The following is a 72,089-nucleotide window of genomic DNA, read 5'->3' as shown; positions in this document are numbered from 1 at the left end:
CTTTCTTAGGTCTGAATTGAGTCTGAGACTTTCCTTTGTCCTCCTTCCTTTTCTCTCCTTCACCAAGGTCAGACCTGCATTGCAGTCTGAAAGATCTTCCCACCTTCTCTGGTTCACCCTGTATATTTCTTTCTTTCTTTTTTTAAAAAACAGAGTTTCATTCTTGTCACCCAGGCTGGAGTGCAGTGGCGCGATCTTGGCTCACTACAACCTCTGCCTCCCAGGTTCAAGGGATTCTCCTGCCTCAGCCTCCCAAGTAGCTGGGACTACAGGCACCCGCCACCATGCCTGGCTAATTTTTGTATTTTTAGGAATTTTTGTATTTTATAATTTTGTATATTTAGTAGTAAATTTTGTATTTTGTATTTTTAGCCACCATGCCTGGCTAAATTTTATATTTTTGTGTTTTTAGCCACCATGCCTGGCTAATTCTTGTATTTTTAGGGTTTCATCATGTTGGCTATGCTGGTCTTGAACTCCTGACCTCAGGTGATCTGCCTACCTCAGCCGCCCAAAGTGCTGGGATTATAGGCGTGAGCCACCATGCCCGGCCTCACCCTCTATATTTCATAGGTGTTTCCCTCAGTGAATCTCTTGCAAATAAACCTAACTCCTCATTGGTATCTGCTTCTCAGAGGATGTGAACTAAAGCAGTTTTCAAAGTTGTCCTCTTTTCTATTCCCACCGCCTTCTCCCTTGTGCGATTGCCATGGCTTCCTAATGATCCCCTGGCCTCCAATGTGGTTCTTCTCAAGCAGAGCATCTGTACTGCCACAGTGCTCCACTTCCAAAGTAGATATTAACACTCAGCTGATCAAAAGACTTCCATTGCTTCCACCTGCCATCTATGGACCACACCTGAGTTGCTTGGAACATCATTCAATTTAACCTTCACAATCTCTCCTTGGCCTTGACTCCACCCAGCGTCCTTCCCTCTCCCACACTTGGACAACTAGCTTTCCCTGAAGGTACTTTGTGCTACTCCCTCTACCTGAAATGCTCCCATTGATTTCTCATTCTATCAAAATCCTATTCATATTCATTCATTAGAGCTCAGCTTAAAACCTCCTTAATCCTCAAAGACCTTTTTCCTCCCTCTTGTGGGCTCTCACAGCACTTTGTACATACTCTGTACCTTGTATATCTCTATTTAAGAACATGTCTATCTCCTCCATTAGCTGGGGATATTTGAAGGCAAGGAAGGTGTTTCATTCATTCGTGCATTCACTTCAGCAATCCACTGTGGAGCACCTACTGTGCCCTGCTTCTTGTCCTGGGTACTGGAAGTAGATCAATAAAACAGATAAAAATTCCTACTCCTGTTGGCTTCTTTCTAGTGTATACCCAATGTTGAGTTGTGCTCTTGCATAGAGCAAGTGTCTCACAGTTTGCTAAATAACTGAAAAGGAGATCATCATTTTAAATTCTCTTACTGATCATATACAGAGCTCATGGCAATGCTGAAACTCACAACTATATTAGGAAGATAAAATGGAATTATAGCTGGAATGTCTGCAGAAATTGCAGAAGAACCATATAAACAGAAGTGAATTTAGTCTAAATTAAGGCCAGGAACACTTGAGGCAAAAGGTGGGAAGGTTGATAGAACACCTAAATTAAAGGGAACAGCCTCTGTATTTGAGGCTAACAAGAATCCACACGCCAGCAAAGAGAACAGACGTGTCTAGGAATCATTTCCCGAAATAACCCCTCCTCCAGTTGGCTTTGAGTGAAAAGCTCTAATGAGACCAGTGCCTCCCAAATGTCGCTGGACAGTAGCCAACTACAGCACAGTCATGGCTTCAGACACATGGACTCAGGGCTGGAGGCACAGGGTGAAATCTCTGCAGAGACAGCCCTTCATCCTCTTCTGGGATACTTCCAAAGCCAGTGGATCACTCCTTTGTAAAGCAGACTGCTCTATTCTGTTGCTCAGCAGCCCTAATTACATTTACTCCTCTTCTACTACCTCTTGGTTTTCACCCATCCTTCCCATTGAAAAAGGTCTTTTTACTTTGCAGCAAAATGCCATCACTCGATTTCCGTAAAGATGCATACGTTATAGAAATTCAAACAACAATATGAATTTAAACTCACCTTAAATGTTACCATCCAGAAATAACCTTTATGAATATTTAGCAAAGATTCTTATAAAAATCTCTTGGCCAGGCACAGTGACTCACACCTGTAATCCCAGCATTTTGTGAGGCCGAGGCGGGCGGATCATGAGGTCAGGAGTCCGAGACCAGCCTGGCCAACATAGTGAAACCCCATCTCTACTAAAAATAAAAAAATTAGTCTGGCATTGTGGCGGGCACCTGTAATCCCAGCTATTCAGGAGGCTGAGGTGGGAGAATCACTTGAATGTGGGAGGGGGAGGTTGCAGGGAACACAGACCACACCATTGCACTCCACCCTGGGTGAAAGAATTTTAATTATTATTAAAATAAGTAAATAAATAAATAAAAATAAAAATCTCTCAATGTGGGCCGGGCACAGTGGCTCACACCTGTAATCCCAGCACTTTGGAAGGCCAAGGCAGGTTGACCACCTTAGGTCAGGAGTTCAAGACCAGCCTGGCTAACATGGTGAAACCCTACCTCTACTAAAAACACAAAAATTAGCTGGGTGTGGTGGCAGACAACTGTAATCTCAGCTACTTGGGAGGCTGAGGCAGGAGAACTGCTTGAACCTGGGAGGTAGAGGTTTTAGTAAGCCAAGATCACGCTATTCCACTCCAGACTGGGCAACAAGAGCAAAATTCCGTCTAAAAAAAAAACCAAAACCAAAATCGAAAACAAAATGACAACAACAAAAAAACTCAATGCATACCTACACATAGAAAAAAATAATTATACCAAAATGAGATATCACAATTCTACTTTTAAATTTTAATTTTAACCTTATTATCAAAAAACCTTTATGGAAGTACAGCATACATACATACTACCAGCTTGGGAACAAATTGAAATTGCAAATGCAATAATTATCAGAAAATGTCTTTCTTTGCTCGTGCGTGATATGGTGGCAGCAGGTGCGGCTTTGAGATGCAGAATGATGCTGGTGAGTTCGTGGACCTGTACATGCCATGGAAATGGTCCGATCGCAACTGCATCATTGATGCCAAGGACCACGAATCCATCCAGAAGAATGGGACCAAGGTTGATAAGGTCGCAAGCAGGTTTTTTTTTTTTTTTTTTTTGAAACAGAGTTTCGCTCTCATTGCCCAGGCTGGAGGGGAATGGTGGGATCTTGGCTCACCGCAACCTCCGCCTCTGGGTTCAAGTGATTCTCCTGCCTCAACCTCCCAAGTAGCTGGGATTACAGGCACATGCCATGACGCCCAGCTAATTTTGTATTTTTAGTAGAGACAGGGTTTCTCCATGTTGGTCAGGCTTGTCTCGAACTCCTGACCTCAGGTGATCTGCCCACCTCAGCCTTCCAAAGTGCTGGGATAGCAGGCATGAGCCACCGCGACTGGCCTGATCGCAGGCAGGTTTAACAGCCAGTTTAAAATGTATGCTACCTGCGGGGCCATTCGCAGGATGGGTGAGTCACATGACTCCATTTTCCAATTGGCCAATGCCAACAGATTGTATTAAAGAACTTTTGACTGGAGAGAATCATGGATGTCAAATATTTGTCTTAAATAAATAGTAAGAACCTAAGAAAGGCCGGGTGCAGTGGCTTATGCCTGCTATCCCAGCACTTTGGAAGGCCGAGGAAGGCAGATCACCTGAAGTCAGGAGTTCGAGACCAGCCTGGCCAACATGGAGAAACCCTGCCTCTACTAAAAATACAAAATTAGCTGGGTGTGGTGGTGGGTGCCTGTAATCCCAGCTACTCAGGAGGCTGAGGCAGGAGAATCGCTTGAACCTGGGAAGCGGAGGTTGCAGTGAGCCAAGATCATGCCATTGCACTCCAGCCTGGCAAAAGAGACAGATTCTGTCACAAAACAAAACAAAACAAAAAGCTAAAAAAAAAAAAAATTACTGCAAAATAAATACATCTATTTCTGCTAGAAACAGAAGCCTCACAGGCATTGCTCTTTCTATAAAATAGTTAATGAAATTTTGGAGCACCTTACATGAATTTATATTAAAACATACTTAGGATGTGGTGCCCATTGTCCAGCTTGTGGTGCCACTTTTTTTGTGAGAAGGAGATTTCTCTGAATTAATTCTGAAGCAATATGTGTTCCTACACAGATAATATGGAATATTATTGTGAATTATGTCCTTAATGATAAATTTAAGGGCATAGGAGAAATATTATCTGTATAGTTGACGTTGGTAAAAAGACTAGAGCACAACTTTCAACTTACTAACAACGTTTCTGAGGCAAATCGCCAGTGTGGACCACCCTGCCCATCTTGTGAGCAGACGAAATCAGTCAAAAGTGTTGTATGCTTCGTGAAAGACGGTGGGCAGTTTCGTTTAAAGCTGGGTAACCTAGAGAGAAAAAATAAAAATAAAAATAAAAGAGGGCCCGGTGTGATGGCTCACACCTGTAATCCCAGCACTTTGGGAGGCTGAGGCAGGCAGATCACGAGGTCAGGAGATCGAGACCATCCTGGCTAACATGGTGAAACTGTCTCTACTAAAAATACAAAAAAAAAAAAATTAGCCGGGCATGGTGGCGGGCACCTGTAGTCCCAGCTACTTGGGAGGCTGAGGCAGGAGAATGGTGTGAACCCGGGAGGCGGAGCTTGCAGTGAGCCGAGATCATGCCACTGCAAGAGATCAGGCCACTGCACTCCAGCCTAGGCGACAGAGCGAGACTCTGTCTCAAAAAAAAATAAAAAAAATAAAAAATTTTTAAAAAAGATAAAAAAATAAAATAAAAGAATTGTGTGTGCTTAATGAGAGGGAAAAAATAATTAATCTGGAAACTCAGGAAAGGTTATGTAACATCCCTGTGTCTCATGTGTAAAGTGAAAGTAATAGTAGTTATCTCTTAAGGTTGTCAAAAATGTTAAAAATGTGTGTTGAGCAGCACTTCCCATGTGGGAATAGTTAAAAAACCACTTATTATTATCACCATCACCTGTTTTCCCCTGGAGCTGAGCTGACCCCCGGGGCAGGCTGTTTCCTCATGCTCACTTTCTCAGCCACCGGAATCTCACCTTTTTTCAGACCTTTCCTGTTTCAGTCTGGATGTTTCTTTTTCAAGTGATTACTTCGCAAAAAATTGTATTTAATAGAGAAGTAGGACTGTGCACCCACCTGGATGGCTGCTATAAAAATGACAGCACCCAGTGTTGGCAAGGACGCAGAGCAAGTGGGGGCTTTGCTGCTGGAAATATAAATTTCACTTAGTCAATCTTTTTGACATTATCTATGAAAGTTAAACATTCACCCACACTGTGACCCAGCAATTCTCCTAAATTCATAGATACAGTCCCTGAAAGACATGTACAAGAATACGATTTGTAAGAATAAAAAACTAGAAGCAAACCAAATGTCCATCAACAGCAGAACTTGTATCCCTGCAATGGGGGACAGTAAGCAGCTAGCGTGGACTAACTGCAGTCTTCTCGATGCGGAGGAATCCCATCAACACATGTTAGGTGGGAGGAGACAGACACTAAAGAATGCATACTGGGTAGTTCAATTTATGTGAAGTTCAAAAAGAAGTAAAACTACTAATGTATGAAGTTAGGACTCCAGAGGAGGGTTTCTCAGAAGGGGCGCTCGAGACTGGAAAGGGGCGTCTAAGGATTTCCAGGTTGTGCTCAGCAATGTGCTGCTTATACGCATGCCTGTACCTTGTGAAAATTCTTATTTGTACACGTATTCAAGCACTTTGCTAAATTTACATTATATTTCAGTAAAAGTTCACATTAAAAAAGAAAGGCAAGATTATGAAGATGTCTTTGGTTGGAGGTGGGGATAGATGTTTAAGATGGAGAGTAATGAAGTAGCATTGAAAAATAGAGGAGGAAACTTTTAGAGGAGTTTAAAAGAACATTTTACCTTTAATGATTTTTAAAAGGCTAAGCACAGAAACCCAAGAATTCAAAGAAAAGTGGCAATGAGTCCCACAGCACCGAGGCTGGAGAAGCGTAAGGGGGAGGCAAGGCCCTGGGTGGTCTCAGGAGACAGCAGTGAGGCCAATAGAGGTCATTTGTGGGGTCCTGGCATCCCCTGGGAGGGCAACTGGCCCCAACATGTCCCCACAGCCTGATCTGTGTGTGTGCTCTTGCCCGGCATTCAGCCCACAGAGCTTCATGGAGCACTTACCATGGGCCAAGAGGCTCTTCCCGCTCAGCGGAGACCAAACTCCCTGTGGGACTGATCTACTGTGTTCTCTGGAGCTGAGAGGTGGCCTCTCTTCCAGCATTTCCCAGACTTGCCTGTGTGATGGCATCACTGAGGCACTTGCTGTAAACAGGGGTTCCCAAGCCTGTTACCTGGAGGTTCTGATCTGGTTGGTCTGAGGTGGGGTCCAGGACCCCAGGCTCTTCTTTCAACCAGACTAGTTGAGGAAACAGTGCTCTCATGCAAGGGGATGTTCTTCTGAAAAGAATAAACACATTACTGTAAATGGTGAGATAATGTTTTGAAAATAATCCAAGATATTGTCAAAATATAATTTCCTGTTGGGAAAAAGGAAAAGGGGGAGGGACCCTGACAGTGAGCCTGACAGTAAAGTTGCTGGATAGAAACACAGGATGCCCAGTTAAATGTGAATCTCAGATACACAATGAATGTATTAGTATAAGTATCTCCTAAATATGGCACCAGATGTACTTATAATAAATTTCTTGTTTATTTGAAATTCAGACGTAGCTGCATACTCTGTATTTGTATTTGCTAGATGGGGCTGCCTCTCCAGAAAGGGCGGAAAAGGCTTTGGAAAGTTGCCCCAGCTGTCTGTGAGTGGTGAAGGGCCACAGGGAACTTCACCTGAAATATGGCTCCCTGGTATGGTATTTTGTATTAAAGGCCCTTAAGGATCAGCAGATGGAAGAAGACACTTTTCCCCTACCTGTATGAAGACCAGACAGACTTGCCAAGGAGAAAAATTGTTCCCCAAGTATCTCTGGCCCCGCCCCTTTGTTTTCATTAACTGAAGTCATAGTAAGGCATGATGACTTATATCAGTAATCTCAACTGTCTGGGAGGTCGAGACAGGAAGACTGCTTGAGGCCAGGATTTCCAGACCAACCCAGGCAACATGGCAGGTCCCATCTCTATTATTTACTTATATGTATCAAAAAACCCAACCCGTATCACAGGAAGGAAGACTGAAGACTGTCAACAAGCCTGGACATTTTGTTACAAACCACTGTCTGTTCCCCGGGCCCAACTTTGTTACAGATCGTTGTTTGTTCTTCAAGCCCCTGAATTCCCTTACAGATCATTTACCAACCCTGCAAATCATCCACACTTCCCCATCTCCCTTTTCCCTAAGAAGGAGGGTGTATACTTTTCCTTTTTTTGGAGACGGAGTCTTGCTCTGTCGCCCAGGCTGGAGTGCAGTGGCGTGATGTCGGCTCACTGCAACCTCTGCCTCCTGAGTTCAAGCAATTCTCCTGCCTCACCCTCCCAAGTAGCTAGGATTACAGGTGCCTGCCACCAGGCGCAGCTAATTTTTGTATTTTTAGTGGAGACAGGGTTTCACCATATTGGCCAGGCTGGTCTCGAACTCCTGACCTCAGGTGGTCCGCCTGCCTCGGCCTCCCAAAGTGCTCGGATTATAAGCATGAGCCACTGTGCCCAGCCTAGAAGTAGGGTATATAAGAATCTGTACCCACTAGGATGTCAGGCTGTCACTGTGATTCTGCGGTGTGCACGGTGGTGATACATTTGCATGCCTTTTCTCTTATTAATCTGCCTTTTTGTGAGTTGATTTTCCAGTGAACCTTCTGGGGGTGAAGAGGAAGTTTCCCAGCTGCAAAGGCCATGGGCAGGGGGTCTTAGGTAGACTCTCAGGAGGCCAGACACAGAGTAAATACGACTTCCAATACATGGGCCAGTCACTTCCCATGTTCATGTTGGCTGGGGGCCTGGGCTTCTCTGGTCAGTGACCATGCGCCTGGCCGGCCGTACTGCTCCACCGAGCGCTGGACTCATAGTCTCCACTAAGCACACTCTCTGTCTGGCTGACCTTGCAGGACCCTTTGCCCAAATCACTTCCAGGAACCTCCTGCCCAGGCCCGGCACTCTCCACCCGACCTTTTGTGACTCCTCAGGGCACTGTTGCTTGGGGGTCCCTTTTTGACAATTCACTGTGTCTTTACTGGTATTGTGTGCCAACAGTTATTCATCATTTTCACTCTGAGTGGAGACTATTTCATATTTTTCTTTCATCTGGTTTAAAGTTTAATAATGTTTTTAGTTTCCCCCAAATATTATTAGAAGCAAAACCCTATTTTTTTTTTGACAGAGTCTCGCTCTCTCGCCCAGGCTGGAGTGCACTGGCATGATCTCGGCTCACTGCAACCTCCACCTCCCAGGCTCAAGTGATTCTCCTGCCTCAGCCTCCACAGTAGCTGGGATTACAGCCATGCACCATCATGCCTGGCTAATTTTTGTATTTTTAGTAGAAATGGGGTTTTACCATGTTGGCCAGGCTGGTTGCCAACTCCTGACCACAAATGATCCACCCGCCTTAGCCTCCCAAAGTGCTGGGATTACAGGCGTAAGCCACCACACCCGGTCTTACTTTTTTTTTTTTTTTTGAGGCAGCGTCTCCCTCTGTTGCCCAGGCTGGAGTGCAGTGGCATGATCTCAGCTCACTGCAACCTCCGCCTCCCAGGTTTAAGCCATTTTCTGCCTCAGTCTCCTGAGTAGTTGGGATTACAGGCATGTGCCACCACGGCCGGCTAATTTTTGTATTTGTAGTAGACATGAGGTTTCACCATCTTGTCCAGGCTGGTCTTGAACTCCTGACCTTGTAATCCACCTGCCTCGGTCTCCCAAAGTGCTGGGATTACAGGTGTGAGCCACTGCACCGGGCTTTTTTTTTTTTTTTTGAGATGGAACCTTGCTCTGTCATCCAGGATGGAGTGCAGTGGCACGATCTTGGCTCACTGCAGCCTCTGTCTCCCGGGTTCCAGTGATTCTCCTGCCTCAGCCTCCTGAGTAGCTGGGATTACAGGTGCACACTACCACACCTGGCTACTTTTTGTATTTTTTAGTAGAGGCAGGGTTTCACCATGTTGGCCAGGCTGGACTTGAACTCCTGACCTCAGGTGATCCGCCCGCCTCGGCCTCCCTAAGTGCTGGGATTACAGGCAGAGCCACCGTGCCCAGCTGGCCTTACATATTTTTAATATTAAATTAAATTAATTAATTAATTAATTTTTTGAGATGGGAGTCTCGCTCTGTCACCCAGGCTGGAGTGCAGTGGCGCAATCTCAGCTCACTGCAGTCTGCGTCTCCCGAGTTCCAGCGATTCTCCAGCCTCAGCCTCCCGAGTAGCTAGGATTACAGGCACCCACCATCATGCCTGGATAATTTTTGTATTTTTGTAGAGACAGGGTTTTACCTTGTTGGCCAGGCTGGTCTTGAACTCCTGACCTCAGATGATCCTCCTGCCTCAGCCTCCCAAAGTGCTGGGATTATAGGCGTGAGCCACCACGCCCAGCCCTCCTTCTTTTTTAATAGCTGCATACTGTTCCATTGTGCAGATGTGCACATGATCATTTAGCCAGGCCACCATTGATGAACATGTGGAACAAACAATGTCACAATGAATACGCTCATGAGTACATAGGTTCGCGCTTACACCAGTATATCTAGGATCATTACTGAAGAATAGAATCCCTGAATCTAAGGGTACGTATGTATATTTCAAATTTTGGCCAATATTGTCAAATTGCCTTTGTAGAGGTTGTACCAGTTTACATACTCACAAGCAACATATGAAGTGTCATGCTTCTCACACCCTCAGAAACCTAGCGTGTGTTTTGATCTTGAGGCAAAAGCTGTTTTCTGAACACTCATCCTGTGCACAGCATTCTGCTGGGTGCTGCAAGCATGTGGAAGGCTGTGATAGGAGCAGCCCTTGCCCCCTGCACGGCCTGGTGGACCTCCCCTGCTGGGCAGAGCAGCCCCATGAGATCAACAGCAATGTTCAAGTCAGTGAGGTTCACAGAGGGCATGTGGATTGGGGATGTTGGTTTGCTGTGGTTCTGGTTTATTTTAAATGGCTGTCAGTTTGTGGGAAGGGTTATATGAAGGTCACAAAACAAAGGAGGAAATGGTTCAGATTCAGAGGGCAAGGGAGGGACAAGGACAGACTGAGGACGAATGGTTTCTGGAGTCATCAGCTGCTGGAGAGTTGGGAAGAGCATGGAACACAAGGAGGAGAGAGAGTTTTGGGTAAAAACCCCCCAAAAAACAAAATCTAAACCATGAGGGAAGATATATGGGTGTTTAAAAATGCCTGGAAAATTTCACAGAACGGTTATTTTTAGAGGGGCTTGTAGTTAATTTCATAAATTTTAGAATTTCCTTGTCTCCCAGACTCTGGTTTTCATATCTCAATACCTTTTTATTTTTAGTTTTTAGGTGGTTTCGCCATTTTGCTCAATCACATTGGCATCTTGGGGAGCACTGGCAGTGCTGTGGGGAGCTGGGAGAAGGGTGGGGAGGGCCCTGGGTTTGTGTTGAAGCAAGTTAAGTCCTGAGCCAGTGGCCACTGGAAGTTCTACAGGAGGCTGGACACTTCTTAGGTTAAACTGGAGCATCAAGCTCAAATCATGTTTAAGTCAATTGGTTTTAGTACTTTTTTTTTCTTTGAGATGGAGCCTTACTCTGCCGCCCAGGCTGGAGTGCAGTGGCACAATCTCGGCTCACTGCAACCTCTGCCTCCTGGGTTCACGCCATTCTCCTGCCTCAGCCTTTCGAGTAGCTGGGATTACAGGCGCCCGCCACCATGCCAGGCTAATTGTTGTATTTTTAGTATAGACGGGGTTTCACCATGTTAGTCAGTCTGGTCTTGAACTCCTGACCTCGTGATTTGCCCGCCTCGGCCTCCCAACGTGCTGGGATTACAGGCGTAAGCCACTGCATCTGGCTTCTTACTATTTTTTTTTAGGACAGAGTCTCATTCTATTATCCAGGTCGGACTGCAGTGACATGATCTCGGCTCACAGTAACCTCCACCTTCTGGGCTCAAGCAATCTTCCTGTCTCAGCCTCCTGAGTAGCTGGGACCAGATGTGTGTGCCACCATGCCCAGATAACTTACTGTATTTTTTGTAGAGATGAGGTTTCACCATGTTGCCCAGGCTGGTCTGGAAATCCTGAGCTCAAGCGATCTGCCTCCCAAAGTGCTGGAATTACAGGCATGAGCCACTGTGCCTGGTCAGTTTCAGTACTTTCATTTAAACCATTGTAGATGTGATAAATGTACATAAAGTTGTTTTCATTCCTAATCCTAAAGTTGCTGGTTTGAACAGGAAAGAGCTTACATCCTAAATATGCCTATGTAAATAAAATAATGCTCATAGTCCCATAAATGTTTTATAAAAGATATTTGTCCTTTAAATGCAGCCTCTTCCCCCGCATAGAGAACATCTGATTTTTTTTTCACTCACGAGGATTTTCTTTGTGTAGCTGCCATGAGCAGGGACATCTGGGTCTGTGTGCCTTGCCCGCCACTTGTAGGGCTCAATGCACTCAATTAAGTGGCTCATTCAGTTATTTATTTGTATCAACAAAGACTTTTATTTGGGGGTTATAATTAACAACGTCATGAGCTCCTGCATGCTGAGCCCTGTATCCTTTTGATAGTCCCCATTTGATTTTTGAGCACTTCTTATATTTTGGCTCCATAAGATGTTCAGGCCCATCTTGTATTTTCCCTGCCCCATCCCTAGAACCAGCTCCTCTCTGAGGAGCCCTGGTTTCTCTTCTTGGAGAATGGGCTCTAGAATGGGCTCTAGAATGAATTCATATCCACACCTGTGAGGCCAATCTCGCACCACAAGTTCAACCTAGCCTCATTTGTAACTTATTTCTCCAGCTGTGGGAAACCTTGCTCTCCTCGACCACAGTACATTTACTGTCTTCAACCTGAGTGTACACCTGCCCCTGTGAGGAGAAAATCCACACCTGCTCTGTAGCGACTGTGTGCCATTCTTATGGTCCTGGCCTGATGGGATCCAGCCACAGAACTGCTTTCCAAAGTTCCTTAGGTCAGGGGATTTTTTTTTTTTTTTGAAACAGGGTCTGACTCTGTTGCTCAGGATGGAGTGCAGTGGTGCGATCATGGCTCACTGCAGCCTCAGACCTCCCGGGCTCAGGTGATCCTTCCACCTCAGCCTCCTGAGTAGCTGGGACTACACACGTGCACCACCATGTCCAGTTAATTTTTCTGTATTTTTAACAGAGATGGGCTTTTCACCATGTTGCCCAGGCTGGGTCAGGAGATTTTAATGATGACATGAACAAACCAGAAAACAGAAAAATAGTGATAGGAAAGGAGAGCCTGGGTGGGAGAGGGTGGTAAGACAGAAGGAAAGTGACACCACAGGGTCTTGGGACCAGCAATGCTTGGCTGGGAAACTGCTCCGCATGTGTGGCTGTGACCTGTCTTGTTGGACTGGACGTTCTGTTTGGTTTTCAGTCCCGAGGAGTCACAGAGTTGCCTATTTCTCGGGGCAACAGCAGGAAAGTCCCTCCTGAGGCCCATGGTGCCCTGTGGATGAGATCTTGGGGTCCAGGCCTTGGCAACCCCTCCCTGGGACAAGCTGCTGTACAGACTGGGCGTCGTTCCTCAGAGGACACCCTCTGATGGCTTTGGCTCTGTGAAGGCTCTCCAGTGAACACGTGTCCTTCCGGGGCACACTCTCAGGAGCGCGACCCCTGCAGTCCCCTGACATGGCAGCCTCCTGTGAGCTGAAAAGAGACTCTGTTGGAGCCCCTACTTTTCCTTTAGAATCAATGTAAAATTGCAGGGCATGGCAGCTCACGCCTGTAATCCCAGCACTTTGGGAGGCCGAGGTGGGTGGATCACGAGGTCAAGAGATCAAGACCATCCTGGCCAACCAACGTGGTGAAACCTCGTCTCTACTAAAAATACAAAAATTAGCTGGGCGTAGTGGCGCACGCCTGTAGTCCCAGCTACTCAGGAGGCTGAGGCAGGAGAGTCTCTTGAACCCGGCAGGCGGAGGTTGCAGTGAGCCGAGATTGTGCCACTGCACTCCAGCCTGGGTGACGGAGCGAGACTCTGTCTCAAAAAAAAAAAAAAAAAGAATCAATGTAAAATTGTTTCCTCTTCCTCAATGCTGTCTATAGCTTCCTTTCCTGGCCTACATTTATTTTCCTTCCTTCCTTCCTTCCTTCCTTCCTTTCTTCCTTTTTTGAGACGGAGTTTCACTCTTGTCACCCAGGCGGAGTGCAATGGCATGATCTCGGCTCACTGCAACCTCTGCCTTCTGGGTTTAAGCGACTCTCCTGCCTCAGCCTCCCAAGTAGGTGGGATTACAGGCACCCAAGACTACGCCCAGCTAATTGTTGTATTTTTAGTAGAGGCGGGATTTCACCATATTGGCCAGGCTGATCTTGAACTCCTGACCTCAGGTGATCCACCCGCCTGGGCCTCCCAAAGTGCTGAGATTACAGGCGTGAGCCACCGTGCCCGGCCTGGATGACATTTTCTAGGAACCTGTTCCCTCTGCCTGAAAATCTGGCAGGCAGTTAGGAACAGCCCTGGGAGCTGCAGACAGGCTTTTGGAAAGACTCACAACGGCATGCCTGGGCAGCAGAGAGAGCTTGCCAAATAGGTGCACATAGGTTGGGGGACATGTGACATTCCATAGGCCTCCTAGATGGACCTTTGCAGCCTGAATTCTAACACCTTTTTTCAAATCCATTGAGGACAAATAACAGGGTTGAATGTACATTTAAACTGGGCAGCTTTATCTTGTGCTAGCATCTGGGGTCAGCAGGCATAGAAGAACAGAGAGGTCAGCAGGCAACAATTCCTGGTGAGATTTGCAAGGAGCTGTAGCATATTTTCAATACCTGCTTCTCATTAGCAGTGACAAAATCCAGCCAGGCCTTCAACTGAGATTTTTTTCCTGCTACATTCTGGTTCAGCAAACTCTAAAATTCCTTCTGCCAAACGCTCTCTTCCTTCCTTTCCCCCTCATCTCTGCTCAATTTCTAAAAGCATAGTCAAGCACTTAAAGGGAAATTTCATCCATATGGGTTGGATTATCTACACTTAACTCATAAATACTGCTCTTTTGTTAAGAGTTATTCCATTGCCAAGTGTCTCTGAACAACAAAATGTTTTTCCAAAAAAAAGTGATAACTGAACTCCAAAAATTAGTATCTGTGTTCACTCTCCTTACCTAAATTGTATTCGATTTAACCAGCATTTATGAAATTTCCTGAGCTGGATTATGTACCTATTGGGGGTATGCACGTAGGGCACAAAGATCAAAGCTCTTTGGTGCCTGTTCTCTAGGAGTTATTGGTCCAGTGAGGGAAATAGCTACCCACCATGGTACTGTGAACCCTGAATGTATCTTGAGACAGGTCTCAGCCAATTTAGGAAGTTTATTTTGCCAAAGTTAAGGATGCATGCCAGTGACACAGCCTCACGAGGTCCTGCTATGTGCCCAAGGTGGTCAGAGCACAGCTTGGTTTTATACATTTTAGGGAGACAGGAGACATCAATTAACATATGTAAGATGAACGTTGGTTCGGTCTGGAAAAGCAGGACACCTCAAAGCAAAGGCGGGACAACTCAAAGTTGTGGGAGCACTTCCAGGTCATAGGTAGATGAAAGACGAATGGTTGCATTCTTTTGAGTTTCTGATTAGCCTTTCCAAAGGAGGCAATCAGATATGCCTTTATCTCAGTGAGCAGAGGGATGACTTTGAATAGAATGGAAGGCAGGTTTGCCCTAAGCAGTTCCTAGCTTGACTTTCCCATTTAGCTTAGTGATTTAGGGGCCTCAAGATTTATTTTCCTTTCACAGTAGCATTATTAATTAAGTTCTTAGCATGCTCCTGGCACGTGTGACAAAGGAGGCCACCCAGGGGCAGAGGAATCCCAGAGTCCCTTGAGAATGAGCAAGTTGTTTAAGGCAGCACAGCCAGTGAGGGACGAGCCAGGCCTGCCTTCCAGACGTTCACCATCAGTAAGCTCCTGAGAAACACCTTGGGTATGGAAGGGGAATGCAGGGCAGGGCTGGGGGTGGGGTGTGTTGGGGGGTAGAATTCTGCTAAGCCTAGGCCTACCCCTTCCTGACTTTGTTTTTTCCCTTTGCCCCACCTTCTTCCTTCATGTACACTCAGTAACTAGGGAGTTCTGGACATTGACCTTGTGATTATCTCTTCTCAGCCTAGTCCTGGCTTTGTTTTGTGTTTCTCATGTCATTGATGGGGCACCTCCTAGGTCAGGGACAGCCAGTTCTGCAGGTTTGACAATGTTCAACCATAAACACCAGAGCAATCAGCTCTGTCCTGCTGCAAGGCAGGTTCTTTACAAATGACAGAGCAAAGACCTCGGATCTCTCCTGGCACTGCAGAACTTGAGGCTAAAAATACGTAGGAATGATGGGAAGTGTTTACAATAGCCCTTGCCAGAAGCCTAGCAAGTGTGTTTAAAGAAAAATGGAAAAGTGCACTGATGTTCAAGTAACGCAACCAGGCCCCATCAGCTGTGGATTATTGGGAGAGAAATTTCTCTTAGATGACAGGTTTTTAGTGGATACCACATTAGCAATAGTGTTCGGTCTAAACGTGGGGACATGCGGACAGAGCCACCCAGAGCCACAGGTCGGTGATCAATCAGTGCTGCCAGGCATAAGGCTGGGTTGGACCGGGGCCTGGTGGGGCTGGTCTCTGAGCTCACTCAGGCCTGTTTCTAGGGCTCTGCTCTGAGCTGGATCCAAGCAGGAACTCCCAGGACTACCCTGCACTTGGCTAGGGCAGCTTAGCTTCAGGGGCCAGGCTAGGTCTAGAATGAATTTCCGAGAGTTCTGCCAGCCTCCAAAAACGGGACTTGGCGGTACCTCAGGTGATCTCCTGGGTTGCCAGCTCTGGTTCCTTCTGCCCCCAGAAGGGGTAAGGAGGGGATAGGGAGGGACAAGCAACCAGAACACAAATCTATAGAGTAAAACAGAGCCTCTGTGGGGGCCCTGGATACATGCAGCCCTGTTTCCACCTCCAACTTTAGGCCCCCTGGAAAGTTCATGATCAGTTTTTTTGGTTTTTTTTTTGAGGCAGAGTCTTGCTCTGTCACCCAGGCTAGAGTGAAGTGGCACGATCTCGGCTCATTGCAAACTCCACCTCCCAGGTTCAAGCAATTCTCCTGCCTCAGCCTCCTGAGTAGCTGGGATTACAGGCGCCCGCCACCGTGCCCAGCTAATTTTTGTATTTTTTAGTAGAGACGAGGTTTCACCATCTTGGCCAGGCTGGTCTTGAACTTCTGACCTCATGATCCACCCGCCTCGGCCTCCTAAAGTGCTGGGATTACAGGTGTGAGCCACCATGCCTGGCCCATGATCAGTTTTCAATTTCTGCCTATCAAACCCAAATCCATCCCTTGCACATTTTAGGTTTTTGTGTTCTGAATCAGGATTGGATAAAATGTGGCAGCAGAAAAAAGCCAGACACGAAAGGCCACATGGTACGTGATTCTATTTAGGAGAACTGTCCCTGATAGGCAAACACATAAAACAGAAGGCAGAGAGGGGCCTGCCTCAGGCTGGGGGTGGTGGGGAGGGCGCTGGGGTTACAGCAGAGGGGTGGCAGATCTCCTTGGGGGTAATAAAGTGTTCTAAAGTGGTTATGGTGGTGGCAGATGCACAACTCTGAGAACAGACTCTAAACCACTGAGTTGTTTACCTTAGGGGGTGGTTTTTATAGTATGCAAATTATATCTCAATAAAAATCAAATGTGAGAGCAGAACTGAGAGAAACAAAATCCAAGCTGAGAGGCCGTCTGCTTCTCTCCTTGTTAAGAAGGTCCTTGGGTTTTTGTTTGGTTTTGGCTCAGCTGGAGGCCGAGGCCGTGTGGGAGAAAGCGAGGAAGCCTGTGGGAGGGAGGCCCACTTCCCCACTGCGGCCCGGTGCCATTTCTCCTTTCCCTAAGTCAATCATTTGGTTTCCCAAGAAGCAGCTAAGTGGCTGCCTGCATAAATTCACCTCTGAAATTGCAGAGTGAAGGGCCCACATGCGCCTCGTTCCTCATCTTTTAACCGTCACTCATTCAACTTGTATTTCTTTTTTCTTTCTTTCTTTCTTTTTTTTTTGAGATGAAGTCTTGCTCTTGTCCCCCAGGCTGGAGTACAATGGTGCGATCTCGGCTCTCTGCAACCTCCACCTCCCGGGTTCAAGCGATTCTCGTGCCTCAGCCTCCTGAGTAGCTGGGATTACAGGCACCTGCCACGGTGTCAGACATATCTCATTATACTGTCTGCCCTTTTGGAATTCAGGCACAGCTTACCAGCATTAACATCAACACAGAGACCTTAAGACTGATAGAGCAGACTCTTTAAGTCTGATAAGAAACATTTGCAGTCTATTCTCTCTGAAGCCTGCTACCCGAAGGCTTTATCTGCTTGATAAAATCTTGGTCTCCACAACCCCTTATTTTTATTTTTTATTTTTTGAGAGGGAATCTCACTCTATCGCCCAGGCTGGAGTGCAGTGGCACGATCTCAGTTCACTGCAACCTCCACCTCCTGGGTTCAAGTGATTCTTATGCCTCACCCTCCCGAGTAAGCTGGGATTGCAAGTGTGTGCCACCATGCCCAGCTGTTTCTTTCTATTTTTAGTAGAGATGGGGTTTCACTGTGTGGCCAGGCTGGCCTCAAGTGATCCACCCGCTTCGGCCTCCCAAAGTGCTGGTATTACAGGTTTGAGCCACCACACCTGGCCGACAACTCCTGGTGGGAGATAATTGAATCATGGGGTGGTTTCCCCCATACTGTTCTCGTGGTAGTGAGTAAGTCTCACAACATCTGATGATTTTATAAGGGGTTTCCCCTTTCACTTGACTCTTATTTCTCTCTCTTGCCTGCCACCACCTAAGACGGACTTTCACCTTCTGCCATGATTGTGAGGCCTCTTCAGCCATGTGGAAATGTGAGTTCATTAAACCTCTTTTCGTTTATAAATTACCCATGTCAGGTATGTCTTTATCAGCAGCACGAAAGCAGAGTAGTGTACCAATGTTCATATTAAATATGTTGATTGATGTCTCATGTCTCCCTAAAATTTATAAAACCAAACTGTGTTCTGACCACCTTGGGCACATGTCTTTAAGACCTCCTGAGGCTGTGTCATGGGTGCCCATCTTCAACCTTGGCAAAATAACTGAGACCTGTCTCAGATATTCAGGGTCCACAGCAGGGTTGCTACAAACCTTTAATTTGTAAAAAATGTAATAGCTGCAAAGTACAGTAAAGCAAAGCAAAACGAAATGAGGTATGCCTGTGTGTGTGCATGTGTGTGTCTACAAACACTGAGTATCTCTTATAATGTGGTTTGGGTCTGTGTCCCCACCAAATCTCATGTTGAATTGTAATCCCCAATGTTGGAGGTGGGGCCTGGTGGGAGGAGATTGGATCATGGGGGTGGATTTCTCATGAATGGCTTGGTACTATCCCCTTGGTAATTTCCTCAGGATAGTGAGTTCTCACTATGCTTGTTTAAAAGTGTGTGGCACCTCCCCCTTCACTCTCTTTGCTCCTGCTCTGGCAATGTGACAGGTAAGCTGCTTCTTTGCCTTCTGCCATGACTGGAAGCTTCCTGAGGCCTCCCCAAAATCAGAAGGCTGCTATGGTTCCTCTACAGCCTGCAGAGCTATGAGCCAACTAAATCTCTTTTTTTTTTTTTTTTTGAGATGGAGTCTCACTCTGTCATCAGGCTGGAATGCAGTGGCACAATCTCGGCTCACTGCAACCTCTGCCTCCCAGGTTCAAGCGATTCTCCTGCCTGAACTGGTAAGCATAATGCAAATATTCCAAAATCCCAAAACAACACTTGTGGTCCCAGGCTTTTCAAATAAGGTATAATAGGCTGTTCTCACATTGCTATAAAGAAGTACTTGAGGAAATTTTCAGATTTTCCTAATTTGAAAATCCGAAATGTGAAGAGCTCCAATGAGCATTTCCTTTCAGCATCATGTTGGCATTCAAAAAGTTTTGGATTTTGGAGCATTTTGGATTTGGGATTTTCTAATTAGGGATACTCAATCTGTATGTATATATCCATAGGGATGTGTGTGTGTGTGTGTGTGTGTGTGTGTGTATATCTCCAGATTTGGGAAGTTTTTGGCCATTATTTCTTCAAAGACTTTTCAGTCCCACTCTCTGTTTCCTTCTATGACTCCACCAGTAGAAATATTAGCTCTTTTGTTATTGTCATATGGGTTGCTGTTCCACCTCTTTTCCAGTCTGTTTTCTCCATTGCTCAGATGAGGTAAATTCTACTGATTTGTTCTCAGGATCTCTGATTCTATCTCCTCTCATTTCCATTATATTATTGAGCCCACTCAGCGAGTTTTAAAATTTCATTTCTTCTATTTTCTTGTTCCATCATTTCCATTTGAATCCTTTTTATAACTTCTCTTTCTTTGCAAAGAATTTTTTTTTTTTTTTTTTTTTTTTTTTTTTTTTTTTTTTTTTTTTTTTGCTTAAGGGAATTCTTAATTGCTTGTTGAAACATTTCTATATTGGCTGCTTTAAAACCCTTCCAGATAATTCCAACATGAGATTCATCTTGGTGTTAATGTCTATGGACTTTTCTCATTCAGGTTGTGATTTTCCTGCTTCTTGGTTTGATGAATAATTTTCAACTCTACCCTGGATATTTTGGATACTAATTTTGAGACTCTGGATCCTCTGCAATCTCCTAGTGTTTACCCAGTAGTCCCTGCTGAGATGCAGCATGAAAGCTTATGATTGTGAATTCTGCTTCCCATGGGTCCTGTCAACACCATCTCAGCAAACATGGAACCAGCAGGTGCTACCGGTGGGGCTGGTGGTTCAGCTTGATTGATGCTGGACCCCACTGATACTACCTTGGTGGGAAAATTGGGGTATCACCTGCTTCTATCAGATAGGAGATAGATAGAAATTAATGATTTTTGCTTCAGCTATCAAATCTTTGCTCAGCTCTGCTGACAACACTAGACGGAGAAATTGGAGCACTGGCACCTGCTTCCATGGGACAGAGGTATAGGGGGAAAGACCAGCTTCTTACTCAGTTTTGCTAAAACTGCTGGGGGCAGTTTTTCCATTAACTTTTAGCTGGAGTGTGGTAGAATTTGCCAAAAAGGTTTTTTTTGTTGTTAGGCCACAGTTTTCTCAGCACTTTAGTTAGGGAGGACAGGATTTGGGGGGAACTTCTCTTCCTTCTCCTTCAGCTCCTTTTCTTTTCTCTTCCCTCTCTTCCCCTCCTCCTCTCTCACTTATTCTTTTTTTTTGAGATAGAGTCTCACTCTGTTGCCCAGGCCGCAGTGCAGTGGCCTGGTCTCGGCTCACTGCAACCTCCACCTCCCGGGTTCAAGTGATTCTCCTGCCTCAGCCTCCCAAGTAGCTGCGATTACAGGCGCCTGCCACCATGCCTGGCTAATTTTTTGTATTGTTAGTAGAGACGGGGTTTCACCATGTTGGCCTGGCTGGTCTCAAACTCCTGACCTCGTGATCTGCCTGCCTCAGCCTCCCACTGTCCTGGGATTATAGGCATGAGCCACCATGCCCAACCAAGATAATAAAGACTTTCTCCCAGAGTTTCTTCAGAAGTTATATAGTTTTATATCTTATATTTAGATCTATGATCTATTTCAAATTACTTTTTGTATATATGTGAAATAAGGGTTGAGTTTCATTTTGCTTCCTTATGGATATCTGATTATTTCATCACCATTTGTTGAAAAGACTATCTTTTGCCTATTGTGTCACCTTGGCATAATTGTCAGAGATGAAATATGTGGGTTCATTTCTGGAATCTGTTCTGTTCCGTTGATTTACATGCCTACTCTAATGCCATTCCTAAAGTCTTGACAACCTTAGCTTCTTGGTCTTAAAATTGGTTAGTATAATTCCTCCAACCATTGTTCTTTTTCAAACTTGGTTTGGCTATTTTAGGTATTTTACATTTTCATGCAAGCTTAAGTTTAAAAAAACCTGCTGAGATTTTATCGAAATTGTATTAAATCTATATACCAACTGGGGAGAATTGACATATTAACAGTAGCGAGTATTGTAATTCATGAACATGGTACACCTCTCCATTTATATAAATCTTTTTTTTTTGAGACAGGGTCTCACTCTGTCACTCAGGCTGGAGTACAGTGGCATGATCACAGCTCACTGCAGCCTCAAACTCCTGGGCTCAAGTGATCCTCCTACCTCAGTCTCCTGAGTAGCTGACACCACAGGTGTGCACCACCATGCCCAGCTAATTTTTAAATTTTTTGTAGAGACAGGATCTTATTATGTTGTCCAGGCTGGTCCGGAAGTCCTGGACTCAAGCAATCCTCCTGCCTTGGCCTTCCAAAGTACTGGGGTTATAGGTGTGAGCCACCACACTTGCCCCATTTATGTAAATTAAAAAAAAGTTTCTCTCAGTGTCTTGAAGTTTTCAATGTACAGGTTTGCACTTCTTTTGTTTGATTTATCCCTAGGCATTTCATATTTGTGTATGCTAATATAAAAGGCATTTTTTTGGCTGGGCGCAGTAGCTCATGCCTGTAATCCCAGCACTGTGGGAGGCCGAGGTGGGCAGATCACCTGAGGTTGGGAGTTCGAGACCAGCCTGACCAACATGGAGAAACCCTGTCTCTACTAAAAATACAAAAATTAGCCTGGTGGCACATGCCTGTAATCCCAGCTACTTGTCAGGCTGAGGCAGGAGAATTGCTTGAACCTGGGAGGCGGAGGTTGCAGTGAGCCAAGATTGTGCCATTGCACTCCAGCCTGGGCAATAAGAGCAAAACTCTGTCTTAAAAAAAAAAAAAAAAAAAAAAAAAAGGCTTTTTTCCCCTGAATTTAAAATTCCAAAAGTTAGTTGCTAGTATATAGAACTACAATAGATTTTTGTATAAATATTTTGTATCCTGTCATTTTGCAAAATTCAAAAGTTTAAGTATCTTTTTTGTAACTTCTTTGGAATGGTTTATATAGACAATCATGCCATCTGCAAATTAGGGTATTTATTTCTTCTTTCTGATCTGTTTACTTTTGTTTCTTTGCTTTGCTTTATTGTACTAGGTAGGACCTCCAGTAAAATGTTAATTAGAAGTGGTGAGAGAAAACATCCTTCCCTTATTCATTATCTTAGGAGGAAAGCATTTATTCTTTCATTATTATTATGTTAGTCTAAAGTTTTTTTTTGGTTTTTTTTTTTTTTTTTTGAGATGGACTCTCACTCTGTCATCCGGGCTGGAGTGCAGTGGCGCAATCTCAGCTCACTGCAACCTCCGCCTCCCAGGTTCAAGTGATTCTCCTGCCTCAGCCTCCCAAGTAGCTGGGATTACAGGCATGTGCCACCATGCCCAGCTAATTTTTGTATTTTTAGTAGAGACAGGGTTTTGCTATGTTGGCCAGGCTGGTCTCAAACTCCTGACCTCAGGTGATCCGCCTGCCTCAGCCTCCTTGTGCTGGGATTACAGTCGTGAGCCACTGCACCCAGCCTGTGCTTCACTTTGGATCTATTGCTGTGTCTATAAATTAACCCAGTTTTTTTTTTTGCAGTGTTTAATCTGCTGTTAATCTCATCTAGTGTATTTGTTCATTTTAGACACTGTATCAAATGGTCCACTTACGTCTTTTAAATTTAAACATTTAATTTCTCTTAGCCAGGTGTGGTGGCATGAGCCTGTAGTCCCAGCTACTCAGGAGGCTGAGGCAGGAGAATCACTTGAAACTGGGAAGTGGAGGTTGCAGTGAGCTGAGATCGCGCCACTGCACTCCAGCCTGGATGACAGAGTGAGACCCCATTTCAGAAAAAAAAAATACATAAATAAATAAATAAAAATAAAAATTGTATTTTTCTACTTATAATGTTTTTCTATAGCTCCTGAATATATTTATAATATTTAGAGTTACCCATTTTAAGGTTCTTATATGCTCATTCCATCATCTCTGTCAATTCTTGATGTGTTTGTATTAATTGAGATTTTCCTCCTAGTTGTGGGTCACAATTTTTACCTTCTTTGCCTGACAGCTTTTTTTTTTTTTTAATTTAGTTGCTGTATTTGTGAATTTTGCATTGTTACATGCTGGAGTTTTTTTTGCATTCTTTTAAAGAGCATTAATTAGCTGGGCGTGGTGGCACGCACTTGTAGTCCCAGCTACTTGGGAGGCTGAGGCTGGAGAATCTCTTGAACCCGGGAGGCAGAGGTTGCAGTGAGCCAAGATTGTGCCAGCCTGGGCAACACAGTGAGACTCCGTCTCAAAAAAAAAGAAAGAGCATTGTACTTTGTTTGGCAAGCAGTTAAATTCCCTGCAGATATTTTTGTGGGTTGGTTGGAAAGGTTTGTTTGAGTGGGTGTAAGGCGGCCTTTGTTCTAGAGCCACTTTAACCCCAGTTGTAAGGTGTGCCTCTTCTGAGGACTCTGTGTCCCAGGTTGTGAAGCCTGCTTACCTGCCTATGTGGGTTCTGGCAGTCTTGTCACCTACTGCTCTCTGGCGATTCTTTCTCATGCCTGTGGAATGTCATTCCATGCGTGCACTAGGCAGTTCTCAAAGGATCAAGGGCACGCCTCTGCAGAGCTCCGAACGCCCTTTCTTTGCGCATTTTCTTTAGTACTCTGCTCTGTGTATTCTAGTTGTCTTGGCCTCTTCATTCTACAGTTGACTCGTGAACAATGCGGGGGCTAGGGGGACTGACCCCCACCCGCCTCCCTGTGCAGTCAAAAATCCACATATAACTTTTGATTTCCTCCAAACTTAACTAATGTAGCCTGTTGTTGACCAAAAGCCTTACTAATGACCAGAACAGTCAGTTAATGCATATTTGGTGTGTCATATGTGTTTTATACTGTAGTCTCACAATAGAGTAAGCTAGAGAAAAGAATGTTCTAAGAAAATCATAAGGAAGAGAAAATATATTTATTATTTATTAAGCAGAAGCAGATCATCATAAAGGTCTTCATCCTCATTATCTTCACGTTACATAGGCTGAGGAGGAGGAGGAGGAGGGGTTGGTTGCGTTGTCTCAAGGGTGGCAGAGGCCGAAGAAAATCCTTGTATATGTGGCACTCACAGCTCAAACCCATACTGTTCAGGGGTCAGCTGTTAGCTGTGCAGTGATTTTCTCTCAGCTTCTCGGCTCAGTGAGACCTCGGTTGGGGACCGGCGGAGGGGAGGGCTCTTCGGCTTCTCGCCCTGTGCTGCAGCCCAGACTTCGCCTCCAGGAAGTAAGCCAAGGCAATCATGGGGCTTATCTGGTTTGTTTCTCTTCTCTCAGGAATTGCTTCCTTTGCTTCCTTGCACTGCCTGTTGCTCAGTCTCTGAAAATAGCACTCATTTATTTTGTTTAAGTTTTTATGGCCGGAAGATAATTCCTGTAGCAGATTATCTTCCATGGGTGGAGGCTGACATTCTGGATAATTTTTAAATTGTTACTTTGATATTGTTCTCCCCATTTAAAAAGTTCTTGCCAAAAAGAAATCTTAAGTCCATTTATAGTTAAGTAGTGTGTAGTGTCCGGAATGTTTTCAAATACATTCAAGGTCAGAGTAAAAACATTAATGATCGTACTTGTGTGGACCCAGAAAATCTGAGACAGGTCTCAGTTAACTTAGAAAGTTTTATTTTGCCAAGGTCGAGAATGTGCGCCTGTGATACAGCCTCAGGAAGTCCTGATGACGTACCTAAGGTGGTTGGGGCACAGCTTGATTTTACACATTTTAGGGAGATGTGAGACATCGATATATATAAGAAGTAGATTGGTTCGGTCTGGAAATGTGGACAACTGCAAGCGAAGGCAGGAGGACTGGAAGGAAGCGGGGAGGGGGCTTCCAGGTCACAGATAGACAAAACAGTTGCATTCTTTTGAGTGTCTGATTAGCCTTTCCAAAGGAGGCAATCAGATATGCATTTATATCAGTGAGCAGAGGGATAACTTTGAATAGAACGGGAGGCAGGTTTTCCCTAAGCAGTCCTCAGCTTGAATTTTCCTTTTAGCTTAGTGATTTTGGGGGTCCAAGATATTTTCCTTTCACATTTGCAAACAAATGTGAATACTTGGCAGTCTTATGGGAGATGCTGGTAAACCTTGTGGAGCCCGTGCAAACACAAAACTTCTAATGAAGACATGGCAAGCAGAGAAGATAAGGAAAGACTCAACAGATCCGAGGAGTCAATGTCATTAGAGGGCTGATGTGGTGACTTCTCCCCCGAAGGACATGGCCTAGCAACAGGTGGGAAGGTGATGTGGGAGGAAAGCGGGGAGTTTAGGGAAAGGCAAGGGCAAAAGAGCGTTTGTGAATGACACAAACTTTAGAAACTGCAAAGGAGGGAGGTTCAGCCTCACAGCCTCTTGTGGCTGAGGGAACGCAGTGGAGCTGAAGGTGCAGGAGACGCGTTCACAGGAGATGGGCTCCAGGCTCAGCCTTGCCGCTTGCTTTACAGAAGGAGAGACTGGGAAGATCGGTCCCCTTGTGCAGAGGCAGCATGCAAGCACACGAGCCCAAACCCCATGAGGAGCTCCTGCTGCAACTGGGGGCAGTTTCTTCATAAAAGGCAAGTCGGAAAAAAACACATTATTTTCTCTCATAGGGATTTTCCCTTCGAACCTTGTTAACCCAGAATATCTGAGACAGGTCTCGGTCAATTTAGAAAGTTTATTTTGGCAGGGTTGGGGACGTGCCTGTGATATGGCCTCAGGATGTCCTGACAACATGTGCCCAAGGTGGTCGGGGGTACAGTTTGCTTTTATACGTTTTAGAGAGACATAAGACATCGATCAGTATGTGTAAGCTGTACAGTGGTTTGGCCTGGTAAGGCAGGAAGTGGGGGGCCTCCAGGTCAGAAGTAGATAAGAGACAAAAGGTTGCATTCCTTTGAGTCCTTGATCAGCCTTCCACTGAATACGCAATTTAGTCTGGCTCAGTGAATCTGCATTTTTACATAAACAATGGGGCAGAAGAAGCAATCAGATACGCATGTGTCTCGGGTGAGCCTTAAAGGGATGACTTCTAGAGTTCTGTCTGCTCTTTGTCCACAAGGAATTTCCTGTGGGCAAATTGTGAGGGAGGTATCTTTGTGGCTATCTTACTCAGGAATAAAACGGAGGCAGGTTTGCCTGACATAGTTCCCAGCTTGACTTTTCTCTTGGTTTAGTGACTTTGGGGTCCTGAGATTTATTTTCCTTTCACAACCTTTACTTGAGTAAAAGTTTCTCCTTTAGGAACCACAAAGGCCAGTCAGTCCCTGAGCTTCTGATTCTTTTGTCTCCTTAGTGACTATACCTGTGTGCTGTTTCACCACACACCTTTGAATCCCTTTAAATTCTGCTGAGGTACAGTAAACAATCACCTACCTACATGGTTTGACCTGAGGGATCCCCAGAAGAGTGGTCTTCTGAAATACTGCTGCCATGTGTTTGCCTCAATGCCAGGAGTCCCTCTGCGTGGTGCCTCCAGGCAGTGGCATGGGATGTGGCAAGCTGGCCACCCAGCAGCCCCACGTGAGTGTGACTTGGTGTGTTAGCTTCCAGTCCTCATGACAGTGACAGAGACCAGGCCATGGAGGAATGGGAAAAGAGTGGAACTTGGGATGTGGAAAGCCCTCTGGAGAGAACAAACTTGGAGGGTTAGAAAACCCCAGTGGTAGAGGGCATTCAAGCAGGAGATCAGAAAGAGATGAAGAGACTACAAAACCAAACTCTGCCCATACCATTGCTTGTGTCAGGTTGGGATCAGTGGCTCATGCTTAGTCACTGCTTTGCATTCGTACATCTTCTGTCCAACCTATGTTCCATGGCTGACCTGCCACCCGCCACCTGAACTCTGGTCTGAAGGCGTCCTGCAGCAAGCCAGAGCGTGTTCCATGTCACCTGATTGTGCAGACATGGTCTGGGCACCACCCTGTCTACCTTCTGTACTCCACAAAGGGATAACAAACCACCAACCACACAGTAAGACATACCCTTGTACTCAGAGAGAATTTATTTTGGAGTGTTCCTTCTATTCTGACCTTAGCTTTCTGTACTTCCTGTCCTCTGCAACATCGGAGGGTTTGTATTGATGGGAGTTTTGAAAGTGCTAGGCTGAGGGTCACAGCCAGTTTATTTCCCCGCATCTTTCCTTCTCACAGCCGCATTCTTTGGGTTCTGAATCAGTCTTTTTTTTTTTTTTTTTAATTGCAACTACGTCATAGGTATATTGGTTTTTCCTGGAAACAGAGGTGGGGCTGCTTAGGTGATGATGACCTGTTCATTCCCAGACCTCAGCTCCGGTATGAGTATGTCTCACTGAATCCCAACCCACACCCTACATCCTAACCTCATAATAGCATGATAATTATATTACAAAAATAGCAAACAAGGACCATCAAATTTGGGGGTGGGGGCTAGGAGAGGAATGTTCAAAAAGATTTGTCATTCTGAGTTACAGGGTTTCCGAATTAACAAAAAATAACCACTTCAGAGCTAAAGTAATAGGAAAAATAAATACATATTAACCAAACAACATTAGCACTAATTAAGGTCCAAATGTTTAAAATAATTGGCTGGACAGGAAACTGCTGAGCTCCCAGGCATTTACCAAGCACTGAGATTCGCCCGCTGTTGTTATTAATCACCGAGCTTTGAATTGCAAGCATTTTATATTGCATTCTGCCACTGAGCTGTGTTGTGCAACTCTAATCGAATAGCACTGTGTCTTTGGAGCCACGTCTGTTGCCTAACATGGTATGTTCACATTCACTCAGACACTGCATAAATTAAAAAACCACGTTTTTATTTTCTGTATTTTATTGATTTATTCTTGAGATGGAGTCTCGCTCTGTCGCCCAGGCTGGAGTGCAATGGCACGATCTCGGCTCACTGCAGCCTCTGCCTCCTGGGTTCGAGCAGTTCTCCTGCCTCATCCTTCTGAGTAGCTGTGATTACAGGCACGTGCCACCACACCCAACTAATTTTTGTATTTTTAGTAGAGATGAGGTTTCACCATGTTGGCCAGGCTGGTCTCAAACTCCTGACCTCAGGTGATCCGCCCGCCTCGGCCTCCAAAAGTACTGGGATTACAGGCGTGAGCCACCGCGCCCTGCCTATTTTCTGTATTTTAATTGTACTTCACCTTGTAGTTTGTTTTTCCAGCTGAGCCTTCCTCCTTTTATCTAACACACACTGTCAGAATTATATTCCTAAAACACCGCTTTGCAAACGTCCTCCCTCTGCCCAAAAGTGGAGGTTGTCAATTACCTGTTGATGAGGTCCACGCCGCGTAAATCGGCTCTCGTCATGGAGAACTGGTGGACACCATGAGTAGCAGTGCTGTGAAATGGCCTGGAGCTGCCAATCACTTCTTCTCACACTGAGGGAGACTACCTACACTGAGGGCGGTGGGTCAAATTAAATGACCCCTCTGCCCAGAGTTTTATTGGCCCTGGGGTTGAAACTTGAAACTCTCAGGTCAGTCAGATGATCCCTCCCCCACATCTGGAAGTGGGCTGAGAAACCCCTTTTTAGTGAGCCTTGAACAGAGCTGCTCAGCAGCTTTACCTGCTCCCCGTTTCCCGCTGAGCTTTGCACAGCACAGAGAACTGCTCTAGAAAGGAAAAAATAAAGCATGGGCCAGGCATGGTGGCTCATGCCTGTAATCCTAACACTGGGAGGCCGAGGTGGAAGGATCACTTGAGCCAAGGAGTTTGAGACCAGCCAGGGCAACACGGCAAAACCTCATCTCTACAAAACATTTAAAAACCTTAGCTGGGTATGGTGGCACGCGCCTATGGTCCCAGCTTCTTGGGAAGGCTGAGGTGGGAGGTTGAGGCTGCAGTGAGCTATGATCACACCACTGCACTCCAGCCTGGGCAACAGAGAGAGACCCTGTCTCAAAAAAACAACAAATAAAAATAAAAAAATTAAAGCCAGGCGTGGTGGCTCAGGCCTGTAATCCCAGCACTTTAGGAGGCCGAGGCAGGTGGATCACCTGAGGTCAGGAGTTCGAGAACAGCCTGACTAACATGGCGAAACCTCGTCTCTACTAAAATATACAAAAATTAGCTGGGCATGGTGGCAGGCACCTATAATCCCAGCTACTCGGGAGGCTGAGGCAGAAGAATCACTTGAACCTGGGAGGTGGAGGTTGCAGTGGGCGGAGATTGTGCCATTGCACTCCAGCCTGGGTGACAGGAACGAAACTTCGTCTCAAAAAGAAATTAAAGCAGACATGTATAAAGAGCATCAAAGACTCAATAAGAGAAACAGCAGCAATTCAGTGGAAGTCAGAATCGTACAGGATGCTCAAACCCCTTTAGGAATTACAAAATGAAGCAATGAGAAATCACTTTTTGGCCAATGATATTGGCAAATTAAAAACAAAATGGAGGCCATTGCACTCCAGCCTGGCCAACAGGGCAAGACTCCCTCTCAAAATAAATAAATAAATAAATAAATAAATAAATAAATAAATAAAAATGGGGCCAGGTGCAGTGGCTCATGCCTGTAATCCCACCACTTTGGGAGGCTGAGGCGGGCAGATCCCCTGAGTTTGGGAGTTCTAGACCAGCCTGACCAATATGGAGAAACCCCATCTCTACTAAAAATATAAAAATTAGCTTGATGTGGTGGTGCATGTCTGTAATCCCAGCTACCCGGGAAGGCTGAGACAGTAGAATTGCTTGAACCCGGGAGGTGGAGATTTCAGTGAGCCGAGATCACACCATTGCACTCCAGCCTGGGCAACAAGAGCGAAACTCTGTCACATACACACAAAAAAACAGAAAAAAACCAAAAAAACCAAAGTGGAATATATGCAGCGAGGGTGGGTGGATAGGCAGGAAGATGCTTAGTTAGACGCAAATAGCATGGGGCTTCCTAGTGGCTTTCTTGCCATCTTCTGGAGTGGCGTTAAAGCTTGCTCTGGCTCAGTCCCTGTGTGCATCCATGAGGTCATAGTTCCATGAGGTTCCATCCAGCTCAAGCTCTGTGGCCGGGCCTGAGCCCCAGGGCGTTGTGTGGAGCCACTCCAGAGCCAGGACTCAGGCAGAGCCATCCCTGGGCCTCAGGCAGAGCCATTCTGGTTCAGTGCAGTGAACTCCAAAATACGAACTTGGGGGTGGGAGTTCAGGTCTCAGTCCCCAAGGAGCTCTTGGACTCTTACAAGAATGGAGCCACCGCCTCCACAGCTCTGCCAACCCAGGTTTTAGGAAATGGTTATCTAATGGACATCTCAAATCCAAACTTCTAAGGTGGAAATCTTGATCTCAGCCCCCCACAAAAAATAAGTTTCCACCTGCACCTTTACCAGAGATGGGGCAGGTAAAGGTATCCCTAGTTGCTCCAGAGACAAACCAGTGACCAGAAGCTTGGTGTCATCTGGGTTCCTCTTTCTTAGATTCATTCCCCACCTATTAGAATATTCTTCCAAATGCATTCAAAATCCAGCCTCTTCTCATGACCGACACCTGGTGGGAGCTGCTACCACCTCTCACCTGGGCTGGGCCGGGGCTTCCTGTCTGTTCTTCTGCCCCTGTCCCCGGTCTATTCTCAGAGCAGCAGACCAGGAACTCCTTGTGTGACGTAAATTAGGCTGTGCCACCCCCTGCTCACACCGGCATTGCTGCCCATTTCACGCAGATGCGGAGCCAAAGTCTTATCGGGAAAGAAGTGAAGAAAGGCCACGTGACTTCTCCAGTGTCACTTCCACTTCAGCCCACTGGCCCTGCCAGTCCTTGGAGAGGCCAGGCTCAGCCCTGCCCTAGGGCCTCTGCACTGGTCTTTCCCTCTGCCCAAGATGCCCTTTGCTCAGAAGTCTGTGTGGCTACGTCCTTACCTCCTTTAAGGCTTTGTTCAAGTCTTCTTACTGATGCCTGCCCTGACCACTGCCCTCCCCAAGGCCTCCAGTCCCCTGAAACCTGCTCTGCCCTCTCCCATGGCACCAATTCCCTCTGAGAGCCCATATAATTCTGTTATTTATTATGGGCATTGTCTGTCCCCCACTTCTTTGACTTATGAAGACAAAGGTCATTCTTTTGTCCACTGAGGGGTTCTGAGCACTAGAAATGATGCTTGGTGCACAGTAGGCACTCAACAAGTATTTGTCTGATAAGCGAATGAATGAATGAATGAGCAGTGGCTACCAGGTTACTTCAGATACAAGGATGGAGCACCCAGGGGTTCTTCACAAAGATGGGGTGCCCAGCGGGTTGCCCCTCACTTTCCACAGCAGGAAGCCTGGCCCTGCATTGATGCGAGTCCCCTAGAGGTGCCCAGTTTCAGTTCCACCGAGGGAGGTGTGCCACCAGGGCCATGTAATGCCGTCACAGACATTGAGTTGGAGAGGGAAGACCCACCAGCTGCTCACAGTACAACTGCCAGGAGAGAGAGGGCTGGAGGGACGAAAGGAGATATTACATCTTACTCTATTTTATTTTGAATTGCTGGGATTTTAGTATTTAACAAATATTACTTTTTTGATAAAATAATTCACAATTTATTTATATAAACAATTTTAACTTCAGATCTACTGCCTAGTAACCCCCTTGCAGGAAATTGATGTTTACTCTAACCAGTGACATGTTTTGCAGTGCTTTCTTAAGGTGAAATTCACATTTCAAACCCTTTAGAGCCTGTAGCACAACTGCTGACAAAAAGAACCCAACTGGCTCTTTTCTTGCCTTCTATCCTCTGTGACTGGCATCTGCTTCCACTTAGATGTGACACAGCACCATTCCTTCCCCAACTCATCCTCAAGAAACCCAGGGGAAGCAGTGCTAAGATTATGGGCTTATTGGAAAGCAATCTACCCTGATTATACCCTTAGCCAGGCTGACATTCAGCTATAAATACCCACGTTGCCAAATGGATTATAAAACACCGCTACAATTCTGTATTCATAGGTACCTTGCTGCAGCTTCTAAGCCCTCCAGATTCCTCCACCACCTGCCCTGCCCTCCCTATCCTCCCATGACCCAGCCACTGAAGGGAGAACAGGGCCCAGCAGGGATGGCTTTTAGGACAGCATCCACCTGTTCTGACTGGTTAGCGCCCATGCCGGGCTGGTTGTTCAGTAGTTTGAATAGCCCTCTGCCCATTTAACCCCCCTTTTCTTCTAATGTTCAGAGCTCTTTAGTCTCATACCTTTTTTCTCTTTCAACCACACCACTTTAAAGTGTTGAATAAATACCTAAATGTTTAGATGTAAATAAAAAAATGCAGAACTTCTTGTTTGAACCTCTCAGATAAGCTCTCCTTGGCTGTATTGCAAGGCCCAAAGCCTGCCCTGTGGAAAGTGGCATAGAGGGTGTGGCCTGGACCACAGGTGCCAGCACCTCAGCAGTGCAAGTGCCATCCTGTACTGAGGGAACATTGGTCTGGGCTTAGAGAAACCTACTTGGCATCAGTTTTCCTTTGTACCTCTAAAGCAAGACCCCAGGTCAGGCACAGTAGCTCACACCTGTAATCCAAAAACAGTCGGAGGCTGAGACGGGAGCATCACTTGAGCCTAGGAGTTCGAGACCAACCTGGGCAACATGGCAAAACCCCATCTCTACAAAAAATTAAAAATTTTTTTAGATGAAGAAAATTAGAAAATTTTAGCTGGGCATGGTGGCACACGCCTGTAGTCCCAGCTACTTGAGCCTGGGAGGTTGAGGTTGCAGTGAGCTATGATCACACCACTGCACTCCAACCTGGGCAACAGAGCAAGATCCTGTCTCTAAAAAAACAAAATAAGGCCGAGTGTGGTGGCTCACACATGTAATCCCAGCACTTTAGAAGGCAGAGGTGGGCGAATCTCTTCAGTCCAGGAGTTCAAGAGCAGCCCGGGCAACATGGCGAAACCCCATCTCTACAAAAAGTAAAAAAATTAGCTGGCGTGGTGGTGCGTGCCTGTAGTTCCAGCTACTTGGGAGGCTGAAGGTTGCAGTGAGCCTGGGAGGCAAACGTTGTAGTGAGCCAAGATTGTGCCACTGTACTCCATCCTGAGCAACAGAGTGAGACCCTGTCTCAAAATAAATAAATAAATAAATAAAATTTAAAAATAACAAAACAAGACTGGGCATGGTGGTTCACTCCTGTGATCCCAGCACCTTGAGTGGCTGAGGCAGGTGATCACCTGAGGTCAGGGGTTCGAGACCAGCCTGGCCAACATGATGAAACCCTGTCTCTACTAAAAATACAAAAATAAGCTGGATATGGTGGTGGGCACCTGTAATCCCAGCTACTTGGGAGGCTGAGGCAGGGAGAATCGCTTGAACCCGGGAGGCAGGGGTTGCAGTGAGCTGAGATTGTGCAGTTGCACTCCAGCCTGGGCAACAGAGCAAGGCTCCCTCTCAAAAATAAATAAGTAAATAAATAATAAAAAATAAAAATGGGGCCAGGTGCAGTGGGTCACGCCTATAATCCCAACATTTTGGGAGGCCAAGGTGGGTGGATCACCTGAGGTCAGGAGTTCAAGACCAGCCTGACCAACATGGAGAAACCCTGTCTCTACTAAAAATATAAAAAAAAATTAGCCAGGCATGGGGGTGCATGCCTGTAATTCCAGCTACTCAGGAGGCTGAGGCAGGAGAATTGCTTGAACCCAGAAGGCAGAGGTTGCAGTGGGCCGAGATCGCGCCATTGCACTCCAGCCTGGGCAATAAGAGCGAAACTGTGTCTCAAAAATAAAATAAAATAAAATAATAAAAATAACAGAACAAAACAAAACTTTAGCTTTGCTGCCTGCTCCTGGGAAGCAAGCAGCTGCTGCCACCATGCAGTGTGGGGTTTGGAGTCTGATGCCCCACTCTGAGAGCCAGTGCCGGGGCTTTGCAATCCTGCTGCCCCTCACTCTGTCACCCTAGACAGACCACTGAGCCTGGCTGCACTGCAATTCCTTACCTAGAGGTGGAAATCATCACAGCACCTACCTTGTAGGGTTGTAAAGATGAAACAAGATAATGCATGCGATGCCCTTGGCACTGTGCCTGGCACAAGGGAAGGGCTCATAAAAGCCCTCAGCTCTAGCACATTATCATTTACATATGGAGGGAAGGTCTTTGATCATATTTAAAACAAGTACTTGTATAATAAGAGTGGGCAAATTAGAGAAACAAAATGATTTTAAAAGTGATTTACTCGCTGGGCACGGTGGCTCACGCTTGTAATCCCAGCACTTTGGGAGGCTGAGGAGGGCAGATCACCTGAGGTCCAGAGTTTGAGTCCAGCCTGACCTACATGGTAAAACCCCATCTCTATTAAAAATACAAAATTAGCCAGGGGTGGTGGTGCATGCCTGTAATCCCAACTACTTAGGAGGCTGAGACAGGAGAATTGCTTGAACCTGGGAGATGGAGGTTGCAGTAAGCTGAGATCATGCCACTGCACTCCTGCCTGGGTGACAGAGCAAGACTCCGTCTCAAAAAAAAAAAAAAGCCAGGTGTGGTCGCTCATGCATGTAATCCCAGCACTTTGGGAGGCCGAGACGGGCAGATCACTTGAGGTCAGGAGTTCGAGAGCAGTCTGGCCAACGCGGTGAAACCCCATCTCTACTAAAAATACAAAAATTAGCCAGGGGTGGTGGCACACACCTGTAGTCCCAGCTACTCGGGAGGCTGAGGTGGGAGAATTGCTTCAACCCGGGAGGCGGAGGTTGCAGTGAGCCAAAATAACGGCATTGCACTCCAGCCTGGGCAACAGAGCGAGATTCTATCTCAAAAAAAAAAAAAAAAAAAGTGATTTACTCTATCAGTTTTATGTGGATTCCAGCCCCCATTGCCTATTTCTAACATGAATTCGTGTGAAATTGTGGCTTTAAAATGAAATTTGGAGACACTCAAAAGTATGCCTGGGCCAAGCCTGGTGTTGGCACAAGGTGGGGCTGAAGGCGCTCACCTCTGCGAGGTGCCAAAGCCTCAAGGACACCAGAAGCAGTGGCCATGTGTCCAGACCCCACCACCAAGGCCCTGGCCCGCGAGGTCCTAGGGGGCAGCCATGGCTTTGGAGAGCCTTCCAGGTGCATCTGGTGAGTTCTACCTTCAACTACCATCAGCAGAAAGCACAGAGTCAGGGAGAAGTGAACAGAGCATGGGAAGCAGGGAGTGAGGGAGGGGTGAGAGGAGACCTGGGGAAGGATGGGCTGAACCCCCCGGGCACTTTAGCTGTGTCAAGACAGCAGCCTTGGCATAGAAAATGGGATGGTTGATGATTCCTGAGACAGCAAGATGTGTTCATAATAGGAAGGGGATTCAGCTCTGCTAAGGTGGCAAGGTAGACAGTTTATGGGACATTCTCTCAGGTGGAGATGCCTGTACCCTGCGCTGAGGCCTCCTCCCTATGCCCTCTCTCTGCTTGCCCACATCCAGTCCCAGGGCTTCAAATGCTGTCTGTAAGCTGGTGACACATTTGCATAGGTCTGCTGAGTTCCAGCTTCCTATCTGCCCCTGGGGACCTGATATCTCCTCAGGGACATCTGAAAGGCAGCGCAACCTTGACACGGCCAAGTGAGAACTTCAGCTGCCCCGGCAAGTGCCCTGCAACTGTCTTCAGCAGCTCCGTCCCTACGCCCAGTAACTTAGGCCAGCATTCTCTGCCCTTCTTGAGCCCACTTCTCCTCACACCCTGTAAACGTCACCATTTCCAAACCCCTCACGCCCAGCCATTCCTACCATTGCCAGGGGTGGGATGCAGCAGACCACCCTGCCCCTCCCCTGGGACCCTGCAGTGGCTCCTCACTAGCCTCCCACACCTGCCCTTGCTCCCACAGCTTCTCTGCACAGCAGCCAGAAGAGTCTTACAAAGTCAAATAAGCCACTCTCTTGTTTCACAAGCCTCCAGTGGCTTTCACTCTTGATAAACCCCCAAATCCTTGCCTACACGGTTCTGAGGCTTGCAGGACCAGCTTACCATCATCTCTGTGCCCCCTCCTACGCTCTGATGCCCACTGGCTATGCAGAAGCCTGAGGAAGCCTCGCTGGCCTGGCCTGCCCTCCAACAAGCTGTGCACCAGCCTGTCCTGGCCTCTGCCTGAAATGCTGTCCTGGAGACCCCTCAGCCTGCCTCCTCCTTGCTCAAATCACACAATTATGAGGGGCCTTTCCACACTCAGAGTGAAGCAGCCCCCTTTGTCTCGGTCTATTTTCTCTTCTGCATGGCACTTAGCACCTGAAAGTGTCCGTTGTGTGTTTATCATCTGTTGAGCCCACTTCAGTGCAAGCCCTTAATGGCTGCCTGCAGTCTTGGCTGCTGCTCGCTTCTCCCTGCTCTCCCACTCACCACTAGGCCATGTTCCTCAGGGCAAGAGTTTACAATGCAGTGCATCCTGCCTGGCTCCTTCCCTGTCATCGGGGCTGATGCAGCCAGCTGGTCCAGAGCTCGGGAAGAGGATGTTTCGCAACACCACGCTCCATTTTGGTTTTGAACAAATTGCTATTGACTGCTGGATTTTTCTTTCCTCCTCACATGAAAGATTCCATGTCCAGGTAGGCTGTTAAAACAGGCCTCCTAGAAATCCCTTCCCCAGTGGGCTCGGGGCTGCCCTGGCCGGCTGTGTCAAGTGACAGGCCTGGAATGGAGAAAACCAGGGTCAGTGGTCAGATGGGTCCTGCCGGCCCTGCCTGACTCTGGTCACTCATTCTCAGGCTGACACCAGAGCCTTGCCCTCTCCAGGCCCTGTGTGTCCTGCACCCTCACTCTCAGGGCTATGTAGAACTTTCATGGGTCCTGGGCATTTTTGCCTTCCTGGGCCTTTTCCACTATAAAAAATTATTTATTTTATTTTATTTTTTTTGAGACTGAGTCTTGCTCTGTCACCCAGGCTGGAGTACAATGGCACGATCTCTGCTCACAGCAACCTCTGCCTCCTGGGTTCAAGCGATTCTCCTGCCTCCGCCTCCCAAGTAGCTGGGATTACAGGCGTGTGCCACAAGGCCCTGCTAATTTTTTGTATTTTTAGTAGAGACAGGGGTTTCACCATGTTGGCCAGGATGGTCTTGAACTCCTGGCCTCGTGATCTGCCCACCTCGGCCTCTCAAAGTGCTGGGATTACAGGTGTGAGCCACCAAGCCTGGCTTAAAAATTTTACAATGATATTGGCATAAAGGCAAATATAATCTAGGCCGATTCATGATTATATACTCATTATTATTATATCTACTCATTTTTCTTCTGATTTTAAAAGAAATGAAAATGAAAGTCATATTCACAGGCCCCTAAAGCAAGTCTCATGGGTCCTGTGCTGTGCGCCAGAGCGAGAGTGGGTGAGAGTGGGCTCTGCTTCGCTCCCCTGCATGGCCCTGTACTGGGGAGATGGTACCTGAGACAAGGAGAAAACTTCTGTTTGACTGAATATGAAAAAAATCCAACTTGAGGGTACACTGAGGGGAGGGCCAGCCCAGCCCTGCTTTAAACTTCAGCAGCCTTCCTCCACCTGGGTCTCTTGAAACCCTCCCTCCCCTTGCACTGGCCACCTGACATTTCACATTCAGACCGCTTTTCCTCCAGAGCAGGGTTCCTGGAAGCATGGTGCAGACCCACTTCGGGGAGGAGAGATGGTGAACTGCAAATTCTGAGTCCTACCCAGTTACGAATCTCCAGGACAGGTTCAGGGTTCTTCATCATTAATAAGCCCTCCTGGTAAGGCTTAGGGCCACTGAAGTTTGAGAAAAGCTCCCTGAAGTCTAAATACAAACATCACTTCATCCCCCACAAAGGACAGCCTTGATTAGGAGGTAGAAGCCAAGCAGGAGCAGATGGACTAGAGGGGCCAGCAAGGGCTGAGTGTCAGCTCCAGAACGTGCCTCTGAGCTGAGTGACAAGGAAACCCATGCAGCCTCTCAGCGCTCCAGCTTCTTCAGCTGGAAATTGGGAATAACAGCACCTACTTCACTAGGTTGGAAATCAATTGGGACCATGAATTTGTGTTTGGTAAGCTGTGAGAATGTTAGGGACTAGCTCTGCAGAAGTGGTCGTGGTCTTGGGGTTCTTGGCCTGCTGGGGTCCCTGATCCTTGTGCCCAGAGAGTCCATGAGATCAGGATAAAAGCACTCAACAGCTAGGAATGAAAGAAAACTTCCTCAGGCCATTAAAGGGCATCTGCAAAGAGCCCACAGCTAACATCATGATTGAAAGCTCTCAATGAATGATTGATCGAATGATCGAAAGCTTTCCTCCTAAGATCACTCTGTTTTTGCTACTCTTACACTCAACACAATACTTCCAACACCACATGTGTGGGTTTTCCCCATACAGCAATTCTCCAGGGGACACCAGCTGGATATCCTACAATTTAACTCAGTTCTGACACTATCTACCTGGAGTTGGAGTCAGATCCCACAGGTTAAGGGCTCAGGCCCATAGGACTGCCCCCACTTCAGACGCCAATCATAAGTAGTAGATTACCCACAACTACATGGAGGTTCTTTTTTATTTTTTCTTTTTGAGATAGGGTCTTGCTCTGTCACCCAGGTTAGAGTACAGTGGCATGATCTCAGCTAACTGCAACCTCTACCTCTGGGGCTCAAGTGATCCTCCTACCTCAGCCTCTTGAACAGCTGGACCAATAGGCGCGTTGCATTACACCTGGCTAATTTTTGTGTGTGTGTGTGTGTGTTTCTCTTTTTTAAAAGTTTTTATTTTATTTTATTTTTTTGAGACGGAGTCTCGCTCTGTCGCCAGGCTGGAGTGCAGTGGTGTGATATTGGCTCACTGCAACCTCTTCCTCCCAGGTTCTAGTGATTCTCCTGCCTTAGCCTCCTGAGTAGCTGGGACTACAGGCATGCACCACCACGCCTGGCTAATTTTTGTATTTTTAGTAGAGATGGGGTTTCACCAGGTTGGCCAGGATGGTCTTGATCTCTTGACCTCGTAATCTGCCTACCTTGGCCGCCTAAAGTGCTGGAATTACAGACGTGAGCCACTGTGCCTGACCTTTATTTTATTTTTATTTTTTATTTTTTTTGAGACAAGGTCTCTCTGCATTGCCGAGGCTGGAGTGCAGTGGTGCCATTGGCTCACTGCAACCTCTACCTCCCAGGTTCAAGTGAGTCTCCTGCCTCATCCTTTGAGTAGTTGGAGTTACAGGTGTGTGCCACCACCACCAGGCTAATTATCGTAGTTTTAGCAGAGACAGGTTTTCACCGTGTTGACCAGACTGGTCTCGAACTCCTGACCTCAGGTGATCCACCTGCCTTGGCCTCCCAAAGTGCTGGGATTACAGGTGTGAGCCACCGCGCCCGGGCTTGTGCTACTTTTAAACATTTAATTTTATTATAAATCCCATAGTAGGTTTTTTTGGGGGGTGGGGGCGGGGCATGGAGTTTCGCTCTTGTTGCCCAGGCTGGAGTGCAATAGTGCGATCGGCTCATTGCAATCTCTGCCTTCTGGGTTCAAGCGATTCTCCTGCTTCAGCCTCCCAGGTAGCTGGGATTATAGGCGTATGCTACCACACCCAGCTAATTTTGTATTTTTAGTAGAGACGGGGTTTCACCATGTTTGTCAAGCTGGTCTCGAACTCCTGACCTGAGGTGATCCACCCACCTCGGCCTCCCAAAGTGCTGGGATGACAAGCATGAGCCACCATGCCCAGCCTATAGTACTTTTTGTATTTTTTGTAGAGACTGGATTTCATCATGTTGCCCAGGCTGGTCTCAAACTCCTGGCCTCAAGCAATCTGCCTGCCTCAAGCTCCCAAAGTGCTCTCACCATGCCTGGCCTCCTTTTCAGGTTTGATTAATTTGCTAGAGTGGCTCACAGAACTCAGGGAGACACTTAGGCTCACTTAGGCTATTGTAAAGGACATTACAAAGGATACAAGAACAGCCAGATGAAGAGGTGCACCAGGCAAGCTGTGAGGAAAGGGCACGGAGCTTCCCTGCCCTCTCCTGGGAGCCACTCTCCCAGCACCTCCACATGTTCAGCAACTCAGAAGCTCTCTGAATTCTGTTCTTTTGGGTTTTTATGTAGGCTTCATTACCCAGGCATGATTGATTAGATCACTGGCCATTGGGGGTCAGCTCAACCTTCAGCTCTTCCTCCTTCCCTGGAGGATCAGTTTCAGAAATGAAAGTTCCAACCCTCTAATCATCTGGTTCACCTGGCAGCCAGCCCCCATCCTGAGGCTACCCAGGGGCCCCAGCCATTTGAGCTATGTGCCAGGAAACAGGGAGGAAGATGAAATATATATATTTATTATGAATCACAATATCATAATCACAAGATAAATATGTCCGTTCTTGCCACTTCTATTCAACATTGTCCTGGAGTTTCTAACTAGGGCAAGTAGTGTAAACCAAAATGTGTCTGAGACAGGTCTCAATTTAGAAGTTCATTTTGCCAAAGTTAAGGACGCGCCCAGGAGAAAGGTACACCTTTCCCCAAAGATGATTTTGAGGTCTTCAATATTTAAAGGGGAAAAGTGGGCTGGAGAAAGGAGAGGGTCGCATGACTGAATCCACATGTTACAAGAGAAAGGGAGTAGGTAGGGGAATAGTCAATTATGTATTTGTCTGGCACTCAGTAAATTAGCACTTTATTTTTTTAAATTTTATTTACTTATTATTTTATTTTTTTTTAAAAAAATTTATCTATTTTTTGAGATGGATCTTGCTCTGTTGCCCAGGCTAGAGTGCAGTGGTGCAATCTGAGCTCACTGCAACCTCTGCCTCCCGGGTTCAAGCAATTCTCCTGCCTTAGCCTCCTGAGTAGCTGGGATTATAGGTGCCTGCCATCGCACCTGGCTAATTTTTGTATATTTAGTAGAGACAGGGTTTCACCATCTTGGCCAGGCTGGTCTCAAACTCCTGACCTCGTGATCCACCCGCCTCGGCCTCCCAAAGTGCTGGGATTACAGGCGTGAGCCACCGCACCCAGCCTTATTTTATTTTTTGAGACAGGGTCTCACTCTAGTTGCCCAGGCTGAAGTGCAGTGGTGCAATTTCTGCTTACTGCAGCGTCCACCTCCCAGGCTCAGGTGATTCTCCTACCTCAGCTTCCTGAGTAGCTGGGACTACAGGCACGCACCACCATGCCTGGCTAATGTTTTGCACTTTTAGTAGAGACAAGAGTTTTGCTATGTTGCCTAGGCTGATGTCAAACTCCTGGACTCAAGCAATCTGCCCACCTCTGCCTTCCAAAGTGTTGGAATTACAGGCATGAGCCACCGCGCCCAGCCTAATCAGCACTTTACATAAGATAAGGTGAACATAGAGTAGCTACTTGTAGAGATATTTAACCTTTTATCTGCAGCTATCTGCTTAGGAGCAAAAGGAAAGGCAACTTCTCGCAGGACTCAGCTTTCAGCTTAATTTTTTTCTTTTGGCAGAGTGACTTGAGGTCCCAAATTTTATTTTCCTTTCACACTAGACAAGAAAAAGAAGTAAAAGGCATCCCAGTGAAAAAGTAAGAGATAAAATTTGTCTGTATTCACAGATGACATGATCTTATATACAGAAAATCCTAAGAAATTCACTAAAAAATTATTTGGACCAATAAATGAGTTCAGCAAGGCTGCAGGATAGAAGATCAATATATAAAAATCAAATGTATTTCAATATGCTTGCAAACAACAATCCAAAAATGAAAATTAAAAACAAACCAAAAAAAAAAAAAAAAACCCAGTTCCACGGGGTACGGTGGCTCACGCCTATAATCCCAGCACTTTGGGAGGCCGAGGTGGGTGGATCACTTGAGGTCAGGAGTTTGAGACCAGCCTGGCCAACATTGTGAAACCCCGTCTCAACTAAAAATACAAAAATTTGCTGGGCATGGCGGTGGACGCCTGTAATCCCAGCTACTCAGGAGGCTGAGGCAGGAGAATCGCTTGAACCCGGGAGGCAGAGGTGGCAGTGAGCTGAGATCTTACCATTGCATTCCAGCCTGGGCAACAAGAGCAAAACTCCATCTCAAAAAACAAAAACAACAAAACAACAACAACAACAACAACAAAACAGTTCCTAGGCCAGGCACAGTGGCTCACACCTGTAATCTCAGCATTTTGGGAGTCCAAGGCGGATAGATCAATTGAGGCCAGGAGTTCAAGACCAGCTTGGCCAACATGGTGAAACCCCATCTCTACTTAAAATACAAAAATTAGCTGGGTGTGGTAGCAGGTGCCTGTAGTCCCAGCTTCTCAGGAGGCTGAGGCAGGAGAATCACTTGAACCCGGGAGGCAGAGGTTGCAGTGAGCCGAGATCACACCATTGCACTCCAGCCTGGGCGACAGAGTAAAAGTCTGTCTCAAGAAAACAAAAACAAAAACACAAAACCATTTCCATTTATGATAACATTAAAAGGAATAGATTACCTAAACATAAATTTAACAAAATGAGCAAAACTTATACTTTGAGAACTGCAAAACTGACAGAAATTTAAAAAGATCAAAAGAAATGGAAAAACATCTCATGTTCATAGATCAGAAGACTTAACATTGTTAAGATAGCCATAGTTCCCACATTTCTCTACAGATTTAGTGCAATCTTTGTCAGAATCTCAGCTAGCTTCGTTGTAGAAACTGACATGCTGATCCTAAATTTCACATGGAATTTAAAGGGTCCCAGAAAACCCAATCTTAAAAGTGAAGACTCATGTTGGAGGACTCATAATTCTTGATTTCAAAATTCACCACAAAACAATAATCAAGACAGTGTGGCACTTGCACAAAAATAGACCTATAAACCCATGAAATAGAATCAAGAGTCTAGAAATAAACCCATGCATCTGTGATCAATTGATTTTCAAGAAGGGTGCCGAGACCATTCAGTAAGACAAGAATAGTCTTTTCAGCAATGAAGTTGGACACTTAGCTCACACCAGAAACAAAATCCATTCAAAAGTCATCAAAGACCTAAATGTTAGAAGTGAAACAAGAAAACCCTTAAAAGAAATTACCTTGGATCTGGGCACGGTGGCTCACGACTGAAATCTCAGCACTTTGGGAGGCTGAGGCAGGCAGATGGTTTTGAGCTGAGAAGTTTGAGACCAGCCTGGACAACATGGCGAAACCTTGTTTCTATGTAAAATCCAAAAACTAGCTGGGCATTTTTGGTGGCTTGTGCCTGCAGTCCCAGCTGCTCAGGAGGCTAAGGCTGGAAAATCTCTTGAGCCCCGGAAGCAGAGGTGGCAGTGAGCCGGGATCACGCCACTGCTCTCCAGCCTGGACGACAGTAAGATCCTGTTCGGAAAAAAAAAAAAAAATTACCCTGGATTTGGCAAAGAACTCTTAGATGTGACCTATCCTTAGGGATGACTTTACAACCTTGGATTTGGCAAAAGATTCTCAGATATGATGCCAAAAGCACTATCCTTCCTCCCTCCAAATAGACAAATTGAATTTCTTAAAAATTAAAAAAAAAATTGTACTTCTAAGGATACCGTCACAAAGTGAAAAGACAACCCACAAAATGGGAGAAAATATGTCAAATAATATATCTGATAAAAGACTTTCAGGCCGGGTGCAGTGGCTTATGCCTGTAATCCCAGCACTTTGGGAAGCTGAGGGGGGCAGATCATGAGGTCAGGAGATGGAGAGCATCCTGGCCAACATGATGAAACCCCATCTCCACTAAAATATAAAAAATTAGCCGGGCTTGGTGGTGCACACCTGTAGTCCCAGCTACTCAGGAGGCTGAGGCGGAAGAATCATTTGAACGTGGGAGGCAGAGATTGCAGTGAGCCAAGATCGCACTGCTGCACTCCAGCCTGGTGACAGAGCGAGACTGTGTCTCAAAAACAAAAACAAAAACAAAAAACTTTCTTCAAACCAACCATCAAAAGACAAATAATCTAACTAAAAATGAGTAAAGGATTTGAACTGACATTTTTCCAAGATATACAAATGGCCAGGAAAAACATACAAAGATTACTGACATCATTAGTCACTGGAAAAATGCAAATCAAAACCACAATGCTACTAGTAGTAGCAGATACTACTAGTGTATCTGCTAGGATGGCTGTAATTTTAAAAAGTGGAAAATAATAAGCATTGGCAGGAATGCAGAGCAACTGGAACCCTCCCATATTGCTGGTGGAAATGTAAAATGATGCAGCACTTTGGAAGAGAGTCTGGTGGTTCCTCAAATAATTAAACAGAGTTACCATCTGGCCCAGCACTTCTGTGAAGGTATGAACCCAAGAGACATAAAAGGCATATGACCACCTAAAAATCTGTATGCAAATGTTTATAGTAGCATTTTCCATAATAACCAACAAGTGGAAATAACCTAAATGTCCATCAACTGATGAATGGATAAAGAAAATGTGGTATATCCATACAATGGCGTATTACTCAGCCATAAAAAGGAATGAAGTACTAATACATGCTACAACATGGATGAACTTAGAAACATTATGTGAAGTGAAAGAAGCCAGTCACAAAAGACCATATATTATAGGATTACATTTATACAGAAGTCCAGAATAGGCAAATCTGTAGAGTAGATTCGTAGTTGCTCAGGGTTGGGAATGGGAGGTAGAGAGATGGATCAAGGTACAGGAAGATGACAGCTAACAAGTACCAGGTTTCTTTTTGAGGTGGTGAAACCATTCCAACATTGACTATGGTGACTGTTGCCACATCAACCCCATGACTTAAAAACAATTTAATTACGGCCAGGCGCAGTGGCTCACGCCTGTAATCTCAGCACTTTGGGAGGCCGAGGCAGGCAGATCATGAGGTCAGGAGATCAAGACCATCCTGGCCAACATGGTGAGGAGATTGAGACCATCCTGGCCAACATGGTGAAACCCCATCTCTACTAAAAGTACAAAAATTAGCTTGGCATGGTGGCACATGCCTGTAATCCCAGCTACTCGTGAGGCTGAGGCAGGAGAATTGCTTGAACCAGGGAGTCAGAGGTTGCAGTGAGCTGAGATTGTGCCACTGCACTCCAGCCTGGCAACAGAGTGAGACTCCATCTAAAAAAAAAAAAAAACCAGAAACAAAAACAAAAAGCAATTTAATTACATGCCTGAGTGGGTAAATTGTGTTGTATGTGAATTATATCTTTTTTTTTTTTTTTTTGAGATGGAGTTTTCCTATTGTTGCCCAGGCTGGAGTGCAATGGCATGATCTGGGCTCACCGCAACCTCCGCCTCCCAGGTTCAAGTGATTCTCCTGCCTCAGCCTCCTGAGTAGCTGGGATTACAGGCATGCACCACCACACCCGGCTAATTTTTTTTGTATTTTTAGTAGAGATGGGGTTTCTTCATGTTGATCAGGCTGGTCTCAAACTCCCAACCTCAGATGATCCTCCCACCTTGGCCTCCCAAAGTGCTGGGATTACAGGTGTGAGCCACCGCACCTGGCTGTGATATATCTTTTTTTTTTTTTTTTTTTTTTTTTGAGGTGGAATCTTGCTCTGTCGCCAGGCTGGAGTGCAATGGTGGGATCCCCGCTCACTGCAACCTCTGGCTCCCCGGTTCAAGCAATTCTCCTGCCTCAGCCTCCTGAGCAACTGGGACTACAGGTGTGCGCCACTACACCCAGCTTATTTTTGTATTTTTAGTAGAGATGGGGTTTCACTGTGTTGGCCAGGATGGTCTCGATCTCTTGATCTCGTGATCCGCTAGCCTCGGCCTCCCAAAGTACTGGGATGACAGGTGCTAGCCACCACGCCTGGCCCATGAATTATATCTTAATTAAGCCGTTAAAAAAATTGGAAGGACTGGGGAGAGTCCATAGATACCTTAGATCAACAAGGGATCTGCTTAGAAGGCCTTTTCATAAGCATCGACCAAGATGATTCCTCTGGGCATCATGAATTTCCAGGCTTGGCCACAGTGATGATTATTCTTTAAGCAAAAATTCATTTATTTCTCTTCCTTGACCAACATTTATGTAGATTGAAATTTGATGTCAAGCCTCAAGCTGGGAGTAACAGGAGGAAGTGAGCCTCTGGAAACTGCTGTTCTACCGAGGACTCGTGATCGGCTGCACCTGGCTGGATTCTGGACTATCACTGCCCTTACTGGCCAGCTAAAGTCAGCTGCTCTTTGTGGTTGACATAAATTTCATTTGACATTTCTACTGACTTCAGAAACTTTTGCCAATAGAACATGTGATGGGGAGCCCAGTATGAAATACTGAACCTCTTCCCGCACGCCTCCACGCCCTTGTGTAACATTCTGATCATTATATATATATACACACACACATATATATCAATCTTTATACACACACACATATATATATATACAGTCCCTTCAGTGACACAGCATCACCGTGACAGCCACTATAGCAGCACTTGCAACCTATCAGTGGTTCTTAATTCTGGCTACATCTTAGAATCACCTAAGGAGCTTTAAAAAAAATGGCAACGTGTGGGCTCCATCCCAGACAAATTGAAACCAAATCTCTTTCACAGGTAAGACCTGAGTATCAGAGTCTTTTAAAAGCCCTAGAGGTGATTCTTATGCACCATGCGGGGCTGAGAATCACTGTTACCAGGCAGGCAGTGAGGTAATGCAGTTCCCCTACTGAAGTGCAGGTCTGTAAGAACTTGGCGTGCCAAATGTAAATTCTCAAGGCAGGGATCCAGGCACTAAATAATGCCATCATTGTTTACAGTTCTGATGGGACCTAATCCATCATTTCATCCAATCTCCTTAGTTTTCACATGTGTAAATAACTCCAAAGATGTGAGTTGCCAAGGTTACCTGATTTGCTCTTCTCCCCAGAAGATCTGAGAGCCCCTTCAGGCTGGGACCTCACAGCAGGGCACTGCTTTCTGGCAAAAGCCCTCCCTCTCCTGATTGTCACTGGCCCAGCTCCAGGGGAAGGCGGCCCTTCTAGCACAATGCCAGATGTGGGCACCTTTCTAGCTAGGCCTCTCCTCACCCAGCTCAGCAGCCTTGCTCACCTGAGATGAATGCCTATCAAGTCACAGATGCCACCAAGAGGGCTGGCGCAGCATCACTAAGATCACACAGAATGTGCCGCTGTGATCAGGATGTGAGCTGCCCCAAAACAAGATGGGGCAACTGCATTTCTGGAACTGCCAGAAATATTAATACATATCATTACTACAAGTTCCTTCCTGAAGACTTCTGAGTAGACACTGGTTAGTATTTACAAGGACATTAAAAACCTCCTTCGGAACACGAACTTTTTTGTACACGCTGCGGCTTTCTTCCTTTGCACCCTCTCCCAAGGAAGCAAAGCCAGACATGTTTCCTCAGCAGCTAAATGCTGTTATACCAGAAATTCCACACTGCGCCACAGGCTGATGGAACACGGGACGTGTGATTTGTTTCCAAAGTGGCAGACTCATAAAAGCTAAGCCTGTGCAGAAACACGCTGGGCGTGCATAAAAAATAATGAGATCAGGGATGCCTCAGCAGGCAGGTATCAGAGCAGAGACAGAATCAGAATTGCTGTGCTGGAATTTGCTCAGAAGGTGCCTTTTACTAGTCCATTTAAGGCCCAGAGGAAAAAAAAACAGCACTGATCTCCAAGGCCGCACAGCTAGAGGCAGAAGCAGGATGAGGCCATCAGAAAGGGTGGTGGCTGTTTCGGTCTTCCAATTCAGTGTTTTCCTCACAAATGTCAATCCACCGCTTTTTAACTTTCCCATTTCTTTCGGTATTTTATTTTATATATGAATATGTTACCCTCAGCCCTAGGTGCTGGAGGCCCGCTAGTGTCTGCCAGTCGGAGGGAACACCATAGCCCCATGGGTGCAGCTGGCAAGGTGGCCCTACAACTAGGGGTCTCCTGAGCGAGCAGCCACCTTGCCCCAATTCCCACCAGCCTGCCCGTGGGCCACTCCCCTCTCTAGGTGGGCTCTGGGTGGTCTCCACGGAGCCCACTTGTCCTCAAGAATCCTGTGCAGCCAGCTGGCTCATTTAGGGATTTAGGCAACACATTTGCTTCAGTGGGAACACAAGGAAGTCCTGTTGCTCAAAGTCAAATAGTCTGCAGAGCTTTAGTGAGGCATGTGTGTGTGTATGTGGAGTGGGGTGGAGAGGAGGATGGCAGGCTAAGAGGCCATCCAGGTTAAAATCGATTTTAGAGTTGGCTGAGCTGAGAAGGTTGCAGCCATCCTGCCAGCACCAGGTCCTGGGGCCCTGCGGACTTGTTTGTCGGCATCCTGGAGCATAGCCCAGAGAACTTGTTGAAGAGCATCTTGATGCTGCTTGCAGGACACCTCCCCTTTCATAGAGGAGTTAATCTACACTAAGACCTGCTGGCCACAGGCCAGACACGGAAAGAGGCAGAGCCTGGCACTGCTCCGGCTCAGTGTGAACATGCTCATAGCTGGAAGGGAGGGTTCCTAGCCCACAGCTCTCTAGTGTTTGTCAAACCCTCTCCCATCTCTGTACTGTTCCCAAGGATAGCACATTCCCCATTGGTCCTTCTCTTTTGTTTCAATTTTTATTTCAAGATCCAAGTTACATGTGCAGGATGTGCAGGTTTGTTACATAGATAAAGGTGTGCCATGGTGGTTTGCTGCACAGATCAACCCATCACCTACGTGTTAAGCCCAGCATCCATTAGCCATTCTTCTGATGCTCTCCCTTCCCTCACCCTCCCCACGACAGGCCTCAATGTGTGTTGTTCCCCGCCGTGTGTCCTTCTGTTTTCATTGTTCAGCTCCCACTTATAAGTGAGAACATGTGTTTGGTTTTCTGTTCCTGCATTAGTTTGCTGAAGATAATGGCTTCCAACTCCATCTATGTCCCTGCAAAGGACATGATCTTGTTCCTTTTTATGGCTGCATAGTACTCCATGGTGTATATGTACCACATTTTCTATCATTGATGGGTATTTGGGTTGATTCCATGTCTTTGCTATTGTGAATAGTGCTGTAGTGAACACACAGTCATGTATCTTTATAATAGAATGATTTATATTCCATTGCGTCTATACCCAGTAATGGGATTGCTGGTTCATATGGTATTTCTGCTTCTAGATCTTTGAGGAATCACCACACTGTCTTCTCCAATGTTTGAATTAATTTACACTCCCACTAACAGTTTAAAAGTGTTCTTTCTCCACAACCTCACCAGCATCTGTTGTTGTTATTGCCATTCTTTTTTTTATTTTTCTACGTTTTTGAGACAGAATCTCACTCTGTCACCCAGGCTGGAGTGCAGTGGTATGATCTTGGCTCACTGCAATCTCTGCCTCCTGGGTTCAAGCTGTTCTACTGCCTCAGCCTCCTGAGTGGCTGGGACTACAGGTGTGTGCCACACGCCCGGCTAATTTTTGTATTTTTAGTAGAGACGTTTCACCCTATGTTGGCCAGGCTGGTCTCAAACTCCTGACCTCAAGTGATCCACCAGCTTTGGCCCCCCAAGGTGCTGGGATTACAGGTATGAGCTACCACACCTGGCCAATAATTGCCATTCTGACTGGAATAAGATGGTATCTCATTGTGGTTTCAATTTACATTTCTATAATGATCAGTGATGTTGAGCTTTTTTTCATATATTTGTTGGCTGCATGAATGTCTTCTTTTGAGAAGTATCTGTTTATATCCTTTGCCTACTTTTTAATGGGGTTTTTTTTCCTGTAAATTTGTTTAAGTTCCCTGTAGACTCTGGACATTAGACCTTTGTCAGATGGATAGACTGCAAAGCTTTTCTCCCATTCTGTATAGGTTGTCTGTTCACTTTGCTGATAGTTCCTTTTGCTGTGTAGAAGCTCTTTAGTTTAATTAGATCCCATTTGTCAATTTTTGCTTTTGTTGCAATTGCTTTTGGTGTTTTCATCATGAAATCTTTGCCCATGCCTATGCCCTGAATGGTATTGCCTAGATTTTCTTCTAGCATTTTTATAGTTTTGGGTTTTACATTTAAGTCTTTAATCCATCTTGTGTTAATTTTTGTGTAAGGTGTAACAAAGGGGCCCAGTTTCAATTTTCTGCATATGGCTAGCTGGTTTTCCCAGCACCATTTATTAACTAGGGAATCCTTCCCCCATTGCTTGTTTTTGTCAGGTTTGTCAAAGATCAGATGGTTGTAGGTGTGCAGTCTTATTTCTGAGTTCTCTATTTTGTTCCATTGGTCTATGTGTCTGTTTTTGTACCAGCACCATGCTGTTTTGGTTACTATAGCCTTGTAGTATAGTTTGAAGTCAGGTAGCGTGATGCCTCCAGCTTTGTTCTTTTTGCTTAGGATTGTCTTGGCTTTTCAGGCTCCTTTTTGGTTCCATATGAATCTTAAAATATATTTTTCTAATTCCGTGAAGAATGTCAATGGCAGTTTAATGGGAATAGCATTGCATCTATAAATTACTTTGGGCAGTATGGCCATTTTCACGATACTGATTTCTCCTACCTATGAGCATGGAATGTTTTTCCATTTGTTTGTGTTCTCTCTGATTTCCTTGAGCAGTGGTTCTTGAAGAGGTCCTTCACCTCCATCAATCCTTCTCTTATTGGACACAGTTATTCTCAACATGGAAGGGGGACAGGTGGTGGGCACACTCCTCAGAACACTGTTGGAGTTGGCTGGGTCTTAGGTGAGTTTTAAAAGCCAAACCCCAAGGGTGCGCCTTGTACCCCACCACTGAGCTTACCCTGGGTCCTGCAGTGAGCTGGCAAGGCACCTGCAGTGAGATAAAACCTTGAAACTCAAATTGCCGGTTTTCTCGTCAGCTTTTGCACCCCTCCTCCCAGAAGCTTCAGGAAGCCAGCCTGCCTCCAGGGAAGTCAGGACTTTGTGGCAGGACTACAAAGATAACAGAAGGGGGAATGTATGGTCTTTACTTCTGAGACTCCAAAAGTAGGGAGGGCACAGAGGTATGCCAGGCCAGGGGCAGTCGGGTCTGGGCACCCCACCCCCAAAGGGGTTCTTGGACTAGGGTAAGCGAAAGCAGTGTTAGGCCTCCCCTTGGGGGAGGTGAGGCAAACCTGAGGCAAACAAGGTGGGAGAACAGGGTGATCAGAGGCTGCTGGCACCTTGATGGCAGTGCTTACTCACTCATGGGCTCCCTCTGGAACTACTTGCTGAGGGGCCACCGTGTGCCAGGCTGCTGTAGATACTGGGGATTCTGCAGTGACAGAACAGACCAAAGCCCCTGCTCCCCTCAGAACACATCCCAGGGGGGAGGACGACAGTGAACACAGGGGGGAGGATGACAGTGAACACAGGGGGGAGGATGACAGTGAACACAGGGGGGAGGACGACAGTGAACACAGGGGGGAGGATGACAGTGAACACAGAGGGGAGGATGACAGTGAACACAGGGGGGAGGATGACAGTGAACACAGGGGGGAGGATGACAGTGAACACAGGGGGGAGGATGACAGTGAACACAGAGGGGAGGATGACAGTGAACACAGGGGTGACTTCGCCCCCCTCCCTCTTGGTTGTTCCTCACTTGCAGGAGGAGGTCCTTCCACCTGAGCCCAGATACCTCTTGGGGCCCAAGTGTGCTCCTGGATGCCTGAGAGCTCCACATCCACTCCACAGGGTGAGGGTCTTGATGCCAGAAAGTGGAGGGGGTGGAAGAGAAGGAGCTAGTGCCTGGTCACGATGGCCTGGACAGGGGAGAAACCCATGGCGCTTGGGTATCAATAACCACCTTATCCAAATTGCACTTCAGCGTGGTGCCATGGACTTTCATTAGTGGGGAGATGAACTCCCTCCCTGTAGGCTGGCATTTCTTGCTGCTGTCATGCCATCCTGGGGCTCTGTGGGAAGTAGTGGTATTTTTAACTGGGACCATGTTCAGGACCTCTGTCACCTCATTTTGTCAGTCTTCTTGCTGAGGACTCTCGGGAGAAAAGTCACTGTTTACGGTGCCAGAAATGGTACTTTTTCTGAATGCTGCTTTGAGTTTCATATTTTTATACTGCAAGTTACAAAACTGAGGTTGTATCTTTTTTCTTTTCTGAGACGGAGTCTTGCTCTGTCGCCCAGGCTGGAGTGCAGTGGTGTGATCTTGGCTCACTGCAACCTCTGCCTCCCGGGTTCAAGCGACTCTCTTGTCTCAGCCTCCTGAGTAGCTAGGATGCCAGGCATGTGCCACCACACCTGGCTAATTTTTGTATTTTTAGTAGAGATAGAGTTTCACCACATTGGTCAGGCTGGTCTCAAACTCCTGACCGCAGGTGATCCACCCGCCTTGGCCTCCCAAAGTGCTGGGATTACAGGTGTGAGCCACTGCTCCCAGCTGAGGCTGGTTTTTGTTTTTGCTTTTGGTGTGTGTGTGTTTGTGTTTTCCACCTGCAGAACGGAGGTGGCCGGGTGCAGTGGCTCATGCCTGTAATCCCAGCACTTTGGGAGGCTGACACAGGCGGATCACTTGAGGTCAGAAATTCGAGACCAGCCCGGCCAACATAGCAAAACCCTGTCTCTACTAAAAATACAAGAGTAGCGGGGCATGGTGGCTTGCACGCCGGTAGTCCCAGCTACTGGGGAAGCTGAGGCAAGAGAATCGCTTGAACTCTGGAGGCGGAGGTTGCAGTGAGCCAGGATCGCGCCACTGCCCTCCAGCCTGGTGACAGAGCCAGATCCTATCTCAATAAAAACCCCCCAGAAAACAAAAAACAAACGAACAAACAAACAAAAACAAAACAAAACAAAACTGGAGGTGATGATGCCCCCTCCAGGATCCCTTTGTGAAGGGTGAAGATTATACAGGCAGGGTCCATGTCGCAGAGGAGACCGTTTCCAAGGAGGCTGTGTGATCATTAACCACTTTCGTTACTAGGCTACTAACAAGCTGCGTGATCCTGGTCAGCTTCCTAACCTCACCAATCCTGCTAACCAAGGAGTCTTCGAGTTTTTTTAGTTTTTGCGTTTTACATTTTCCCAAAGGCCTGTGGCTAGGAGGGGCTGAAACAGGGCTAAATGTGCAAGTGCTCTGGAGAATGGGGAGCCACACCCTCCGGCCCACTGCAGGATATCCACCCACTGAGAGGGAATGTGGTCGGGAATAGGCTTGGAGAACCTCTGGGGCCTCCCAGGAGATCCCAGTGGACAGAGGCAGGGAGGTGCCCTCACACTGGCTGCATGCCACTACATGACATGCCCTGTTAATCAATTACCTCAGGAGATGGTGCTTGGCTCCTGCCAACCTCAGAGGTGCATGCTGGGACTGAATGAGAACTGGCTAGATGGAAGCCCTAACTTCAGGGGGCTACAGTTGGAGGCGCGTGGGGGTCAGGCACCATGTACTGCCCTGGTGCTTCCTAAACCACAAGCACTGTGCATCACCTTCACGGTTTCTGCTCTGATACCTAAACTGGTAGTTTCTAATACCTCCCTCGAAATCAACTCACATCTTTCACTATGAAAAGAAAACAAGCAATGTTCTAATACGTTAAGAAAACACTTAAATATTAAAACAACAACAAACTGTTTACCTATGGGGTAGTCTACCCCATATCTTACTTGATAAACACCAGAGATACAAATAAGCTGTGGGAAACGATGAACTTTTTGAAGGGATGCTCACCACAGTTCCATGAGATAGGTTTTATCTTTCCTATTTTTCAGATGGGAAAATGAAGGTCAAGATTTGAAGTCTTACTTAAGGTCACCTAGCTAGTAGTGGGTGGAGCTGGGACTCCAAGCCGAGTCTGTATCCTGGAAGTCTGTGTCCTTTTCACTACATGTACCTGCTCAATGGATCCTTTATTCCTGAAAACCTATTTTACATAGCACACCTGCACATGGGGTGAGATGACTGATTTGCCCTCTCGCAAACTCCCAACACAACCGGAGGCTCAGGTCCAGCGAGTCAGTGATGGCCACCCCTCTACAGAGAGCACATCCGATGATGCCCTGGGGCACAGAGGGCATCCAGTGCTCAGAGTGGCCTCATGCTAACTGAAGGCTTAGTTTTTAACATCCCTGGACTCTTCGAGGCAGAATAATTAATCCAGATGCCTGCTTACCCAGGGCTTCCCTTTGGCCATGGCACTAAGAATGACCTCTTAAAAATACCTACAGTATGTTTTTATGAGAAATATTAACTTCTAAAGATGTCTACAATGTCTACAACAGTATGTCCCAGCCCACATGCTCCCTAGAACCTTGCCACTTCCTTATCAAGAGGCAAAGTCTATGCTCCTTCCCCTTGAAAGAGGGCAAAACTTTGTGCTCTGTAGACCAAGAGGTTACTGAGGAATTGACACTGACTTCCAAGGCCAAGCCATGAACCTACCATGCGAGTATGTCTTACTCTTTAGTGATGCTTGCTCTTGGAACCCAGCCACCATGCTGTGAGGAAGCCCAATAGCCTGTAGAGAGGCTCGCATGGAGAAAAAATAAGGCCCTTGTCACACAACCTCTGCCTTGCCTCAGAAGCCAGCAGCAACTTGTTAGCTATGTATGTAAGCCATCTCTAAAGTGGCTTCTTCAGCCCCAGTCAACTTCCCCCAGATGACACAGCAAGTGGCAGAGATGAGCTGTCCTCACTAAGCCTTGCCCAAACTGAAGATTCATTAGCAAAATAGATGATCGTTGTCATTCTAAGTTAGTATGTTGTGGGGTAACTTGTTAATCAGCAATAGGTAACTGACACGGATACTACTAAATACAGTAAATAATACAAAAATAATACTATTTTTTATTTTTAAAAAATTTATTATTTTTTTATTTTTTGAGATGGAGTCTCGCTCTGTTGCCCAGGCTAGAGTACAGTGGCACGATCTCGGCTCACAGCAACCTCCGCCTCCTGGGTTCAAGCGATTCTCCTGCCTTAGCCTCCCGAGTAGCAGGGATTACAGGTGCCCGCCACCACACCTGGCTAATTTTTGTATTTTTAGTAAAGAGGGGTTTCACCATCTTGGTCAGGCTGGTCTCGAACTCCTGACCTCATGATCCACCTGCCTTGGCCTCCCAAAGTGCTGGATTACAGGCATGAGCCACTGTGCCTGGCAATACTATATTTTAAAGAATATATATACAGTGGTGTGCTAGTAAAGGTTTGGTTCTCTAGATCGAAAAGGAAAAAAGCCCCGATTACTGATTTCTGTGGTGTAGATGCTCCCATCATAGCTGATTTCAAGCTTTCAGTGGTTTAACAGTCAGCTTGCTAAATTCCTGAGAATTTAACATTCGGTACCATCTGGCTCAAGCACACCACTGTATGTGTAGTAAAAGGATTAAAAAATGCAGGGCAGACAAAATCCCTAAATGGCTGGAGAGCATTCAGCTGTTACTAGCCTTTTTGGACACAGCATAGATTTAACAGCTCTGCCATGTGAAGATAGCTGCTGACTTTGCAAGAGGGAGGAGCACACTGCCCTGGGACTCCCAGTCCAGCAGAGCCAGTGCTGGAAGGCCACAACTTTCCAACTTATTTTTTCATCTCTGACCAGCAGACGTTCCTTCACGTAGGAGAAATGAACTCTATTTTGTAGATGGGTTGAAAACATCAATATAAAAGATATTTACTTCTGGTTCCAAATGGCACACACCCAAACATGTTTTCATGACAAAACAATTTCTCTAATTCTATTTGTATTTTTCTCATTTAAAAAATACAAAGCTGGCTGGGAGCAGTGGTTCATGCCTGTAACCCCAGCACTTTGGGAGGCTGAGGCGGGCGGATAACTTGAGGTCAGGAATTCGAGCCCAGCCTGGCCAACATGGCGAAACCCCATCTCTACTAAAAATACAAAAATTAGCTGGGTGTGGTCACTAATCCCAGCTGTAATCCCAGCTACACGGGAGGTTGAGGCAGAAAAATCGCTTGAACCTGGGAAGTGGAGGTTGCAGTGAGCCGAAATCATGCCACTACACTCCATCCTGGGCGACAGAGCGAGACTCTGTCTCAATTAAAAACAAAAACAAAAACAAAACACTATTGGAGATGTGGTAAAGGTAACCGAAGACCAGAAAGGAAAACTCCCAGGTGTCCTGGCTGAAGGAAGGAGGGAAGTGCAGTGCGGTGGTATATTAGTCTGTTTTCACACTGCTATAAAGAACTTCCCTGAGACTGGGTAATTTATAAAGGAAAGAGGTTTAATTGACTCATAGTTCCACATGGCTGGGGATGCCTCAGGAAACTGACAATCATGGTGGAAGGGGAAGCAGGCACCTTCTTTACAAGGCGGCAGGAGAGAGCATTTGAAGGAGGAACTGTCAAACACGTATAAAACCATCAGATCTTGTCAGAACTCACTCAGTATCAGGAGAACGGCATGGGGGAACCGCCCCCATGATCCAATCACCTTTCTCCCTCAACACGTGGGGATTACAGGTCCCTCCCTCAACACATGGGGATTACAATTTGAGAAGAGATTTGGGTGGGGACACAGAGCCAAACCACATCAGGTAGATTGTGAGGTTGACACCTAAGCCCTGGCCAGGAACATGTTATATCATTTTGAGGAAAGGTTCAGAGAAAGAGACACCTTATTGTCCATCACATGGGCTTTGAAAAGCTGTTTCTTTGGATGGTTTGAATAAACCTCTTGCTGATCTGCTTGTGCTTTCTAAGAGGTGTTCCTCTAAAGATGTAAGAATAAAAAGTGAGTTTACTCCAAAGAGCATCCAGTTGACTTGGTCCCCTTTGAGCCTACTTCAGAAAGAAGAATGACAAGCTTCAGCCCTTCCTCCAGTGTCTCCATGACCACAGAGGAAGGGATGTGTAAGACGGAAAACTGGATGACTTATAAAAGTTAACAGAAGTGAAGCAGAGACAGAGAGAAGTAAAATGCATTCAAGAGGTATTCAGTTTGGGGACTGCCTTAGTTCAGCCTGCTATAACGAAGTACCATAGATTGGGTGACTCATAAACAACATATATTTCTCACATTTCTAGAGGCTAGAAGTCTGACATCAAGATGCCAGCATGGTCTAGTTCTGGTGACAGTCCTCTTCTGGGTTGCAGACAGCTGACTTCGTGTGTCCTCACATAGTGGAAAAGTTGAGGGATCTCTCTGGAGTCTCTCTCTCTGTTTTTTTTTTTTTTTTTTTTTTTTTGGAGACAGAGTTTCACTCTTGTTGCCCAGGCTGGAGCGCAGTGGCGCAATCTCAGCTCACCACAACATCTGCCTCCCAGGTTCAAGCGATTCTCCTGCCTCAGCCTCCCAAGTAGCTGGGTTTACAGGCATGCACCACCATGCCCGGCTAATTTTGTATTTTTAATAGAGACAGGGTTTCTCCATGTTGGTCAGGCTGCTCTTGAACTCCCAATGTCAGGTGATCTGTCCGCCTTGGGCTCCCAAATTGCTGGGATTACAGGTGTGAGCCACCGCGCCCGGCCAAGGGGCCTCTTTTATAAGGGCAGTAATCCTTACCACGTTATTACCTCCGTAAATGCCCCACCTTCTAACATCTTCACCTGGGGTTTAGGATTTCAACATATGAGTTTTTGGGGACACATTCACTTTATTTGCAGCAACCAAAGGAGAAATTAAAAATAAGTGTAAAATTTTAAATTTTGTGTATCGGGAGTTGGTCCAATAGTAGGAGAATTAGTTGGAGTAAATATTGGAAGATGACCCAATATTTGAAACATCTTCCAATGGATTCCATGTATCCAATTCAAATAGCTCAATTTTTAATTTTTTAATTTTTTTTTTCTTTTGAGATGGAGTCTCACTCTGTTGCCCAGGCTGGAGTGCAGTGGTGTGATCTCAGCTGGCTGCTACCTCCGCCTCCCAGGTTCAAGCAATTCTCCTGCCTCAGCCTCCAGAGTAGCTGGGACTACAGGTGTGCACCACCATGCCTGGCTAATTTTTGTATTTTTAGTAGAGACAGGGTTTCACCATATTGGCCAGGCTGATCTCGAACTCCTGACCTTGTGATCCGCACTCCTTGGCCTCCCAAAGTGCTGGGATTATAGTCGTGAGCCACTGCGCGCGGCCACCAGGCTGGTCTTGAACTCCTGACCTCAGGTGATCCCCCCAGCCTCGGCCTCCCAAAGTGCTGGGATTACAGGCAGGAGCCACTGCATCTGGCCTGTTTCATTTCTTAAGCTGGAGGGTTTGATACTTTAGTATTTTTCTTCTTTCTCTTTTTCTTTTTTTTTTTTTTGGCGAGGAGGGCAGGGTCTCACTCTGTCACCCAGGCTGGAGTGCAGTGGCACCATCATGACTCACCACTGCCTCCACCTCCCAGGGCTCAGGTGATCCTCCCACCTTGGCTTCCCAAGTAGCTGGGACTACAGGCTCACACCACCATGCCCAGTTAACTTTATTTATATATTTATTTTTTGTAGAGACAGGGTTTTGCCATGTTGCCCAGGCTGGTCTCAAACTCCTGGGCTCAAGAGATTCACCCGCCTCAGCTTCCCAAATTGTTGGGATTATAGGCGTGAACTAGCATGCCTGGCCATAACTGTATATACTATTCTTTATTCCCTTTTAAATGCTGTGAGTAAAGTATTAATTAATTGCAAGACTAGATCCTGGACAGACCTAGGCCACCTTCTCACAACACTGTTTGCTTGAAAATGTATCAAGTTCATTGTGGAAAAATGTATGTTGGGAACTGGTCACCTGCTTTGTTTACTGTGAAGCCCTTGGTCTGTGGGACTGTTCCTGCCCTGGGAATGCACACAAGCCTGGAGCCTCCATCACAAGGAGAATATAAAAGACTCATGGGAAACCAAGGCAGGGACTTCCCTTTTTCAATATGAACCACATACACCTTCATCTTTTTTTTTTTTTTTTTTTTTTGAGACAGAGTCTTCTCTGTCCCCCAGGCTGGAGTGCAATGGTGTAGTCTCGGCTTACTGCAACCTCTGCCTCCCGGGTTCAAGTGACTCCTGCTTCAGCCTCTCAAGTAGCTGGGACTATAGGCACATGCCACTGCACCTGGCTAATTTTTATTAGAGAACCGGGTTTCGTCATGTTGGCCAGGCTGGTCTTGAACTCCTGACCCCGTGATCCGCCCGCCTTGGTTTATGTAGGTTTATGCAGGCAATCTTGGAAACAATGGCAACAAGACTGAATTGGAAGGGACTTTTGGCTACTGTGGACCACTCTGAAGTGTGTGGGTTGCCAGAAACCCTCCCGTCTTTGCTTTTGTTGAATTTGAAGATCCCCGAGATGCAGCAGGTGTGGTCTGAGAACTAGATGGAAGAACACTATGTGGCCGCTGTGTAGGAGAGGAACTGTCGAACGGTGAAAAAAGAAGTAGAAATCATGGCCCACCACCCTCTTGGGGTCATCGTCCTTGAGATGATTATTGTAGGAGGGGTCTTCCACCTCGTCACAGATCTCCAAGAAGGAGAAAATTGTCTTGTAGCCAGAGCAGGTCCCTTTCTGGAGTTAGGAGAAGAGAGAGATCGCTGTCTCAGGAGAGAAATCACAAGCCACCTGATCCTTCTCTAGGTCTCGTAGCCCATCTAGGTCAAATGAAAAAAAAAAAAAAGCTGACTCCATCTGCTACTATAAGGATTATTCACAGTCGAATGGAATTTTACCATGGAATGCAAAGATGTTTCAACAGAAGAAAATCAATCAATGTAGTACATCACATTATTTGAACAAAAGAAAAAAATCACATTATCATCTCAATTGACATGGAAAAAGCATTTGAGGAAATAACACCCTTTCATAATAAATACTCTCAGCAAATTAGGAACAGAGGGAAAATTTCTCAACATGATAGAGTGTGTTTCTGGAAAACTTACAGCTAACATTATATTCAATGGTAAAAGACTGAATGAGTTCCCCTTAAGACAAGGGACAAGAAAAAGATTCCCACTGCTATTTGACACTGAATTGAAAGTTCTAGCCAGACAAGAAAAGTCGTGGTGGCTCGCGCCTGTAATCCCAGCACTTTGTGAGGCCAAGGTGGTTGGATCCTTTGAACTCAGGAGTTTGAGACCAGCCTGAGCAACATAGTGACACCTTGTCTCTACAAAAAATACACAAAAAAACAAAAAATAAAAAACAAAACTGAGCATGGTGGCACGAACCTGTAGTCCCAGTTACCCAGGAGGCTGAGGTGGGAGGATTGCTTAAACCCGAGAGACCGAGGTTGCAGTGAGCCAAGATTGCACCACTGCACTCCAGCCTAGACAACAGAGCCAGATCCTGATAAAAAAAAAAAAAATGTCGGCTGGGCGCAGTGTCTCATGCCTGTAATCCCAGCATTTTGGGAGGCCGACGTGGGCCGCGGGCGGATCACCTGAGGTCAGGAGTTCAAGACCAGCCTGGCCAATATGGCGAAACCCCGTCTCTACAAAAAATGCAAAAATTAGTCTGGCATGATGTTGGGTGCCTGTAATCCCAGCTACTTGGGAGGCTGAGGCGGGAGAATTGCTTGAATCTGGGAGGTGGAGGTTCCAGTAAGCTGAGATCATGCCATTGCACTCCAGCCAGGGTGACAGAGAAAGACTCCATCTCAAAAAAAAAAAAAAAAAAATCCAAATATAAAGGAATAGGTGAAACTATTTCTATTTATAGATGATATAATCCTTGTATACAAACCCCCAGAGAATCCACAAGAAAGCTCAGAGCTAATAAATGAATTCAGCAAAGTTGCAGTGTACAAAATCAACACACAAAAACAAATTTTCTATACACCAGAAGGAAATTAAGAAATTCCATTTACAATAGCATCTAAAAAATTAAATACTTAGAAATAAATCTAACTGAAGAGGTGAAAGATTAATACACTGAAAACTATAAAAGATAAAAACTACAAAAAAATTAAAAAGATCAAAGTAATTGAAAATACATTCTGTGTTCGTGGATAGGAAGACTTACCTCTGTTAAGATGTCAATACTACTGAAAGTGATCAGCAAATTCAATAAAATCTCTTCTAAAATTCCACAGTCTTTTTTTTCCCCCACAAATGGGGAAGCAGATCCTCAAATTTACATAAAATTGAAAGTGACCCTGAATCGCCAAAAGAATCTTTATAAGGAAGTATAGAGTTGGAAGACTCATACTTTCTGATTTCAAAACTTACTACAAAGCTACAGTAATTAAAACAGAATAGCATTGGCATAAGGACAGACATATCCAATGAACTAGAATAGAGACTCAGAAAAAGGTCTCATATATATGGTCAATGGATTCTTTCTTTTTTATTTTTAATTGACACATAATGATTGCACATGTTTATGGGGTACAGTGTGATATTTTGATACATGTATACAAAGTTTGATGCTCAAATCAGGGTAATTATCATATCCATCACCTCAAACATTTATAATTTCTTTGTGGTAGGAACATTAAAAATCTTCTGTTCTAGCTATTAAAAATATACAATAAATTATTGTTAACTGTAGTCACACTACAATGTTATAGAGCATTAGAACGTTTTCCTCCTATCCAGCTATAATTTTTTGTCCATTAGCTAACCTCCCCCTATTCTCCCCACCTCCCTGCCTTTCCTAGCCTTTAATAACCACTATTCTACTCTTTACTTCTATGAGCTCAACTTTTTAATCTTCCACATATAAGTGAGAACATGTGGTATTTATCTTTCTGTGCCTGGCTTATTTCAGTTAACATAAAATCCTCTAGGTTCATTCATGTTGTTGTAAATGACAGAATTTTATTTTTTATGGCTGAATAGTATTCTACTGTGGTTATAGACCACATTTTATTTATCCATTAATTTGTTGGTGAGCACTTAGGTTGATATCATATCTTGGCGATTATGCATAGTGTAGCAATAAACACAGTAATGCAGATCTCTCTCTCTCTTTTTCTTTTTTAGTAGCCATGTGTTAGCCATTTTAATAGAAAATGTGATCAAAACTTGATTACAAGAGTTCAAAAAGAGAAAAACCAGTGAGTTTCAATTTTATTACAAGTTTTTAAATCTGGGACTAGTTAAAAAAAATTTTTTTTAACTTAAATGCTAACTTCAGCCCAGGGTTTTTTCACAATCAAACTAAAAATTACTTACTACATGAGAAAATCAATGCAACAAACAAGTACAATTTGTAAACTCAAGCCACAAACTTATAGTTAATAATCACAGTAAGGGACATTGCCAAAGAGCAACTGATGCCTCAGTGAAGTTTGAAACTCTGCCTTCGGTGAAGGCAGAGAAGAAATATGCAAGCAATTCTGCTTCAGAGAAATTTGCACAGAAATGGAAAATACTAGAACCTTTAACACAAGTGAAATTGCAAAGCCTCAACATGTTCAACTCAGTCCACAGAGCACCAAATGTTAAATTGGAGCCAAGGTAGGATTAAACATTGAATTTCCAGCTATGCAACTAGCAGAGCACAATTTCACGTGTGGAAACCATCTGCAGGCAAGTTCTTTTAAAAACATGAATTTCATACACCGTAAATTCTAAAACACACACTTCTGCGTTATTGTTCGAATTTCAGAAGGGCACCACAAAGCATCAGGGTCTTTCAAAGTCACAGCAACAATTGTATCTTTTTTCCCAGCCTTGGTAGCCCCCTTCTGCGGTTCTCTAGCCTCTGCACGCACTGCAGCACATCACTGTGTGTAGAATAACTTCTGACATTAAATCCAGTCGTGGCCCAAGTTGCATGAGGCAGCTATTTCCCAGGCACCTCCCATTTCTTTGGCATGGGAGGCTTCTCAGCCACTTCTTCAGGCCCCACTCAGGACGCCACATCTGGAAGCACTATTCCTCCAGCTCCCTCTGCTGGAGACCAAAGTGACAGATTGTTGCAAAGACTTGTAGAAACACATTACTTACACATTAATTTTTGTACACATTTAGTTAATTTAGAACCTGGGACTTTTACAATCGATTCCCCAAACCCCTTTATGGAGAGTGACAGACTACGCAGCAACGCCGAAGCAGCACAGTTTCTCTCTCTAGGAGGAAGAGGATTAGTAGACATAATTGTGCCTCGAGAGAAATTTGTACTAAAAAAAAATCAAAGTAAGACGAATGGCCCAGAAACCCGCGTTTTACTGACACTGTCATTTTCCCAGAGAATCTTAGAAAGATGTCACGTTTTCTTTTAATGAATGAGAGGAGCCCACTTGTATCCCTGAATCATTCTTTGGGAAAAGCAACGGAAATGATTGACAGTTAAATTTTTAAAAATAAAATGGTCACTCCCTTCACACCCTCATCTGCCTGCCCAATGGCTGTCAGTTCCGTCAAGTCACCTTCTCCTTCTACTCTAGCATTACCACAAGAATTGACATCAAGCTGAAAAAAAAAAAAGAAGTCATGTTACAAATAAGTGAGTGGAGGCCCAAAGGAAGCCCTTTGACTATGATTTCCAATTTTCTCTTCAATCAATACTGCAGAGATACAAGGATAAACCACCATTTTGGTTCCCAAGTTTTATTCAAGAACTCATCCACAATATTCCAGACAAACGAAATGTAATCCTCGTCTTCCTCCTCTTCTTCGTCCTGGTTAATTTGGAAGGAACGTAATTTGTAACTCTCTTTGCTGTTAGCAACTATGCACAACTGAATCACGAAGATTATTCTTCTTCAAATATTTTTTGGTGAGATATTTCAAATACCTTTTGGAAAAAGGCACCTTGGATGTCACGGTGATCTTGCTCTTGCTCCTTCTGACGGTCACCACCCCTCCACCAAGGTTCCCAGCTTTTCCGTTCACTTTGATCCTTTCTTGCAAAAACTGCTCAAAATTGGCAGCATCCACGATTCCATCTTCTACGGGGTGGGTGCAACCAAGAGTGAACTTCAGAACCTGCTTTTTTTTTGCCCACCTTCACCACAAGCTTTCTCACGGGCACCATGGCAGCAGCGGAGGCAGAAAGCCAGATATCTCTTTAACGTACTGATTTTCTTTCCTTTGGATGTATATCCGGTGATGGGATTGCTGGATCATATGGTAGTTTAATTTTTAGTTTTTTGAGGAACCTCCATACTGTTTTCCACAGTCGCTGTACTAATTTACATATCCACCAACAGTGTAAAAGAATTCCCTTTAATCTGCAGCCTATCCAGTATTTGTTTTTTTTGTGTGTTTTTGGTAATAGCTATCTTAACTGGGGTGAAATGAAGTCTCATTGCAGTTTAGATTTGCATTTCCCTGATGGTTAGTGATATTAAGCATTTTTTCTTATACTTGTTGGCCATTTGTAGATCTTTTGAGAAATGTCTACTTAGATCATTTGCCCATTTAAAAACATTGGGTTATTTGTTGTTGTGTTTTATTTGCTGTTATTTGAGTTCTTTGTTTATTCTGGATATTAATCCCTTGCCAAATGAGTAGTTTGTAAACAGTTTCTCCCATTCTGCAAGTTGACTCTTTACTCTGTTGATTGTTTCCTTTGCTGTGCAGAGGTTTTTTAGTTTGATATAATCCCATTTGTCTATTTTTGTTTTGTTACCTGTGCTTTTGTGGTCTCATCCGTAAAATCTTTGCCCAGCTCAATGACCTAAGCATTTTCCTTATGTTTTCTCCCAGTAGTTTTGTAGTTTTGCATTAAAGTTTGTAATCCATTTTGAGTTTATTTTTGTATATGGTGAGAGATAGGAGTCTAGTTTTATTCTTCTGCATATGGATATCCAGTTTTCTCAGTACCATTTATTTATTGTTTTTTTATTTATTTTGAGACGGAGTTTCGCTCTTGTTGCCCAGGCTGGAGTGCAATGGCGCGATCTCAGCTCACCGCAACCTCTGCCTCCCAGGTTCAAGTGATTCTCCTGCCTCAGCCTCCCGAGTAGCTGGGATTACAGGCATGTGCCACCATGCTAATTTTTGTATTTTTAGTAGAAACAGGGTTTCTCCATGTTGGTCAGGCTGGTCTTGAACTCCCAACCTCAGGTGATCTGCCCACCTCAGCCTCCGAAAGTGCTGGGATTACAGGTGTGAGTCACTGAGCCCAGCCTATTCATTGTATTTCTGTGGTATCACTTGTAATGTTGTCTCCTTTTTCATGTCTGATTTTATTTATTTGGGTTTTCTGTCTCTTTTTTTAATTAGTCTAGCTAATGGTTTGGCAATTTAGTTTATCTTTTCAAAAAACCAACTTTTCACTTTATTGATCTTTTATATATAGTTTAGTCTCTATTTTGTTTCTGCTCTGATCTTTATTATTTCTTTCTTTCTACTAATTTCCTTCTGCTAATTTGGTTTGTCCTACCTTTTCTACTTCCTTGAAGTGCATTATTGTTTATTTAAAATCTATTTTTTTCGATGTCGGCATTTATTACTATAAACTTCCCTCTTAGTACTGCTTTCGCTTTATCCCATAGCTTTTGGTATGTTGTGTTTCTAATTTCATTTGTTTCAAGAAATTTTCAAAGTTTCTTCTTAATTCATTAACCCATTGGTCCTTCAGAATCATGTTGTTTAATTTCCATGTATTTGTACAATTTCAAAAGTTCCTCTTGTCATTGATTTATAGTTTTGTTTCACTGTGATCAGAAAATATATTTGATATAGTTTCAATTTTAAAAACATTGTTGACACTTGTTTTGTGTCTGTACATATGGTCTATTCTGAAGAATGTTCCATGTGCTGATGAGAAGAATGTGTGTCCTACAGCTGCTGGATGAAATGTTCTGTGTCTGTTAGGTCTATTTGGTCTAAAGTGCAGTTTAAATCTGATGTTTCTATGTTGATTTACTCTCTAGATGATCTGTCCAATGCTGACAGTGGTGTGTTGAAGTCCTCTACTATTACTGTACTAGGATCTCTCTCTCCCTTTAGATCTGATAATATTTGCTTTATCTATCTGGTTTCTCCACTGTTAGGTGCTAATATATTTATAATTGTTATATCCTTTTGCTGAACTGTGCCCTTTATCATTACGTAATGACCTTCTTTGACTCTTTTTATAGTTTTTAAGTTAAAGTCTACGTTATCTCAGTATATCCACCCATGTTTCTTGTAGGTTTGTGTTTTCCTGGAATATCTTTTTACATCTCTTTACTTTCAGTCTGTGTGTGTGTCTTTTTAAAAAAATTAAAATTTTTTTTGTGGGTACATAGTAGGTGTATTTATTTATGGTGTACATGAGACATTTTGGTATAGGCATCCATCCCCTCAAGCATTTATCCTTTGTGTTACAAACAATCCAGTTATATCTCTTTTAGTTATGTTAACATGTACAGTTTAGTTGTAATTGACTACAGTTCCCCTGCTGTGCCATCAGATTGCAGGTCTTATTCATTCTTTTTAACATTTTTTTGGTATCCATTAATCATGCCTACTACCCCTCTGCCTACCCACTTCCCTTCCTAGATTCTGGGAACAGTCTTTGTGTAATCTATCTTCATGAGTTCAATTGTTTTGATTTTTAGATCTCACAATTAAGTGAGAACATGCAATGTTTGTTTTTCTCTGCCTGGCTTATTTCACTTAGCATAATGACCTCCAGTTCTGTGAACATCAAATGATAGACTCTTATCTTTTAAAATGGCTGTATAGGCCGGGTGTGGTGGCTCATGACTGTAATCCCAACACTTTGGGAGGCCAACATGGGTGGATTATTTGAGGTCAGGAGTTTGAGACCAGTCTAACCAACATGGCGAAAATTACGTCTCTACTAAAAATAAAAATAAAATAAAATAAAAAATTAGCTGGGCATGGTGGCACGCACCTGTAATCTCAGCTACTCGGGACGCTGAGGCACGGGAATTGCTTGACTCAAGAGGCAGAGGTTGCAGTGAGGAGGTGGAGGTTGCAGTGAGCCGAGACTGCGGTCACTGCACTCCAGCCTAGGCAACAGGGCAAGATTCCATCTCAAAAAAAACCACTGTGTATAAGTACCACATTTTCTTTATGCTTTCATCTGTTGATGGAAATCTAGGTTGCTTCCAAACTTGGCTACTATGAACAGTGCTGCAATAAACATGGGAGTGCAGATATCTCTTTCATATACGGATTTCCTTTCTTTGGGGTATATACCCAGCAGTGGGATTGCTGGATAATATGGTAGCTCTATTTTTAGTTTTATGGGGAAGATCCAAACTGTTCTCCATAGTGGTTGTACTAATTTATATTCCCACCAACAGAGTATGAGGGTTCCCTTTTCTCCACATCCTTGCCAGCATTTGTTACTGCCTGACTTTTGGATAAAAGCCATTATAACTATGGCGAGATGATATCTCATTATAGTTTTGATTTGTATTCCTCTGATGACCAGTGATGTTGAGCACCTTTTGATATGCCTGTTTGCCATATATGTCTTCTTTTGAGAAATGTCTATTCAGATCTTTTGCCCTTTTTTAATTGGATAATTGATTTTTTCCTATAGAGTTGTTTGAGCTCCTTATATATTCTGATTATTAATCCCTTGTCAGATGGGTAGTTTCAATATATTTTCTCCCATTCTGTGGGTTGTCTCAAGTTTGTTGATAGTTTCCTTTGCTGGGTAGAAGCTTTTTAACTTGATGTGATCGCATTTGTCCATTTTTGCTCTGGTTGTCTGTGCTTATGGCATATTACTCAAGACATTTTTGAGTAATGTCATGTCCAATGCCCTGGAGAGTTTGCCCAGTGTTTTCTTGTAGTAGTTTCATAGTTTAAGGTCTTAAATTTAAGTCTTTAATCTATTTTGGTTTAATTTTTGTTTAAGGTGAGAGATAGGAATCAAGTTTCATTCTTTTGCATATAGATATCCAGCATTTCCAGCACCATTTATTGAAGAAACTGTTTTCTCCCCAATGCCTGTTCTTGGCACTTCTGTCAAAAATGAGTTCACTGTAGGCATGTAGATTTGTTTCTGGGTTTTCTGTTCTGTTCCATTGGTCTATGTACATGGTTTTATCCAGTACTATGCTGTTTTGGTTACTATAGCTCTGTACAGGTAATGTAATTCCTCCAGTTTTGTTCTTTTTGCTTAGGATAGCTTTGGCAATTCTGGGTCTTTTGTGATTTCATATGAATTTTATGATTGTTTTTTCTATTTATGTGAAGAATGTCTTTGGTATTTTGATAGGGATTGCATTGAACCTGTAGATTGCTTTGGGTAGTATGGACATTTTAACAATATTAATTCTTCTAATCCATAAATGTGGAATATCTTTCTATTTTTTGTGTGTCCTCTTCAATTTCTTGCATGAGTTTTCATTGTAGAGATCACTTCTTTGGTTAATTCCTAGGCATTTAATTTTATGTGTGGCTATTGCGAATGGGATTACTTTTTAAATTTCTTTTTCAAATTATTTACTGCTGCCATATAGAAATGCTACTGATTTTTGTTTTTTGATCTCGTATCCTACAAATTTACTGGATTTGTTTGTCGGTTCTATTAGATTTTTGGTGGAGTCTTAAGGTTTTTCCAAATATGAGATCATATCACCTGCAAACAAGGATAATTTGACGTCTTCCTTTCCAATTTTGATGTCCTTTATCTTTTTGTCTTGATTGCTCTAGCTAAGACTTCCAATACTACGTTAAATAACAGTGGTAAAACTGGGCATCCTTGTCATCTTCCAGATTTAAGATAAAAGGCTTTTAGTTTTTCCTTATACAGTACAATACTAGCTGTGAGTCTGTCATATATGGCTTTTATTACCTTGAGGTATGTTTCTTCTATACCCAGTTTTTTTTTTTGTTATAAAGTGTAATTTTATTTTATGTTACTCTGTTACTCTGCTGTTACATGGGGCATAACATTTTCTTTTCTTTTCTTTTTTTATTTTGAGACGGAGTCTCACTCTGTTGCCAGGCTGGAGTGCAGTGGCATGATCTCGGCTCACTGCAATCTCCGCCTTCTGAGTTCAAGCGATTCTCCTGCCTCAGCCTCCCAAGTAGCTCCGGGACTACAGGCGCAGGCCACCATGCCCAGCTAATTTCTGTATTTTTAGCAGAGACAGGGTTTCACCATGTTGGCCAGGATGGTCTCAATCTCTTGACCTCATGATCCGCCTGCCTCGGCCTCCCAAAGTGCTGTGATTACAGGCGTGAGCCACCGCGCCCGGCCAAGAAGACACAACAATCTTTAATGTGTATTTGAGTAACAACAAAGCATCAAAATATAACTGCAAGAAGAAGTAGATGAATCAATTATAACACGTGGAGGCTTCAACAGCCCTCTCAGAAATGAACAGATTCAGCAGGCATAAAATCATAAGGATATAGTTAAACTTAACAGAACCATCAATTAAATGAATCTAATTGACATCTAGAGACTACTTCATCCAAGAGAAGGTTACATATTCTCCAGCTCACATGAAATATTCCCCAAGGTAGACCACATTCTGGGCCATAAAACACACTTCCACAAGTATAAAAGAATAGAAAAAGTAGAAATCATACAAAGCATGTAACATTTTCATTAAAGATATTAGTAAAATTGATAAATCTTTAGTCAGGCTAATCAAGAAAAAAGAATAAAGCACAAATTACTAATATTAGAATAAAAGAAGAATGATCAATATTGACCCCAGGGATGTTTAAATGAAATTTAAAGAGTAATAAAGGAATATTTTAAATAACTCTATGCCTATAAATTGGATAACCTAGGTAAAATGGACTAATTTATTGAAAGAATCATGCAAGGATGATCTGAGAAGGTCTACATCTGTTTTAAAAATTGAATCCCTAATTAATAACCTTCCAGAACAGAAAGTACCAGGTGCAGTTGGTGTCACTGTTAAATTCTATCAAATATTTAAGACAAAATTGTACCAATTCTCCATAGTCTCGTCCAGAAAATAGAAGCAGGAAACACTTCCTAACTCATTCTATGAGGCCAACATTACCGTAATACCAAAAACAGATAAAGGCATTACATGAAAAGATAACAACAAACTAATATCTTTCATGAATATAGAAGTAAAAATCCTCAACAAAATGGTAGTAACTCAAGCCTAACAAAGTTAAAAAAAGAAATATACACCATGACCAAGTGGGACTTATTCCAGATATGCATGCCTGTGTTAACATTTGGAAATCAGTTAATCTAACCAATTACGTCAACAGAATAACAATAAAAGTCATGATTATATGAATAGATGCAGAAAAGATACTTGACAAAATCCAGTACCCATTTATGATAGCTGTCAGCAAATCAGGAATAGGGGGGAACATGGTCAACTTGGTAAAAAGCATCTATAAAAACCCTAAAGATGGTCGGGCTCGGTGGCCCATGCCTGTAATCCCAGCACTTCAGGAGGCCGAGGCGGGCAGATCACTTGAGGTCAGGAGCTCAAGACCAGCCTGGCCAACGTGGCAAAACCATATCTCTACTAAAACTACAAAAAATTAGCTAGGAGTAGTGGTGGCACCTGTAATCCCAACTACTTGGGAGGCTGAGGCTGGAGAGTCACTTGAACCCAGGAGGCAGAGGCTGCAGTGAGCTGAGATCACGCCACTGCACTCCAGCCTGGGCGACAGAGCGAACTCTGTCTCAAAAAACTAAAAAATAAAAAACCCTAAAGCTATCATCATACTTGATGAGAGACTAGACGCTTTCACCCTAAGATTAGAACAAAGGAAATGTATCCCCTCTCCCCACTACTATTCAGCATTGTATTGGAAGTTTTAGCTAGAAGAATAAGATAAGAAGAGGAAGTAAAGGTGTATTGATTAAGAAAAACAAAAAACTTGTCTCTTTACAGATGACATGATTGTCTATGTAGAAAATCCCAGAGTCTTGACAAAAGTACTTCTGGAACTGTTAAGTGATTACAGTAAGGATGCAGATTACAAGGTTATATACAAAAGTCAATTGCTTTCTATATACCACCAATGAACAATTGGAATTTAAAATTTAAAACACAATTCCACAAAAAGGAAGTACTTAAAAATCTTAAAAAATATACAAGATATAGGCCAGGGGAGGTGGCTCACACCTGTAATCCCAGCACTTTGGGAGGCCGGGATGGGCGGATCACCTGAGGTCAGGAATTTGAGACCAGCCTGGCCAACATGGTGAAATCCCGTCTCTACGAAAAATAGAAAATTAGCCGGGCATGGTGGCAGGTGCCTGTAATCCCAGCTATTTGCGAGGCTGAGGCACAAGAATTGCTTGTACCTGGGAGGTGGAGGTTGCAGTGAGCCGAGACCGTGCCATTGCACTTCAGCCTGGGTGACAAGAGGGAAACTCCTTCTCAAAAAAACAAAAACAAAAACAAACAAACAAACAAACTATATATGTATGAATGATATATATGGGGAAGACTACAAAACTCTGATAAAAAATAAAGATTTGAATAAATAGAGAAGTATTCCATGTTCATGAATAGGAAGATCCAATATTGTTAGGATGTCAGTTATTCCCAACTTAATCTGTAGATCCAATACAATCCTAATAAAAATCTCAGCAAGTTGTTTTGTGGAATTAACAAATTGATTCTAAAGTTTATATAAAGAGGCAAAAGACCCAGAATAGTCAACATGGTATTAAAGGAGAATGAAGTCAGAGTACTGACACCATCTGATTTCAAGACTTACTCACTTATCTCACTTATAAGTGAGAACATAACGCTAGAACAATCAGGACAATGTGGTATTAGCAGAAGATTAGATGAATAGGTCAATGGAATAGAATTGAAAGCCCAAAAATAGATGCCAACAGGTATAGTCAGCTGATATTTGCAAAGGAGCAAAGACAATTTAATACAGAAATAAATGATGCTGAAATGATTGGACATCTACATTACAAAAAAATCTAGCCAGGCATGGTGGCTCACACCTGTAATCCCAATGCTTTGGGAGGCGGAGATGGGAGAATCACTTGAACTCAGGAGGTCAAGACCAGCCTGTGCAACATAGAGAGACCCCCTGTCTACAAAAAATTTAAAAATTAGCTGAGTGTGGTGGCTAGTGCCTGTAGTCTCAGCTACTCGGGAAGCTGAAGTGGGAGGATGGCTTGAACCTGGGAGGCCGAGGCTGCAATAAGCCATGATGGCATCACTGCACTACAGCCTGGCTGGCAGAGCAAGACCCCATCTCAAAAAATAATAAAAATCTAGACATAGGCCTTACACCTTTCACAAAAATTAACTCAAAATGTATCAATGACTTCAATGTAAAATGCAAAATGATAAAACTTTAAAAATATAACATAGAAGAAAATCTAGGTAATCATGGGTTTGGCTGACTTTTTAGGTATGAAACCAAAAGCAATATCCATAAAAGAAAAATCGACAATTGGACTTTGCTAAAAATAACAATTGCTGTTCTGTGAAAGACACTATTAAGAGAATGAGAAGACAAGCCACAGGTTGAAAGAAAATATTTGCAAAGATATATCTGATAAAGGACTGTT

The 72,089-nt window shown here is 44.7% G+C and overlaps 2 pseudogenes; one reads left to right on the top strand and one right to left on the bottom strand.

Annotated features, from left to right (window-relative positions):
- The first annotated feature begins 35,015 nt into the window (after window positions 1-35,015).
- On the top strand, window positions 35,016-60,815 carry LOC130541253 (uncharacterized; annotated as a pseudogene).
- A 2,073-nt stretch (window positions 60,816-62,888) lies between these two features.
- LOC134728667 (large ribosomal subunit protein eL22-like) lies at window positions 62,889-63,671 on the bottom strand (annotated as a pseudogene).
- Between the last annotated feature and the right edge of the window lie 8,418 nt (window positions 63,672-72,089).

The sequence above is a fragment of the Pan paniscus genome, chromosome 12 (assembly GCF_029289425.2).
Source record: "Pan paniscus chromosome 12, NHGRI_mPanPan1-v2.0_pri, whole genome shotgun sequence".
In the NCBI taxonomy this organism is placed as follows: Eukaryota; Metazoa; Chordata; class Mammalia; order Primates; family Hominidae; genus Pan; species Pan paniscus.
Note: the sequence above shows the minus strand (reverse complement) of the source record. Positions and strands in the feature narration are given on the sequence as shown.